At 44.1% G+C, this 54,969-nt stretch overlaps 1 protein-coding gene and 2 long non-coding RNA genes across 3 annotated transcripts; 1 reads left to right on the top strand and 2 right to left on the bottom strand.

Moving 5' to 3' along the window:
* Positions 1-16,742: 16,742 nt before the first annotated feature.
* On the bottom strand, positions 16,743-49,337 carry LOC120718778 (alpha-2-macroglobulin-like). Its single transcript, XM_040007487.1, has 36 exons — positions 49,179-49,337; positions 48,919-49,099; positions 48,668-48,821; positions 44,669-44,721; positions 44,543-44,563; positions 43,827-43,992; positions 43,668-43,752; positions 43,422-43,572; positions 36,076-36,193; positions 35,873-35,982; positions 35,609-35,776; positions 35,147-35,374; positions 32,298-32,361; positions 32,058-32,203; positions 31,503-31,652; positions 30,506-30,649; positions 30,279-30,399; positions 30,037-30,181; positions 29,445-29,670; positions 28,827-28,953; positions 27,799-27,920; positions 27,662-27,713; positions 27,353-27,436; positions 24,998-25,174; positions 24,672-24,747; positions 23,614-23,770; positions 22,963-23,037; positions 19,241-19,403; positions 18,983-19,170; positions 18,268-18,480; positions 17,650-17,771; positions 17,449-17,539; positions 17,294-17,362; positions 17,108-17,213; positions 16,918-16,962; positions 16,743-16,809 (listed from the first exon to the last, which is right to left on the bottom strand). Exons 1-35 carry the CDS (start codon positions 49,256-49,258, stop codon positions 16,925-16,927), a joined length of 4,371 nt encoding a protein of 1,456 aa, XP_039863421.1. The 5' UTR covers positions 49,259-49,337; the 3' UTR covers positions 16,743-16,809; positions 16,918-16,924.
* LOC120718780 lies at positions 17,765-36,458 on the top strand. The gene is made up of 3 exons (XR_005692557.1): positions 17,765-18,068; positions 18,680-18,689; positions 36,440-36,458. It is a non-coding gene; the product is annotated as an uncharacterized LOC120718780 (long non-coding RNA).
* On the bottom strand, positions 30,756-31,496 carry LOC120718782. The gene is made up of 2 exons (XR_005692558.1): positions 31,050-31,496; positions 30,756-30,991 (listed from the first exon to the last, which is right to left on the bottom strand). It is a non-coding gene; the product is annotated as an uncharacterized LOC120718782 (long non-coding RNA).
* Positions 49,338-54,969: the final 5,632 nt, after the last annotated feature.

Here is a 54,969-nt window from a genome sequence, read left to right as displayed (position 1 = left end):
TGTCTTACACCTGGACTCTAACCTTACTTCACACCTGAACTACACCTAGTCTACACCTGGTCTACATTTGTATTCTTATAGGGTGGCCTGGATGTGAAGTATAAGGGGTGGATCAAACCAGTCTACACGTGGACTCTGACCCCGGACAGGACCTGGACTTTAATCCCACCCAGGACCTGGATTCTGATCCACTCAGGACCTGGAATGATGAGCTCGACCTGGACCTGGACTCATGAGCCCGGCCTGGACCTGGTCTTTAATCCACCCAGGACCTGGACTCTAAACCTGCCCTGGACCTGGACTCCACGTTTCTGGTTTCTGAGAGCTGGATCTGCTGCTTTGGCCATCATGGACAGTGGCTTGTCCCTAAGACGTTGGTGCTGAGAGGCATTCAGAATGACTTGCTTTCATTCAGGCCAGGTACAAAGCTGCAGAAGAAACAAGCAGGTGAGTCACATGGTCAGAGGGCCTGTTACCTGAGGGGCAGGTGGATGTTTGAGGGGGTGGAGATTGTGGAGATTGTTACCTTTCTTTTGCTTGTATCGCTGGGATAGCATTGAGAGAACCAGAGCGAGTACCAGAACCAGGAACACAGACACTGATCTGCAGATATAGAAACACAGTTAGCCCCACCCCTTCAAAAAAGAACCAATTGCAATGCAGATAAAACTAAGTCCAGCTAAACATCCAATCAGAAGCCTTCATCCGTTTAATACAAAAACACAAACAGGAAGAGAAAACACTGAGCACTAGTAGGTTAAAAGGATCAGATGAAGAAAGGAATCAATAACAGATGAACAGCTCATCACAGAGTGTTGACTGATTGATTAAAAAGTGATTAGAGGCCACTTAATAATTACAGGAGAGTTATCCTTACATCACACTTAGGATGATCCACATTTCACCAGGGAAGACTGTGGACGAGAAAAAGGACAGTGATAAGAACTTCAGGTTCTTCTCAAGCCGTGTGAAGAAGAAGGATGAACAGGTGAGCCTACCAGGAGGTCCAGCAGTGGTCACCGTGGTGACTGTCACCGTGGTCACAGTTTGGTTCCCGCACACAGCATCAGTCCACGGCGTGCACTCAGATAGAGTGTCCAGATGTAAAGCTGGAGGACACATAGGAGGACAAATCAAGCAGTTCATCAGCTGACTGATTGCAAATAGGTAAGTCCAGCCCTTTTACTGAAAGTGTTCTTACCCGAGCAATCAGTACAGTCTTTGCACCCGATCCCTACAGTCTTGGAGCAGTTCTTCACTAGGAAGAAACCTGAGAGACACACACATGAGCTAAGAGACATGCGCAGGTGTGCACAGGTAGATCTGTTTGAGTCAAAGCTTCAGCTGCAGGAGAACACACATTAGGACTCCTTACCTGGTGGACAGGTGGGGCAGCTCCCTGCAACCCCTTGTACACAGGTCATCTTCACCAGCAGACATGCAATGCTCACCTGGGATAAGACACATAGACAGTTGGACAACAAAGTGTCAGGTAAGAAGGGCATAACTATAGCGCACCTGCCTGAGCTATACTGAAGCTATACCCTGAGTATACCTGAAGCTAAAGTCCTTTCTATTTGCCTAATCTGCTCTGTCCTGTAAGGTAACAAACACACCTGGACAGAAACCAGATTCAGCGATCCAACTTCAGACACCCCATAGTCTCTGATTCTGTTTCAGAGTTCTGCCCGTCTTTAGAAACACTGGCACACGTGCTCACCTAATCTTAATCTGTAAACAATCAGTTCAAACCCTGTTGCTAGGAGACAGAAACAAAGTTCAACAAATGTGGATTCCTGAGAATGAGGCTCCACCCCTCTGCACGTATCAGCCAAAAACGAGCCAGAACAAGCTGATCTGATCTGAGGAGTCACAAATACTCACAGACCATATCAGACCAGCGCAGAGCAAAAACCACAGACCAGGCGCCTCCTGTCATGGACTTCCAGAGAGTGAAGAAGTCTGAACTGCATTAAACGTGTTTAAATCTGCAGTCAGTCGTAAAATCAGAGAAAAGTCTTCATCTCAGGACTCCTTTAACCCTTCACCTTCCTCCTCCTCTGAATTCATGTATCTTCAGTGAGCTGGCACTCCTCTCTTAAAGCTGTAACCATCCTGCTTGTCCTTGTGTGCGCTTTCTTCTGCTCTCAGACTTATTCAGGCTTCCTGCCATCGTCACCTGCCCAGCACTCACCTGCAGACCGTCCATGTTGTCGTCTCCTTGCTTTCACAGTGTGAAGTGATCGAATGAGTGACCCTGCACGCTATGACCTCTTTTATGCTTTTGCGCTCCACTTTAAGATGAGGAACACTCCTGAGTCATCACATTACATCAGCAAAGTGGGAGGGGCAAAGAGTTCCTTGGAAGGACTGTTATTCTGGGCAGAGACTCCGGCACTAACAGATGCAGTGTGACTGTTTAACTGAAGCTTTATTGTCATTAAAGGTGTAAATTGTTGTCTCTGAGAGACCTTTAATGACAGGAAGGAGACAACATGGGCCAACTCTGCCTGTGTCCAGCTGTCCAGGTGCTCCTAGCAGTGGGGACTAAAGCTGATGCTGACTGAAGAGAGTGTTTTGTTACACACTCAGGTAAAGGTGCAAACCTGTCAGGAATAACTAGTTTCACCTGTTCAGACTGAGATCACACAGAAATTCTTAGACTCCTTTTATATCAAAACAAACATGTTGGTCCAAGACTTCTGCAGGATGCCACAAACGGTAGAGCGCCAAGATGAGGTCACTTCCTGTGAAGTATGAGTGAGCCTATCACCATTACTGATGGATGGCTAGTTTGTGTTGGTCTGTTTCAAAAAGTGCTTAAAGAAGTATTTAGACTCTTAAAGTTGCTAAAAGTGCTTTGTGGCAGTGAATGAGCCGACAACAGCACGTTTTTCATTGGCTGGCTTTCCACCTGCCCTGCTTCTGTAGCACACACACCACACCCTCTCCTCAGGTCGCAGCGACATCTTTATCAGGCGACACATGAATAGATAATGGGGCCACGCGTGCGAGTCCGCCTCCCTGACATCACACCCTACCCACTGCTCCACCCCTGCCCTGCAGCTGAGCCACACCGCGCCACACCTTACCCTGAATGAGCCAGCGCTCTTTCACAGAGTTAAAAGTATCAGCGAGTGACTTTGCCCTTTCAGTGGACATTTAGCCCACTGCAGTAAAGAGAAAGTTTTGTGTTGATGGATCTGTCATCATTAGTCAGATAAAAGCTGCGTCTTGTAAAGCAGCGAGGAGTCAGAATCACTGTGAACTCTACAGACGCGCTAAAGATCACAGACACAGGCTCTGAGTGGACCCGAGGTCTGGTTTCCTGATGAGTGTACCTTACAGCAGCAGATGGTTTGGATCTGCTCACTGTGTCAGTGCAAACATCTGGATGTGATAAATATTTACACACAGTTTCCATGGTGTCTGTTTGCAGACGTGCTCTTTGTTTCATCACACTGTGTGTGTTTGTCCGGCTAGACCCCAGTGCAGCCTTCAGTGCAATCATATCTATCTAACATCTATCATGTGAAAGGAGAGTCCTCTTCACACGCTGAGGTTACTTATGGAGCTCTGCAGGGTTCAGTGGCAGGACCAATTCTGTTTACATTATCACATATGATGTGTTTCTGGTGGCTTCACACGGGAACGGTTTGCAGCCGAGTGTGAAGCGCTGGGAATGAGAATCAGCAGCTCCAAATCTGAGGCCATGGTCCTCAGCTGGAAAAGAGTGGAGTGCCCAGTCCGGGCCGGGGACGAGTTCCTGTCCCAAGCGCGGGTGTTTAAGTATCTCGGGCTCTTGTTCACGAGTGATGGGAGACTGACAGACAGATTGGTGCTGTAGCTGGAGTGATGCAGATGCTCTACCTTAGAGATAGAAGTGAGGAGTTCGGGCGTCCAGCAGGGGCTCAGAGTAGAGCCGCTGTTCCTCCACATCGGAAGGAGCCAGCTGAGGTGGTTCGGGCATCTGACAAGGATGCCTCCTGGGCGCCTCCTGGGTGAGGTGTTCTGGGCATGTCCCACCGGGAGGAGGCCCCGGGGCAGACCCAGGACACGCTGGAGAGATTATATCTCTCGGCTGGCCTGGGAACGCCTTGGTGTTCCCCCGGATAAGCTGGAGGAGGTGGCTGGGGAGAGGGAGGTCTGGGCCTCTCTGCTTGGGCTGCTGCCCCCGCGACCCGGCCCCGGATAAGCAGAAGTGGATGGATGAACTGAATATTTTTGCTCCTGGAGCATTCGCTGGTGTTCATGAAGAATGGAGGAAGCTCGTTTCTCTGTGTGTGACTGAGCAGTTCTGAACCACAAAAACACAACGACTGAAGATATGAGCGGTTGCACAGCTCACTGAAACGTGTCCTCTCTCTGTGGACAACATCTGGGTCTCTGACTCTGCAGCTCATCACGTGGAGCTGGAGACAAGGTGTGACAACAAACAGCAATAAATACAGATCCTGGTCACAGCTGACATTGTGTGTGTTAATACTGATCACTGATGAGGCTCCATTGTACTTAAAGTACTTAAAGCACTTAAAGTTCTTAAAGTTCTTTTGCTCTGAGAGCTTTTAGGCTTTACTTCCCTTTTTGTAATGTTTCCTGCTGAGCCTCTGTGGATAAAGGGGGAATTAAAAATGTGTGAGGTGACTCTCAGTGTGCTGAACAGGTTGTTTTTACAACATTCATGTGTGTGCGTGAGAGATGCAGTGTGAGTGAAACTGTGGGATAAAAGCTGCTCGTTTAGAGCTGAAAATAGTTCAGGACGAGTCCTGACAGGTGCAGGACGGCTGCAGGCGTCAGTGAGAGCAACAAAGAGTTTGGCACCTCGACTGGGAGGAACCTGCTAGGTGAGGACCAGCTTTACCCTGGCTTCTGCAACAGGGCTAATTGTAAACAACGATCTGTTACCAGAAACAAAGCAGAAAGGCTAGGTGTCACAGGCTGGGCCTTTTGAATTTTATTTTGGATTGCTGAGCTTCTCGTGTTAGGTTTGTGATTGAGGGTTATTCTTATTTAGGTTTTAGTTGAGGTCAAGTCGTTTTTGTCATCTGTCTCCTTGTTTTTCTGTTTGGTTTCTTGTCATGTGTTTCACGTCTGGTTTAAGTCTCCATGTTTCCTGTTTTATTTTGAAGAGCTCATTGTTTTGTTTCTACTTTCTCCTGTGGTGTGATCATGTTCATTTGTGTCAGCTGTGTCCCCTCCTCACCTCCTGTGTATTTATTCTGAGTGTTTCCATTCGTTCCTCATCACGTCGAGTGTGTATCGTTCCCCATCATAGAAATCATAGTAAATCTATAGTTTCATAGTCAGTCCATAGCAGTCTAGTCACAGTGCAATAGTTTTGATTTATCAGCTCAAAACAAACATTGGTTTGTTGGCCTTTGGCCTTTGGTTAGAATTAGCTCCGCCTCCCCGCCTGTGTCCACACCTGGGTCCTCCACACCCACCCCACACAGTCTGCCCCCCCACAGACCGTGACACTAGGAGGCTTTGTAAAAATGTGAATACAAACAGAATACAGTGATTTATAAATCATCAAAGCCACATTTTATTCACAGTAGAACAGAAAATATGTCAAATATTTAAACTGTGAGCTCATTTTGAACTTGATGGAAGCAGCATTGCTGATAAAAGGCTGTAAAAGTCAGTGAACAGAAACAGCTAGAGGAACGTTTATAGCCAATCAGAGAGAGGCCAAGTTTCTCAGAGGTAAAGATGGGCACCAGTCTGCAACAAGCTGTGGATTTCCCACTAGAGGACTCTTGTGATGACACCCTACGATCAGCGTTCGACCAAGTGACGTAGAGCTGACATTTGCACTGATTAGAGACAGGCTGTATCAGGTGAGTCATGACACCACACTGGCATCAGTATTTCACCAGAGCACATGGGAGATACTGCTGTTTATTACTTTATATATTTTCTGCACATAGAAAAAGTGAATGGCGTTGTCACTTGGTGTTGAGTAGGGGTGCAACGATATTCGTATCGATATTGAACCGTTCGATACAGTGCTTTCGGTTCGGTACGCATATGTATCGAACAATATAACATTTGTAATTTATTTTATCAATTTTCCTTCTGACGATGCTGTCTGTGTTGAGCGCTCAGTGAATCTGTGTTCGACTACTCCGCCTAGGCTGCACTGTCGAGCGCAGATCCACTGAGCGCTCAACACAGACAGCATAGTCAGAAGGAAGAGCGCAGGGCACCTCCCCCACCCTCATTCAGATCTGGCGTTTGGAATTATTTTGGTTTTCATGTGACGTATGACCCTGAAGGTAAGCGAGTCATGGACTAAAGTAAAACAGTATGTTGGATGTGCCATGCAATGCTCAATTACATTGGTGTGAACTAGTGTGTTAGCGCAGTTAGCTCGTTAAAGTGTTTGCCGTCTAGCCCAGCCCCATGCACAGAGCAATCGGCGGTAGCTCGTTAACGGAGATTTGCCCTGTTGTGGCGTTAAGGTCATTTCAACGAGATTAACCTGAAAGCACTAGTGGGAACACAACGAATATGACTGCACATTTACGCCGACATCATCCTAGTGCAAAGACAAAAACAACAAGCATGCTACTAACTTTAGCCGAGTCATTTAGACAGCTGTTAGCACATGATTCTCCTTATGCTGCTGAGAATATAGCCCAGAAGAAGCGGATAGTATAGCTTTTATTTTGGAAAGAGACATTTCTCTGTAATAAACTCTCTTTTCCAAAGATGAGTGATTCCTCAATCAGATACAGGGCTTGCAATATCGCTAGCCCGACGTCCCGGAGCTAGCGATTTTTTCAGTCGGGCTACCAAAATCTATCTCTGCCCTGCCCGTCGGGCTATTGTAGGAAAAATATATGTCAATGCTTTTGCATTCTGTCAGAAATGTAGCTGGGTAATTATGTCATTGGCATCGGTGAGCCACTGTCAATATGTGACATATTGAAGTCGCGTTTGAATTTGCGCTTGTTTTTTTGCTTTCACTTTGCAATCGTGCGAACTGTGTATAGAGAGCGACAGCACTGATCTGTGAGTGATGATAATTTGTGCACCAATTCCTCTGACATCGTCTTATTAATCGTTAGCTTACTATGCAAACATGACAAGTGAAATCTCCCGCAGCAAGCTTAAACATGTGAGAGGTTGATCGCGCAGAGAATCGCTGAGCTTCTGTGAGTGAGCGTGTAAAAGCATTTCAGTTCTGCTGAGCCAAATAAGACAGGTCAGGGTGAAGAAGTGACAGCCAAAGAAAAGCTTACCACAAAACGGAGAAGGTATGACAAATCAGACTATAAGGCAAAAAGAAAGTGCAGCTTTATGGTTTCATGGACAAAAGAATTTCTGTGGCTGCAATATGACGAGCTAAATAACCAGGGCTGCACATAAGTGGTCCGCAGGTGCGCATTCGCTGTCAAAATAAAAAACACGCACAAGGGTTAGGGTTAAATTTAAAAACTGTACTTTTGAGTTAAAATATATATTTATAATTTTAATAAATGACAAATTAAAAATGCATGAACATTATTTTTGTATCGAAAAAATATCGAACCGTGACACCAAAGTATCGAACCGAACCGAACCGTGAATTTTGTGTATCGTTGCACCCCTAGTGTTGAGTATCACTTCCTGTTCCGTTCCTACGAACAGTGGTGTTTTTGCTGATCTGTGTAGCAACTTTAATTGAAAACTCATCACTTCTTGTTCCCTTGTGTGATCTCCACTCGCTTCAGCCAAACCACACTCTCTGTGTATTTGGGGATTGGCCAGCTTAGCTTAGCTCGTAGCTGATTCGCTCTGTGTCAGGTGTTAATCAGACACACCCTTGACACACGCTCCAGAGCTAACAATGATTTCTTTAGATAAAACATGATTCATACAAACTTTCTGTGGACGATCAGTAATAAATCTGATCCAGTGAATCAGCCCTGGAGTTAGCCTCGTCTTAATTAAGTGCTGCAATAAAACCTGTGTCCTCATTGTCCTCAAAGCTGAAGTCAAACCAACAAATACAATTCTTACCTGAGCATCTGTTCGTTGTAACTGATGTGCAACGGTATCACCTGAAAGCAGCGCTGCATCTTCTTTCATTTCACCCCCTTTGTGGCTTAAATGCCAACTGCGTAGGGTCCACCTGATCCAGCAGAGGTAAGATGTTTACTGACCACTCGCTACGTAAATTCAGTAACCTGTCAAAGCGTGACTATCCAGAGTTGGGACGGTGAAGAAGAGTTGCAGTCCTACATGCCTCTCTGCAGCTCGCCTGTCAAGGCGGGCCCAGAGGCCAGTACGTGCACGTGGACCTATGAAATGCAGTTTTTAACGTGTACACAGACTTTATTCACAAAATACAGATGAGGAGAGTTTATGTGGGGAGATGTGCACAGAATGTCACAGCTACTAACTATTCACAGGGGACTAATCGAGGTGTGGGAAACTCGAGCGTGGCTCTCTGGAACAGACAGAGATGGTTGATTAGCTGAGAAACCGAGGATGTGGACAAACAAAGCAGTCTCATCTGATGTGGCTTACTCTGCAGGCAGTGTAACGGCAGTCTGGCAAGGAAGGAGTGGCTAGCAGGTCCCGCGGGCATGTGGTGTGGATGTTAGCCGGACAACTCGGAGACCAGGCAGTTAAACAGAACAGTCTCCCCAACTACCACAATAGTAGGACAGCACCCCCTACTGGTGCCATACCACAATAACCAGGGTTGTTACATCAGGTGGTGAGTGCCTCGGGAGGGGATTGCTGAAGGCTTCATCATCATCATCATCATCATTGTCAAATGCATTCATAAAACACTTTAAAACAACCACAGCTGACTAACGTGCAGTACACTGGAACTATACAGTAAAATGAAGAATAAGAAGAACTTTATTGATCCCGAGGGAAATTCTTTTGTCATGTACATGCTGAAAGCAGCAGGAGAGACAGAGGGACAGATGAATAAGATCTATAATATATACAGTAAGAATAGTAGTATACAGTAATATACAGTAGTAGGATAGTGCAAGACATAGTATCAAATATAAATGGCTGTATCCTGGAGGATAAAGAACTTAACTATCAGTGCAGGCGATTCTAGAAAGTGACAAAGTGTTGTGCAATAGAATAAAGGGAGTAGCAGCGTGTGATGGGGGATGAAACAAATATTAAATATTCAATTTAATATCTGTTGGGTAATATTGCTGATTATGATACTGGTGATATTGGTCGGAGAGGGAGCAGAATAACATTGGTTATTAGTTACAATTACATAAGATATAAATAAAAACATAAAATTATTAATTTGTTTAATTAATTATTATTAAGCTATTCCATAATTTAGGAGCCGCGATAGAAAAGGCCCCGCCCCCTCTGAGCTTCCTCGTGGATCACGGTACTTCCAGGAGCAGCTGGTCAGCTGACCTGAGAGACCGACAGGCTGTGTGGGGATGTAGATGCTCAGAGAGGTAAGGCGGGGCAAGACTGTGAAACATTTTAAAAACATGAGAATTTTAAAATGAACTCTAAAAGGCACAGGCAGCCAGGGAGGCCAGCACAGGGGTTGGCGAGCTTCCTGAATGGCTGTGAGTGAGGCTGGCAGCACCTGTAACCATGCTCTAATTGTTCTAATAGGATATTATAGTTGACATTTCTGTGAGGGCTCTCAGTCATCCAGGTCATTGTAGTCTAAGGAGCTTGGAAAGAAAAGTGTCTGGACTTCTTTAAGTTTCTTGAAGATGTTTCATCTGAGAAGCTTCTTCAGTTCCGAGGTCAAATGGTGGAGAGTCCCAAAACACTGATGGCAAAAACACCTGCGGTGCCGCTGTGCTGCCACTATAGATGAGTCTGTCAATGAGAGGCCCCGGGAGAATCGTGGGGGTGCGGGAGATGCCGTCGGTGAGTCGGGAACTGTCGCCTGGATGCTGAAGCTTCTGGTAGCCAGGAGAATGCGATCTGTTTCTTCTGCAAGCGAGCAGTAATCCTTCGCAGCCAGCAGCGGGGAGCTGGTGTGGCCACCTCGCTCTGGGAACTGTTGGAGGAAGATGTGAGTGAAGAGGAATCCGCTGTCATCTGTTCCTATAAAGGACAGCGTGCTCTCCATGAGTTGTGAGCAGTACCATCACCCAGGCCCGAGAGAGAGAGGAGTCTCTCAGCCCACTCTGCGTCAGAGAGGGAGTAGCGCCGCAGCAGCAGCGCCTTGAGAGCGCTGTATTTCCCTTGTGTGGGGGGGATCCCAGAGGAGGGTCATCACACGGCGGGTGGACAGTGAGGCCGCCACATGATGGCATTTTGTGACGTCAGCTGAAGAGCAAACTGAGCCTCGATGTGGATGGACCATGAAGGAGGGTTGCGAAGCCAAAAATCCGGCAGCCTAACTGCCACAGCAGAAATTCAAACGTACAGCTCTGCTATCACTTCCAACATAAATGAAAACTAAACAGCAGTGACGTTTGTAGGGTTACTGAAGTTGGGCTGGCTGGTATATAATGATGTGCTGCATGTGGCCACACTGTTATGTTAGCATAGCATAAACACAGTGAAGCTGGAAGATGAACGCTAACCTTTTTCCACTCAATAAAAGTTAATGTGAGGGTTCCTGATGGTTATGGACAAATGCAATCGCGGGCCGGTGTCCTGCAGGTTTTAGATCTCACCCTCTCTACACACCGTCTTTACACACCTGAATCAAATGATTAGTTCATTACCAGGCCCCTGGAGAACTGCAGGACATGTTGAGGAGGTCATTTAGCCATTTGAATCAGCTGTGTTGGATTACGGACACATCTAAAAACTGCAGGACACCGGCCCTCGAGGCCTGGAGCTGGGACCCATGCTGTAAACGGACCAAACTTCAGCCAGGAGAACAACTGAGATAATCCATCCACAATACCAGGTTAGTCATTCATATACTGCTGCATGGGCTGCAGTTACATCGTAAGGTTTCAAACACTGATCTTTAAAATGAACATGGTAATAAAAACTGAGAGATGCTGACAGTGATCACTGACACACACACACTGAAACACCTGCTGAGAGAGTTCAAACCTGTACGATTAAATACAGAAACACATTCAGCTCTGCTTTCAACTCAGAGAGTGGACGTCACTTTGATTAAAGTCCATGTCTCTGATTATTATGTGTCTGATTTTATCAAACGTTTCCTGAACGCAACACTGATCCTTTCATGAACAGTACACACACTAAATCAGTCAGACTGGATATTCAGCCAGTTTATTGATGACAGTTTAAAACCACTGACTCAGTTTGTTTTCACTGAGCTGTTCAGATTCATTGATGCTGAGTTTAAATAAATAAACACTGAGCTCAGACATTCAACAGAACCACACCATAAAAACACACTACACTACCACGTGATGTGTGTCTCATTAGCTGCCCAAACTCCCACACCTGATACTCATTAGAAGGTTACATGGCGCCACCTGGTGGCAGGAGGATGAACAGCAAGAAGAGTTATGGTAAAGATACAAGTGTAAAAATCTCTAACCTGCCTTTCATTACCTCCAGTTTGAAGCATTATACCTGACAGCCTGGTGGGAATTAGAAAATAAATATTCACTTATTCCAAGTAAGCTAACAACTATTTAGAACAATCCAGATACGTATGAGAAAAAGAAAATATTACATTTTCTGTCATGAGGATTAAAAATGTGGCATTCTGCGGTGGGGAACAGGAAGCGTGGGTGAAAAGATCCGGAAACTACCACCTACACCTGTTGCTCGGGATCCCAATTGGGGCTAGAGATGAGCCTGCAGGCCGGAGGAACAGACCAGTGGAAAAGGAAAAGTGCCGGAAAGAGTGCCGGACCTGGTTGGAGCCCTCCTATGATAGGCCATGTTTCCCACTTGATCACAGCACGGTGGCGCTGTGGTTAGCACTGTGGCCTCACAGCAAGAAGGTCCTGAGTTTGATTCCACCATCAGTCCGGGTCTTTCTCTGTGGAGGTTGCATGTTCTCCCCGCGTCTGCGTGGGTTGTCTCCGGTACTCCTGCTTCCTCCCACAGTCCAAACACATGCAGTCAGTGGGGCTAGGCTGCTCAGCAGATAGTCTGCAAATGTGTGTGTGTAAAGTACTCAGAGTAGAGAAGTGCTGTATGACATCCATTTAATGAGTGGAAAGGTCAAAGGTCACAGCTCTATGAGAGTGCAGAGGAGTTAATCCAAGTCCAGCAGGAGGTCTGAGACCTTACCTGTAGGAGATCTTGGGAGGTAAAGGATGGATGGTTCTTACACAGTGTTCTTCTACTCTGAGCACTCAATTCACACACTTATAAAAGCTCTGACTGGAGCAACTGGTCTGGGGTCTGGGAGGTCCAGAAGGAAGTGAGTGAGGTGGCCAGGTGAGTCGGTGTTTCTCCAACTCCTCCTTAAAGGCAACTGTCAGTAAACGGAGGAGCTGAGACCATGACGGCCATTACAACGAGGCGTTAAAGCACCTGCAGGTGGGCTGCTCTCAGAGTTTCATCAGCTTCTCTGAGTCAGCGTGTGTCATCGTGTCAGCCTGCTTCATTTAGAGCCTCCTGTCGTGTTGGAGGCAGAGCTTAAGTTCATCAGATTAACACCTGAACATGGTCAACATCTCTGATCCAACCCCAGCCCTGTGTGACCGAAGGATACCGTTTACATGGTGACCTGATTAACCTCCGTCAGAGAGGCAATAAAACACTGACCTCTACTGTGTGTGTGTGTGTGTTCTCACAGCAGAGGAGACAGTGTCTGATCTAACCCTTCATCGTTGTTGTCTTCATCTGATCACTGAGCTCATTTTAACTTATTTCACTGTTCAGGACATTCCTGATGCGTCTTAATGTCACGCTAGCAGTGACAGGAAGTGACCTATACCCTGCTCGTCAAAATAAAAGCTATTTCTAATCAGAGTGCAGCATCGAGTCTGTGAAACTTCTGGAATATTGATCAGTTCAGTTAATCAGTCACATGCTGTTTGTGGACTGAGGATGGCACTGGAGGAAAGGTCATGGGGTCATTTAAAGGTCAAATGTGAGTCTCCTGTGTTCAAAGCTGCATCACTGCCCAGTTAAACAGCAAAGATTAAAAATGAGTCAAAGGTTTCAGTCACAGACGAGAAGCTTTTGCTGTGTCTTTTGTCCCAGCTTTTCTTAATCCCATCTCACTTTTTCTAACCGAGTTTCCAGGTGTGTCTGAGGCTCCTTTAAAGGTGGGGAAAGTGAGCTTTAATGGGAAAGCTGCTGTGCTGGGTGAGTAAAGTGAGGCGGAGGGCAGAAGCTGGAGGTCTGGATCGGATCCACAAGACAGAAAAGCAGGAACAGATTCAGTCCGAGTCATTCCTTTGATTCCAATCAGCAAATTTATTGATCATTAGTATCCACATTAAACATTAAGCACTGATTCATCCACTGAAGCTCAAACTGCACAGACACATGAAAACATGATATTTATATTATAAAAACATGATGTTTATTATTCAAAGGTGTTTGAAAGCCTTTCCAGGTGAGTTTGATCCAGGAGGGTCTGAAGCCAGAGTGAGACAGAGACTGTGTCCTGTGTCTGTGGAATGCGTGATGCTCGGGTAGCCACACCCACGGGCTGGGCCATCACCGGCACACCTGCTCTCCATCACGGTGACTACACGAAGATCTACTTAACCCGGCGCTGACGGATGTTCCACACCAGTCCGTTAGTCACCCCACAGTGGTAACTAGACTTCCTCGAAAGCGTGCATTCACTTCTGGTTGGAACTGTGTTTCATCTGCCAACTTGTGTCCAGGTTTCTACTCGGCGTCTGCCACCTGCCTGTCCTCCGGCTCAACTGGATCACTCGGCGCATCATCTGGCCCATTCGCTATCCCCACGGACTTCCTGCTCACGGACTGCCACACTTCCCTCCCGAGCTCCCACGGTCCCGCTCTATCGTAAGCCCCCTACTCTAACTCAGTCCTGATGTGTTTTCCCCGGCTCCCGGCTCCCTAGTAATCATCTCCCCTTTCTATTGCAGCCTCCCACGGTCCCGATCCCGGCTTCCTCGTGTCATTGTTTCCCCGGATTTTTAGTTTCTTGTTTTGCTCCCTAGTTTTCCCGGGTCGCCTTTCGTTATTACAATAAAGTGTCTTTTCTGTTAGCGCGGTGTCTGCGTCTGGATCCTGTTGTGCACGCGTGCCGTGGGATTTCTCTTTAGCTTATTGTCCTTTAATGTATTGTTTTGATGAAATGCTTTCATGTTACTTAGTTTAGTACGTCTGGTTCACACCTCATTCACGCTGGGAAACAGACGGTGAGAAACTGGTGAATGTCTCCCAGGAGACGGAGACTTGACCCCAGAGTGGGGGAGATCCACACAGGTGATAGAGAGTTTTTCTGTTTAGAGCTAAGGTGTGAACTGCAACTGTAGAAGCCTTTTGTTCTGTGACTGTGTTTAAAAGGACCTGAACTGTTCATTGTCAGAGAAACCGTTTCTACACACTTCATACTGCATGTGTTCTTTCCCATATTTCTGAAAGAGGAAAAATAGATAAATCATGCAATCGAAACCTGGATTTGCGCGGACTACCCAGAGGGATGCCTCCTACGGCCGTACTGCTGAGCTCAGCTTTGCGGACAAGCGTGTTCACCGTCCGGCCTTTTCCTTGTGGTGCAAAAGTGCTAAACACCGTAAACTAAGGACAGAGTCCTTCCCATGACGGTCCTGAGATTAGGCGTTGAATTCCTGAGGTTTCCCTCCCAGCAGTCCGTCCAAAAAAAATAAAACAACAACAAAAAAAACAACAACTCTTTTCTCTGTCGACAGCTCTTTCTTTCTCACACTTGGATTTTTTTTAAACCAGACCAAACTCTATGGCCAAAGAATTAAAATAAAACAAGATAAAAAAATAAAAATAAAAATTGGGTTTTCACCTGGACCACCTGTAGGGACGCCCCCATTTGCTGGGCCCAGCGTCCATTGTACGAACAAGCGCGTCTGCTGTCCAGCCTTTCTGCCTTTTTTGCTGGTGCAAAAGTGCTAAAAGACCATACACTAGAAGGCTGTTGAGCTTCGAAGGTCCTGCACTTACCACTGCAACAAGAATACCCACTAGAATACCCAAACTGAGTTTCTAGGAACCTGCACCCAATAATTGCAGCAGTAAGGAAGCGAGGCTTTCCCTGTTGGTCCCATTGAAAAATCCTCCCAAATCAAAACATCTCCCCGTTGCAGATCCTTTTCAGTGCCTCTCTTGGTTCTTTTAAAAATTCCTGCATGTGTGAGTCGCTGAAGCACACACCGCGGTTCCCCTTTTTGAAAACAACGGTGGGACTGAGGCCATTTTACCTCAGGATGGCCAGTCACTGCGTGCCCGTGATTCAGCGAAACTCACCAGAGGAATTCTGCCGACAACGCCAAATTGGAAAATTTAACAATAACCTGCAACACAGTCAGTGAGCTTGATTTGAAGTGGGTTTAATAAACACACTGCAATGTGGAGAGAGCATCCCAGTGAAACACCAGGACCATCTCTGAATTGTGGCCACCGCCCTTACATCTTCTATACAGACACACAGACAAAGAACATCCACAGACTCTCACATGTTGGTATATCCCCCCCGTGAGAGGGGGGCTATAGCTCCTCCCTCACAGAAAGAATTATGACCTTGTTTTCTGCTTGGCCATTACCTAAAGATTTACATCCCTGATAAGCAGGAGTCCCACTATCTGTTTAACGTCTCCCATTACAACGGCCTCCCTGTGGTAACTTTCCACATGAATGTAAACTAGTGACAGGAGTGCTCTCACTATGGTAAAGTGAGAAAGTGATATTACTGTAACTAATGAGATGTGATTAAATATGTGATTAATACATGAGAAAAGAAATCCGCCACCACATTATTTAATGGCAAACAATCAAATTGAACTAAACAGTCACAGATTCATGTAGTGACTGTGTGCACAACGTTACAAGACTATTAATAATGTCACATATGTTCCAACAAGCTTTCTGAAACCGATCTTTGTATTTTTCCATGTAACACAGTGGAGTATGAAACATGCACACAGTGTAATAAAACTGTAAAATGATAAAAATGTTTTACAAACAGACTAATTTGTGAGCACAGCCTGTTAGGAGCAGCCATTTACTTGTAGTGCTGAGTATAAATGTACTTGTACCATTAGATGTTATTTGAATGACATCATTGTGTACTTTTAGTGTCATGTACAGTTAGCATTTATGGTTGGCTGTTGTATCCTGTACACTGTTAAAGGTGTCCAGTCTTTGGGGAGGAAACAGCTGTGATGTTGTTCCACTGTCACAAACACACAAGTACATGAAGTACACAAGTGAAAGAGCTTTGTTGGAATCCACAGACACACACACACGTACACACATGTACACACACACACATGTACACACACACACACACATGTTTCTGTCTGTATTTCCGTGGACGTCACTTGCCAGCTGTCACTGAATGTCTCCCACGAGCACGTTTAGCTTTTTTAATGTTTTGCCCACTTGTTGCCCACTTGTTGCCCACTTGTTGCCCACTTGTTGCCCACTGTTGCCCACTTGTTGCCCACTTGCCTTGCCCACTTGTTGCCCACTGTTGCCCACTTGTTGCCCACTTGCACCTTTTTGTTTTTGTCTAAACCTCCTCAAAGACAGAAATGCAGCATGAGGCCAGTCTCAGCGGTGCATTCACAGCACTATATTTTCCATTCTGCCGATTATTAATAATGAAGCCTGTTATTAAAGAAGCATTAATAATACTGGAGCTGTTAACACACACGCTTACACACATGTGAGCAGAAAAAGTATCTTTATTCAAATGCAGGTTTAAACCTCAGGACCAGCCACAGCTTCTTCAAACTGTGAGACGAAGAATACAAGTTAGTAAAAGCTCAAAGTTCTTTGCATTGATGCTGTGAACATGAACGTGTGTGAAAGGTGTCCTTGTGTGTTGTTACAGCTTCGTACCTGCAGCTCACGAGACAAACATGTATTGGGTCTCAGCCTGGTCACCTGACAGAAACATGGTAGAAAAACATGAACGTGTCATTTCTCTGAGTCACTGATGGAAACATCAGCTTGTATGAACTGTTCAGTCTGATGGATCCTCTGAAGTGTGTCAGTGTGCTGTTGGAGTAAAGCTTAGTTAGACTTGGACCTGGTTGGTAGTAGTCATAGATCTTGACCACGGCTGGCTTCAGGTTGTCCACTGGGAGCTCCTGGATGATCTCTAAGCTGTGGTTGATGGGTGTGTCCTTTGATAACTGGACGAGACAGAAACAATCGCAGACACAGTTTGTCCCAAAGATCATCATCTGGTGTCCCCACGGTGACTTTCACTTACCTCCTCTAAGTACACCAGAACGTGATCCTCCTTTTGCTCAACACGACTCACCAGGAGGCCACGTTTGAGCTGCGAGGAGATGACATCATTTTATTATTATCCTCACAATTATCACATGAGATGCACTCGTTGGTAGAATCTGTCTAATTACTCACACTCTTCAAAGACTCGGGGTCTGGGGAAAATCCAGAGAGCATTTTGATGTCCAGGATCACCATGTTTGTAGTTTCCTCCTTTCCACTGTACCTGTGTTTGAACAGTGTGATTATACTGACCTGTGTGCACACTTGCTTTTCATCTACCAGCAGTTCCTCCACACGGGTAAAGAGCGCTCCTCTAGCCTGTCACATACTTACAGTGATTGTATTTGCACAGTGAATTTGGGTCGAGCAGATTCACTGGTGTTGACCTCTAGATGGACTTTCACACTGAGAGTGGTGACATCAGCAGGTGTTGGGATGTTGTAGGTGGCAGAAATCTGGGAAACACACTTGGGTCACGTGTGGAACAGAACTAATCACACCTCAATGCACCCTGCTGTCACTGTTCTACACCATGACACATATTAGCACACATACTTTTATAGTCATACCTATATGTCTATATTCATCTTAATATGAGCATCTCTGTTATATCTACACTCATTTTATACGAGTGCTTGATGTTTGTTGTATATTTGCTGCTATGACAACTCAGTTTCCCTCTGGGATTAATAGTTTCCCTGATTCTGATACAGACAGAAAGTTCATTTATTTTTGCTCAGTTCTCCAATTGAGTTTAAAATAGCATTGTACTCTCTACAGTTATTACTGCCAGGTCTAATGTCTTTATTGTGTATGACAATACATGTGCAAGATGAGCTTTATTGCATGTGACAATGCTAATGCTCTCTAAAGTTGTATAAGGAAAAATAAAAAGAAGAAACCCTTTCTCTGACATCAACCAGGAGCTTCTCACGTGATGCTGTCACTGACCTGCACCGAAGCACATGCAGTGCCCTTCACCTCCAGCCTGTATTTTCCTGACACGTCCTGCAGCGCCTCCTCCTGGTAGAGCAGTTTGTTGCCCTGATTTACATCAAACGTCAGCTGACTGCTGGGAGCCTGAACTGTCACTGTGCTCCAACCTTCAGCACTGAACGCCAGAGTGGAGTAGAGAGCCAGAGCCTGAAGAGCCACCACCGTGTCCTACAGGATGGATTCATTGTGGTTAACACACACAGCATATGTCTCCATATTTCATGGGCTTAAGTGGAATAGACATTAAGTTAAAACGGCCTGTGCCACTTTGAGACCCTCTCACAAAAGAGATCCTTAATCTCAAGTTTTCCAAAGTTCACTTCCTGGTTAAATAAACGTTAAACAGGTTAAAATATCTTTAACTGAGAATTATCAAAGTATAGAAATTACAGGTATAAACTCGCAGGTGATCTGTTATTTACAGGCTGTTACGTGTAGTTGGTACAGAAGTCTGAGGTAACATTGCTATTCTGTTAAAACAATGAATTTTTAGACAAAACTTAAATGTCATATTCTAACTAAAGAATAAAAACTTCTCTGCCTGGCTAAAACAAATCTGTTTTACATATCTGATAGAAAACTGAAAGCTTCAGTATTATTTCTTCTGTCCCTGGTTTTGTCCAAGACTGTACTCAAAGATGAGCTTCATGCTGTTCGGGTGGTGTCGTACCTGAGTGGAGGAGAAGCCTCCGTAATAGTTCTGCTGCCCAGTCAGCCACCTGATAATACCAGAGGCATATCCCAGATCCTCAGCAGTCGGGGAGGCGCTGAGTTTGGCCAACAGCACATAAGAACTGATCTCCACTGACAGGGAGGCTGATGTTTCTGCTGCTGTCTGAGACCAGTAGAGGAAACCTCCTACAAACACAATAACAGTCACAGTGATGCTAATAAAGCCTGAATGATGTCCTGCTAAAGGATAACTCACCTTCCCTCACTGCAACTGTGTCTAAGTGCTGCAGAAGGTGAGCTCGGGTCTCCACGTCTCCTGCCAGAGTGAACACATAGGCCAGCAGAGCTGTAGTGTAGGTGTTGCTCAGGTCACTGAGAGACTCCTTGAGACAAGCCAGGCTCTTGTTCATCACAGGATCCTTTAAAAGATCAAAACAAAGAACTTCAATGGACAAACAGAAACCTTCTTTCATTAAACCCAGTGTGAGAAGAATAGGAGGCAGAGTTCCTGATTCAGTCACTCAAAACATCAGCGTGATAATAGAAAACACAGCAATTAGAGGAAAGTACAGATCAAGCAAAGACTGGAGCAATCTTCTCGTAGTATTTACAACATAAAGAACATATTGAAAAAACACTGTACAGGTTGGGTGGTGATACAAGTCCTTGCTGGTGAGAGTTCAGGTATGTGGATGACACCTGGGTGAAAATCAATTCTCAGGACGTTCCACAATTCACAGCTCACATTAACTCAGTGGAACAACACATCAAATTCACAAGGGAGGATATGAAAAGTGTCAGGTTAGTCTTCTTAGACTGTGAGATTTCCATCAGTAATGGAGGACATTTAAAAGCTGATGTGTACCGTAAACCTAAGCTCCAGCTGATCCAGGAGAGAAGGACAACCGCTGCCTAAGTGAAAACCTGTAGTGATCCCGTATGTGTCAGGAGTATCAGAACAGCTGAGGCACATTTTTTTCTAAACACTGTGTCTCTGTGGCTTTTAAACCCCAAAACACGCAGCAACAAAAATTGGTCCACCCCGACACAAACAGAGTAACATAGTGTACGCTGTTAAGTTCCAGGAGGATTGCCAGGATCTATACATCGGGGAAATCGAACAACCTCTGGCTAAGAGGATGGCACAACACAGAAGAGCCAACTCGTCAGGCCAGGACTCTGCAGTCTGTTCACACCTACAGGCCAGTGGACACTCTTTCAATGATGAGGATGTAACAGCCTGGACAGGGAGGAATGCTGGTTTGAGGGCGGAGTCAAGGAGGCCATTTACGTGAAAAAGGAAAGACCATCTCTGAATCGAGGAGGGGGCATAAGGGTACATCTTCACCATCTTACAATGCTGTGATTGCAGCCATTCTCCAACTCTCTGTGAATGGTACTGATGGCCATTGATCAGTGGTCCTTGATCAGTGGTCTTTGATCAGTGGGTTTTGGTCAGTGGTTGTTGATCAATGGTCATGAGAATTTGCATAATTACGATTAAGGAACTGACCTCCCAGCCCATTGTTCCTTCAGTGGGCTGGTTTCAGTCATTATGCAAATGTACTGTTTATAAGATTGAAACCTGCAGTCAGCTGAGACTGAAGAAGTCACTTGGATGAGTGACAAAACGTTTCTCCCACTGAAAACGTCCAGATGAACAGAATCAACTTTTTGGGGTATATGTAATATATATATTAGATTGTATATTATATTGTTGGTTTATACACTTTTGTGTATGTATGTATATATGCATACCAGCTCGGACGTCGCCCGGATCAACTACTGGAACAAGAAGGCATTGGTGGGCAAGAGATGAAAATAGGGCGTTGTTGGAATGCTACTATACAAGTAACCCTGGTGGAAGGGGCTACATGAATAGGATGAGGGGCCTATGGAATCTTCGATACCCAGCATCCATATTGACGGCGAAAACACTAATAGCTCAGTGTTCCAACATTCGAAAGAAGGGTATTGCTCTCACAGCTAGAGATTGTCGAAGTGCAACACAAATGCTACGGCAAGGGGGAGCCAGGACAACTGGTCAGGGGGGGAGATGTCATCACCGCCACCCGAGATTTGTACCAAGCCCCAAGTGCTATAGTGCGAGAGGAAGTGACCTGAAAGATAGGATCATGGCAAAACTTGAAAACTGGAATCCCTGTAGCTGGTTACCAAGATGTGAAGATCTGCTAGATGATGTAAATGTGATACATACAGCCACGATTATCGAAACTAACAAGCTGATCTACAGTACAGCAGCAGTGATCAGAGAGATGCTTGGCAACAGGTTGAACAGCCACAAGGAGAAGGAGACTAGAGGCTAAGATCAAGGAGGGAGGTTAGCCAACTATCGGAGCTGCAGAAAGGTGTGACAAAGACGGTGCCCAAGAAGAAGTATAGCAAGCTGTCCATGGAAACTGCCAAGCAACGACTAACAGCCTTGGCCAGCACCTTGCCATACACTAGTATGGCTCACGTCTACTGGTGGAAGAAGCTGACTGCACTCCATGAGCATCTGGCAGCATAAATTAACCAGCTGTTAGTTGACGAGAGACACCCAGAATGGATAACTGTAGGGCGGACAGTCCTGAAGGGATCGGTCCCATCGGTCCAATCCAACTGCTGACCAATAACCTGCCTCAGTACCACATGGAAGCTCCTGTCAGACATCATAGTGGCTAAGATGAACAGACACATGTTCCTGTGCCCCACTCATTGGCAAGAATACCAGAGGTGCAAAACACCAGCTACTTGTAACAATCAGCCGAGACTGCCTGGATCAATTACAAGAGGGTCTATGACTTAATGCCCCACAGCTGGATCTTGGAATGCCTAGACCTGTACAAGATCAGCAGGACTCTAAGAGCCTTCATCAAGAACTCAATGGGAATGTGGCGTATAACACTAGAGGCCAACTTCAAGCCCATAGCACAATCACCATCTATCAAGGAGATGCTCTGTCCCTACGGATACTGACTATGGAATGAAGCAGTTGTCAGCCATCTCCTGTATGTGGATGACATCAAGCTGTATGCCAAGAGTGAACGAGACATCGATTCACTGATCCACACCACCAGGATATACAGCAAACGACATTGGAATATCGTTCGGACTGGAGAAATGTAGTCGGATGACAACAAAGAGAGGAAAGGTAGGCAGAACTGAGGGAATCGAACTAAGGCAACATTGCAGACATAGAGGACAGCTACAAGTACTTGGAGATCCAACAGGCAAATGAGAACCACAAAGAGGCTGCTGGGAAAGCTGCTACCACCAAGTACCTGCAGATGGTCAGGCAAATCCTGAGGAGTCAGCTGAATGTTAGAACAGGATCCGGCCTATCAAAACCTACGCCCTGCCCATCATCAGGTACCCTGCTAGCAAAAGGAGGAGATAGAAGCCACTGACATCAAGACAAGAAAGTTCCTAACCATTCATGAAAGGTTTCACCCCAAGTCCCGCATGCTAAATGGAGGGAAGGAGGCCGAGTACTGGTGAGTGTCAGCACCACATTCCAAGATGAAACAACGAATATCCACGAGTACGAGGAAGATGGCCCCAACTGACAGCGTGCTCACTGAATACCTCAGGCAGCAGAAACTCAAGAAAGAGGAGGAAGGTGAGGAACCATCATGGAAGGACAGGCCCCTGCACAGTATGTACCACCAGCAGATAGAGGAAGTAGATGATACCCAGAAATCCTACCAGTGGCTGGACAAAGCTGGACTGAAAGACAGCACAGAGGCACTAATCATAGCAGCACAGCAACAAGCTCTGAGTACAAGATCCATAGAGGCTGGGGTCTATCACACCAGGCAAGACCCCAGCTGCAGGCTGTGTAAAGATGCCCCAGAGACAATCCAGCACATACCAGCAGGGTGCTAGACTGCTGGTTAAACCTAACTCCATGGCTCAGCAGCTCAAACTCTACTCCTTTTTTTGTTGAATACCTTGATATTCTTTGACTCTACTCACATGTTGGGATGTATTCATTTCCAAGAAGGCAGCAGTAACGTACGCACTGAGAGTCACTTCATCAGATACACCACCCTGTCAACAGAAGACATCATAGACACTTTATCATCAGTGCACCAACATTCAGGGATATGAAGACATGAAAATGATTTTCAGCTGCATGTGGTTTTAGTATCATGAATGTCTTGATGCATGTTCAAACATCCAGCTAAACAGATGAACAGGAAGTTGATTTTGTTCATCTGGACATTGTATTTCCAGTGAGATGGATGTTTCTTCACCTCGGGTTTCCAACCTTATAAACAGTTTGTGTAGTCATCTACTAATCAGAAGGTTGGTGGTTTGATTCCCAGCTGCTCCAGCCTGCATGCCAAATATTTGTGGGTAATATACTAATCCCAAGTTGGTCTCTAGTGCATACTTTGTATTTAGTATAAATATGTGTGAATGCTAGATAGAAAGCAGTGCTGGTGTGAATGGAACAAGATGTATGGAAATTATTTCTTAAATAAAATAATAGGATATACTGATGTGAGCTATTACAGTAGGTAGTACAGTGTTTTGCATGTATGCATGACATTATTAATAAAAATTGTTGAATCCACACTGGAGGCTGTTTCCACAGTCTAACAGCGAAGAACTGCAGGTTACCTTCATTCCGTTGTTGAAGAGTTTCCCAGACTTTTGAAAACAGCCATTTTCTTGTTGTTTATGTTGCAGCCAGGTCTTAGACTCTTCGATCTTTCTGGGATCAATAAAGATGAAAGACTGAGCTTTGGCAAAACTTCTTACCACAAACGCAGTCAGCCTGACAGAAAGAAAACAACACTTACACGTCTTACAACGATGGAAATGTTTGGCTGTGAGGTCACATTAAGAGAAAGAAATACTGATCATTATGAAAATAAAGTTGAAATTTCAAGGTTAAATTTGAAAATGTATTTTGAGACAAAAGCAGAAATGTGGATATCACAGTTATTTCAGGACAAACTGCCACGGTTGCTTTCCCCTCTGAATTAGTGAAATCGTACTTCAGACTCAGTTTTAGTAACAAGGAAGGAACTGATGTCATTGTAGCAATAAAAACAGCGTGGCAGTAAGTACAAGTACACTGAAAAGCAGAAAGTGGTGCAGAAAGCTGCATGTGGTTAGATTTGTATATAAGGAAATGGCTGCTAATGTACAGATGCAAGGATACCGATGGTTCCACGCTCGTGGAATAAAGAGGATCTATGCTGTATCACAAGACCACTGATTTATTTCACTACATCTACTCAAGGCATTTTATACAGGGTATAGCAGTCGTTTGAAACAACAATCATTTCAACTGTTTTCTTAGATTTGAATTTGACTTTTTTCACATAACAGTATTAAGACTTTATTATTGAAATAGTATTTAGACTTTTTCTTAAAGTAAAATAACTTTAAGCTTTAAAATTTGACTTTATTCTAATAATGATCAATAACATTTTTATGTGGCTCTAATACTCCTTCCTACCTACTAAATTACACAGTATTAACCAAAAGGTATTGTTAATGTTGGCTTAGTCAAAGGATTAAATGGAGAATTATTTAAAGTATTAGAGGTAGACATGTTTATGTTATTAATGGGTAGTCAAACTTCAAGAAACGCCTTCTGTTTGGTGGGACATTTAAAAACCAGTGTAACCTCTCTGGTTTGTGACATGTTTGATCAGTGATGTTCTCACCAAGTGTTTCCTGGTCCTGTTCCAAATGTGGTGTAAGCACCGTCAGCACTTTTGTAGTTGAGCTGTCTTTGGTATCCTGTAACAACAGGGACGCCATGATCGAGACATTGTTGCTATGGTGATGATTGGACTCCATTTGTTTATGGATCTGCATGTGTACATCGAGATTTGGGAAATTCAATGACTCTTGCTGACAGATGAGGAAAATGACGCATTTGACCAAAAGCTGTGGCTAATGTTCTGCTTCCTGTCGGCTTGTTTCTTGAACCGTGTGTGTTGAAGTGATTCAAATGATTTCCTTCTTAGAGGAAACAATAAAAACTTGCCACTGGTGAGGAAGTTAGTAGCTTTTTCCATGATGGCTGCGGTGAGCTGCTGTGTGCCTTTCAGGTAGTGGAGGATGTAGATGTTGGGGGCCAGGAGAGCCATGTTCTGCTCCCCACATCCATACGGCATCTGCAGCAATCCATCCAGGTTCTTCAGAGCCCGGCCGAGGATGTCACCTGATCAAAAACACTGATTCACTAAAACTAACAAAACTAGCGTAAAACAACTTTGTATTATTGAGTTTACGATTCAACAATACAAAGGAGACGGGGCAAAAACAGCATTCATGGACAAAACCACTGCTGACCAAGAAGAACACAAAAGCTTATCTCACATTAGCTAAAAAAAAACATCTCCATGCTCCACAAGATATTTGGGAGAATATTTTATGGACTGAAGAGAAAACGTTTTGAGTTTTGTGGCATTTGGCTTAAAAGTGACGCATCATTTCATAGAAAGAACATCATACCAACAGTGGTGGTAGCAGTGTGATGCTCTGGGGCTGTGTGGCGTAGGTTTGTCTGCGGCTCAGCTGCAGGGGAGGGGTGGGGCATTGGGTTCAGGTGGTTAGTGACGGAGGAGTCTGGTTAAGGCAGCTGGTGCCCAGTGTTAAATCATGCCTCTGCTGTTTCAGTAGCTCGCCATGACCTGGAGGGAAGAACTCTCTACCAGGAGAATGTCCAGCTATCAATTTGTGCCTTAAATCTAAAACTTGGGCATTTAACCTTCTGGGGTCAGGGTATGATTGGCCGTTTTTGACTACTTTTGATTTTACCTCTATATCTCACCTTTAAAAACTGTTTATCTTGCCTTGTTTGGTATCGTTACTTTCAGCACAGCTTTAAATATCTGAAATTTGAGTTATTTTTTCACTATACCATACTATACTATACTATATTAGCACAATTGATTTAAATTCAGACAAAAAATGTCAAAATCCGAGTAGAAAAAAGTTGTATTTTTTACTGTAAAACCCACAAACATGTTTAACAAATTATTTTCATAACTTGAAATGCAAATAGAAATTGTACATTTCTAAAAAATTATGCACAAGTTTTGCAAACAACAAAGTTATATGGTACTATTTGCCTAAAAATGCAGCCCAGGCCTCAGGCGTTTTTTACATAACCATTTAAGTCTATTTACAGAACAATCAGTTCTGCATCAAATAAGAAGGCACACAAATGATTTGTGTTCAGTATAAGACAGAGGAGAACACCACAGGCCTAAACCCTGCAGGTCTGACAGCACAGCCCGTTCTCACTCCTGAAGCGTAACATGCCGACGTTTTGTCACATCCCGTGGCGTTCCTGAGGAACGCGAAAGGAGACCTTCAGCGTTCTTATGGTACGCGGCAGGTTATGGCTGAAATTCAGTGCAATGACGCTCCCGCCCTAAACTAATAAACTAATAAATGAAATCATCTTTTACAAGTTTTAAAAGTTGAATACGGTTTTTACTTTTACTTGAACATGAGGTCTCTTTTATTTTCTGTTGTTTTCGTAATTTGCCTTTTTAACAAAGCTTTTGTCAGGGTCCTGGGTCTGAGTAACCCAGGATCCCTGAGCAGTTATGAATTATATTATTATTATTATTATTATTATTATTATTATTATTATTATTATCTGTATTTTGGTGTTGCTGGTTGTCCTCATGCTGGTAGATGTGTGTGTGTGTGTGTGTGTGTGTGTGTGTGTGTGTGTGTGTGTGTGTTTATGTCTGCGGGTGTGCTTGGAGGATGGAGCTCAGCCACCTGCAGGCCTGAGGGGTGTGGCCCTGCGGAAGGACTGGCCACACCCGAAGCCACACACCTGCCGCTGATCAGGGCTCGTTGGGGGAGCTACTTAGGAGAGTCTTGGAGCTCCCACCGACGCGGGATCATTGCATGAGACTCCACGTTAGTCGTCCTGTTACTGAGTTAGTGTGTGTGTGTGTGTGTGTGTGTGTGTGTGTGTGTGTGTGTGTGTGTGTGTGTGTGTGTGTGTGCGTGTGCGTGTGCGTGCGCATGCATGCCCGCAGTTGTATGTGTCCTGACGGCTGCGTCTTTTGTTTCCCGCAGGAGCAGCGTGGAAGACACGAGAGCAGCGAGCACCGGGGGGTGCTGACACGGGGAGCGGAGAGAGCACAGAAACACGGAGTATTCACGGGGAGACACGACACGGGAGTCTGGGAGAACACGGGGATTTATTGTTACTTTGTTTCACTTTGTAAATAAACACTGTCTATACATAGAGCACCGCGCCTGGGTCCTCCTTCCCCACTCCTTCCACGGTGTGCCATGCCATACCGTGACAGCTTTAACCTGCCATATTTTATTTGGCTGAATAAAATTGAGATGAAATGATGAGGTTTACCCAGGACTGATACAGAAGTGCGGGCAGATCCTTCTATCACATTCTCAGGCAGATGTATCTCTGCTTCCTCCGTCAGCGGGCTTCCTGTGTACAGACACAACAAACGTCCAATCAGGAAGTCACGACTACAACAGAGTTACTGTTCAAAGTCACCAGGTGGCCTGATCTTCAGCACATATCGTTACATTTTGTGAAAGTAAAAGATGAAAATTTGGCACATTTTATGTACACAGTGCACTCCACTGCTAACTTTGAGCATTTAGGTCATTTCTTTATTTAAACTTTGTAACTGATGGACATCACACTGACCTTTTGGACAAAGAAGCCAGTTGTACGTCTTTGTCGTCTCACTTCCCTCGGCCTGAGGAAAAGTATCTTTAAAATGAGTAACAATTGAAATTTTATGAGTAAAAGTGTTTTTCTCGTCTGGTATTTATGACACTGACCTTCACTATGAGAGATTTGGTGACCACGTCGATGCGACCTCTGTCTGGTACGCTCACAACCTCATTATCGCATGACACATGGGACGCTACGGCCTCAGCAGACACAGTCACATTCACAGCCCCTAAAAGCAGCAGCACAGGTCACCTTCTTCGTCTCTCCATTAAAATAAAGGTTACCGAGGTTATTTTACAGATTTTGTAGAAACTAGAAGGAAATGTGTTGGGACAAAAGGAGGCGGTTAACTGTGATCACACTAGATCTACATCTAGATTTAATGTTGGTTCTAAATCGAAGGTAAGATCAATTACAATTGGAAATTTTACTGCATCAGGCATGAAAAACATGAGCTGAAACAAACAGTCCAAAATGATGTCAGGGTTGCTGCTGAGTCCTGCTGGAGGCCAAAGTACTGCAAATCATAAGGTCTAATTAAGATTAAGAAGAAATCATTTGCATGGCAATGCAACTGCAAACAGTCTGTTCTAATGATACTGACCAAGGGAAGCATGCATAATGAATTGAAAGGAAGGTTTCAAAATGACTTGTAATTGGCTAAGACAGCTGCATTAAGTAAAGCATGAGGATGGAGGCAGCTGCTGCCCTCAGACTGGAGGTATAGACGTTCTGCCCCACTCCCTACAACCCCCACGTTTAGCCTTCCAAACACAGGGGTTATATTCTTGGTTTACCTCGATTTGCAGCTGGATTTGACTGTCTACATGTCCTAGCTCTACACTGCACACTCACTGTCGTCTAATGCACACACAGCTTTCTAAATTCCATGAATATAGCTTATTGGGTCTCAGATTCTCTCATTTCATTATGATAACTTATATTTCAGCAGTATTTCTCACATAGTGTTTTTATAATTGCTCTTTATTGTTTTAATCTCCATTTATTCTATTTAGCCATCTTATGTGGATTCTTTTTAAGTCACTTCCTGCTTCTGGGTGCTGCACTTGGGTCGTACTCAGCCTGCCACACAGCGGTTTCCTGGCAGTGTGGAGGACCAAAGCCTGATTCTCACCTAAGGCTGTTGGGATCATGGTCCACCTGAGAGTCTTGCGCTCGTTGGCACACAAACAGGATGTGTACAGATCACCAGAGAGAGGCGTGAGGGTGTAATCTGAGGATGGCCCAGGAGTGACAGTAACCTGTACGAGGAACACAGACATGGCTACATTTAAACCTGAGTTCAAATGTGAACACATTTTTAAGCATCTAAACGAATGCACAAGTTTGATGTTATGAACTCATGATCAAAGTAGACCTCCATTTTACGTGGATACTTTAATCACTCCCTTCCTAATCGTTTCCCTCCATCTGTTTTCTTACAGCCTCCACACTAAACTCTGTTCTACAAGGTGCATGAGCGCACAAAGAAAGCTAGAGGAGGGCTGGTAGTGTAAAGACATGTGATTGGGCAATCCTGGTGTCAGTGTTTGCAGGTGAGCTTGCAGGTGTTGGTGAGTAGAGGCCCTTCAAGAACGGCCTGCATCCTGCATGGTTATATTGCCAAAGAAAATATATTTTCTATTGTATTTTAATAACTATGATATAAATTTTGCTTAGAAAGTCATCTTTTCAGTATGGTTTTCCTTGGCTATGAACAGACATGTATCTAAACACTTTAATCATTCATTACCATGATGCAGCTGGTCAGGTAGTTAAAGACAGTTGCCCTCAGTTCAAAGTGCTCCCCCCGGATGATGGAGTAGGGCATGGTGAGTTCAAGGAAGAAAGGTTGGAAGACTTTCATTTCTTTACGAGGAGCCAAACCAAAACCCTGAGAGGACAAACAGAAAGCCTCCGTCTCCCAGGTGGTGATGGTGTCTGGGACAGTCAGGGACACGCCCCTTTTTCCATCGTCTCTGAAGCAGCAGATACACACAAACACATTCTGTAACATAATCAAACATGTTTTTATGTCTGTAAATTACTTGTATATCATAGTTACATCCTGCAGTGTGAGTTACTTGAATATGTTGCATTGACAAAGTAAAAGAGCTCCACGTTGCTGATGACAGTGAAATAATGTATCCCACAAAACTTTAAATATGACAAAACATCAGCCTGAAGCATCAAAACATGCTCAAGAAAAAACTCACAGTTATTCTATTTTCATGTTTTTCATGTGTGCAAAGACACAGCAGAAAGTTCACATGGGTTTCTAAATGTGATCGTATAAACTCTTTAAAATGTAATATGCACCAGATCTCTTCACAACAGATACTTACCCAACTTCCACCAGATCCCAGATCCACGTCTCAGGGAAGAAAGAGCGAGCTGTCTCTATTGGAGCAGCTTCAGGAGGAAGATGCCCAGCAGATCCCAGACCAGGACCAGAAGAAGATGTCTTGTATAGAACATTTGGAACCATATCTAAAGAAAAGAAAGGAAAATAATTACCGGTTTTCTTTTTGGTGAATACAAAGAAAATTTGTATCAAAAACACAACGCAAACAAGCAAATGATTCACCGTAGGAGACAAGATAGTTATAATGGTAGACACCAGGGCCATCATGGTAGACTTTTCCTTTGAACTTGAGGCATGAAGGCAATCGAATAAGCAAGTTTGTCGCCATCTTCAGTCCGACTTTCTAGATATTTCAGCAGCACACAAAGATCAGCAAAAACTGGTGCAACAACAGAAACTATTGTATTTACGTTATGTTTGACGGACTCACAGGTATACTTGTATGATACCTGGAAAACTGCATAGGCGTCATTTTGCTCTTGACTGGGGTACGGCAAAACATATCTTTTTGGTCTCACATTAAGGCAGTCTGTAGCATCATGAACCTCATACGGGATACCTGAGGATTTCTTGAGTGGGAGCAAGTCAAATATCTGAAAAGAAAAGTGCAGTTCAGCAAAACCTCCAAACATTTTTAGTCCTATGAAGTTTTGACTGATCTATCATGATCATGGTCACATTTGGTCCACATATTTGTTAAACTCTTAAATGAAGTACTGGTGTAAATATTAGAACCGATTAGGTTCAAATGAACTGCTAGTTTACCTAAGAAGGGTTCTTAAAAGATAAATAAATAAAAATGATGGAGTCAGCAGTAAGCCTCCACAGATATGAGGTGTTGTAGTTGAGGGATCTTACAGAAGTTGTACAATTTCTCTATAAACTGTTCGTTCTTAGTGACTTATATGGTAAGTGTTCTCCATTTGAAGCTGTCTCTGTAGCTCCTTTACCTCACCAAGTCTCACTTTTTTCAAGTTTTGCTGTATGTTTAACATCAACAAACACTCGTGTATTTGAGCAGTTTTGATGTAAAGTTGAAGTCGTCTCAATAAAGCAGACACTGACTGGCAGGTGATGCACTTACAGATTGTTGCATGGTTGAATTATTTGCTAAAAAAAAAGTCATGATCCTGGATTTATCTCCATTTTGAAATATTAATTTGCCCAAAGGGAATTAATTTTATAAGATTAAAATATTGCTGTCTGCAACCACATGAGCAACAAGCACGGTACTTACTTACTAGTAATAGTAGTAATAACACTAGTTTGCTTTAAGACAAACTCAGCATTTGACTGTTTAAAACAGTTCAATGTACGACTGCCCAAAGAATACTTATCAGGACACAAGTACCAGAGCAAAGGCCTGAGCTGCTGGTAACTCACGACACTACGGGCTCTGGAAATAAGGGATGTGTCCACCTCACTGGTGTTAATATCAGCAGTTACCTTATCTGCATCCAGAGTCTTCCCAGGCTCCTTGATGAGAACGCTCTTGTCGATGGCGCTCACACCACACAGAGAACGTGGCAGGGCCGTCACCTGCATGTTGGTCTCTTCACCTGGGACGGCTGAAGACGGTGAAAACTCCACTGACACCTGACACACACAAAACACCCGTAGAAGTTACTGTGATGAGTCCCCACTCACTGCTGGCTAAATGTGCTGCTTCACTGTGGTGAGTGACAAATCATGAGTCCCATGAGATGGCTGTACACTACATTGGACACTGTATGAATCTGTGTCAGTGTTAGATAGGTAGGACTTACATCATCATTGAAAAGGTGCTTGTATAAATGGTAGTGAGCGGGTCATGAGGTCATATAAAGAAGCAATCTGAGTCCTCAGGTAGAGTAGAAACAGCTGTGCAACAACCAGTCCACAACAACCAGTATATGCTAGAAATCCTCAGGTGATTTAGCTAAGTGAATTTGACTTTGATTTGAACAACATGGCATGACTGCAGACACCAAACACACAGCACACCTCTAGAATTACACTCACCTTGTTGCTGAAGCATTTGTCAGTAGAGAAGTCAGCACTGTGGGCAATTACATCCTCACTTGGCAGGACGGCATAAGCCACAACCTGGAACTCTGGAGCCATCTCAGGAGACACTCTGACTTTAAAGGACACCTGGCCCTCATTCACTGAAACACAGGTCCAAACATGCATCCACAGATCAACAAAACAGACCAACGTCAATGCTTGGCTGTGGCATTTGTGGAAATATGGGGATTTTACCTGATCTATCTTGCACTTCAACCTGTTTTTGTCCTTGCATGGTGACAGCTCCTCTGGACAACACCTGGAAGACAGAAATCATTTAAAAACAAGAATGAACTAGCACTGATATCTGTGGACATCACTACCAGTGAAAGGTTTTGACACCTTTTAATTCAATGTGTTTGAATTAAAAGGTTAAGAGACATCCAGATTCAAGGGGAAGCAAATTTGGATGTCATCAGCATAACAATGAAAGGGAATGTTGTATTTCCTAAATATAGGAATAAAAATAAAAAAGGCAGCATGTATGAGGAGAACAGAGCTGGACCCCAAACAGAGCCCTGTGGCACACCACAACACACAGGGGCAGAGGAAGAGGGGTATTGCCCAACAGCAACAGAACATGAGCTCTCTGACAGGTTTGATTTAAACCATGATAAAACTGAGCCTTTAAGACCAACAACGTGCTTGAGTCTCCATAAGAGAATGTTGTGATCAGCTGTGTCAAAGGCAGCAGTCAGATCTAAAAGGACTAAAACAACAGAACAACCTGAGTCTACAGTTATAAGAAGATCATTAAAAACTCGTAAAAGTGCAGTCTCAGGACGAGATTTAAAACCAGACTGGAATGCTTCACAAATGCCACAAACATCTAAAAAGGTCGGACGTTGCTTGAAAACAACTTTTGCCAAAATTGCGGACATAAAACAGAGTTTAGAAACTGGCCTGAAGTTAGAAAGAACATTGGGATCAAGATTTTTCTTCTTAACCCTTTAAGACCTACCATAGAACCAAGTCCGCCAGAGCTTATATTATATTTTTACATGCTGTGGAGCCATTTTTGGGAGCATTCCAAGTTGATATACATCAATACAACCATTATAGCCCAAATTTTAATAATATGCATGCATTAAGTGCATAGTAATTACATAAATTGCAAAAAAGTGCAATTAACTAAAAAAAAAATTGAAAATTGTTTTTGTTTTTTTTAACATATATTTCTAGTTAGAGAAATTTAAGAGGCTTATCCCTCAAAACTGTAAATACAAAAAAGTTGCACAAACTAGTTTCCCACCACAGGAAATATATTTTGTGAGTGTGACTATGAGTGTCTTCATAGTTTTATTTTTGAAATACACCAATTTTCATATACTGCAGGAAAAAACGAAAATAAATATTATGAAAAAACTTATGAAAAAACTTATGAAAGAATTATGAAAATAACAGCATGTGCATCAAAATAAACTATTTCCAGCAGTGCAATATGAGTCCTAAGCATCCCAGAAACGACACAGAAAAGCATGAAGTCAAACATAACTTTTAAAAACACCAGTATAGGCTCATGAGGCCTTGATGGTAAAAAACTACATTTCCGCAAAATGACATCACTTCTGGTTTCGGGCAGGACATGGTGGACATGTGATAGTTCATGCTGATGGACGTAGGAAGTGTTACAAACAGCTGATTGGATCGGCAAAGCGTGTTTCTGGAATATTATGTTTTTTATGCAGTTTTTGCAAAGCTTTATGTGGAAGGAAACCGTGACCGAGGACAAGCTGATGGCATAAGATGTAAGTACAACTCCTCTGGTTTCATATGCAAAAAAATGATTGCGCTAGCTCACGTGGTTGCAGAGCTACCGGGATTTAAAAATAGTTACGCAAAATGGAGCGTGTCCGCTCCAACCGGGTTTAAAGGGTTAATAATGCCTCTGATGTCTTTTTTGTTGTGAGATTTGAAGATTCGTGTGCTGAGGTGTTTTTTCTGTTCTCAAACCGATCTCCCTTTAAGGGCTCAGTCTGGGTGGGTCTTTTTTCTCCTCGTCTTTCCTCGTGTAAAATGGTAAATGGCCTGTATTTGTATAGCGCTTTTACTAGTCCACTAAGGACCCCAAAGCACTTTTCACATTCAGTCATCCGCCCATTCACACAATAGTGGAGGCAAACTACAGTTGTAGCCAAAGCTGCCCTGGGGCGCACTGACAGAAGCGAGGCTGCTTTGTTGCACCATCGGCCACTCTTGAATACTGTTGACGGACTACTGCATATAAAACTGTTCAGTTAATACTAATTTATATCAGTTGATATAAGGACAAAGATAATGTAAATATGGTTATTTTTTCATGTTATATTAATGGCTTTATGTTACTTAAGATAACTGCAATCTATACATCACTGATTGGCTAGCAAGCCTTTTGTGGGATGGATTAGTAGTGTCCTGGGCGGGTCTTTTTTCTCCTCGTCTTTCCTCGTGTATTGTGTATTTCCATTGTTCTACCTCTTCTGACCTGTCGTCCCCATGTGATGTTTGTGCAATGTATGTATGGCTGGAAGGGTAAGATGGCGCTGGAGTGCTGGCAGCCTTTAACCCAATTTCCTTCTGGGTCAATAAAGGTCATCAATCAATCAGTCAAAAGTGCAGGGGACACAGGAAAAGCACAATAACTATAATGAGAGCTAGAATACAAACAACTTTAACTGAGAGCAGAACCCAGATGACTAAAACTAAGAAGGCCTTAGAATTTAAATACTTAACAGAGAGAGAAAACTAAGGATATCATGAACAAAGGACCAAACAATGAGGCTAATTACTAAGCTGACAGAAAATAATGAGGGACAAAGCACAGGGACCAGACATGAAGTCTGTGATTCAGGAGACAGACGCCCTCCCTAGTTTTACGTTTTGATAAACCATATAGTTTGGGCTGAATCAGTATTTATGCTGAAATAGATCGAGGCTGCTGGATTCTAATGATGGACTGAGAGTGTCTTCTTCAGTTAGGATGGGTTTTACAACAGTAGTTTTTTAGCAAACACACAAAAAGTCTGGTCATGTTCAACTTTGTAGTAAACCCAGAGATAACTCACCAGATAAATGACATCCACAGACCCCGGAGACTCTCCCACTATAGTGTAGTTTACTGATATGTCTTCTTCTTCATCACAAGGAAGTGATTTATCCTTCTTCTGTACCTCTAGAGAGCTGATTGTTTTAATATCAGGAGAAGACGGCTGGGACATGGATAATGTGTGAAATCCCCTGTCATAGTATGCAGTTCTGTATCCTGGGTAGCCCAGTGTTGGTGTCAGGCTTGCCTAGTTGGGGATAGGAAACAAAAATTAAAAAACTTGATCTACAAATAACATTGGACAACGAGGCTTTATAAGCAAGGCAAAGGTGGAGGAAGATGAGTCATAAACTGTTTCAGGATTGCAGCTTACTACTGTGGGAGGTATTTGGACATTTGCAGCCTATCAGAAACCAATTGTGGCTTCATGCTGCTGTCATGGCTGCATCAAATTACACATTGTTTCAGTGTGTCAGCTCACATGGAGTTGGATATCCTGGTCAAAGTTATCAGTGCTGAAAGAAAATGAGGCCACACCGTTGCTGTCAGTTGTCAGATTTTGTAGTGAGCGTGTTTGCCACATTTGTCCCGTGAACAGGTAGACCGGTGCGTCACAAACTGGTGTATTATTGTGGTACACTGCTCTGACCTGTTGAAAAGCACAAAGCTCTATCAGTGGAAAATACAAACAATTTAAATGTGCTTTGTACGACAAACTGAGCTGAAAACAACATGTTAGGCTTACTTTTCCTTCCACATTAGATCCCCGTTCCCAAACCTTGGGCACGTTAATGAAAGACACTTTTCCAAGGACGTAAGAAATCGTGACTCTCTTCTCTTGAGGGAGTGAAACACCTGAATGTGAAAACGTTCATGTTACAATCCTGTGAATGCCTTTTTGGTTAAATACACATCGATGTGTCATTATAAAGAAATAAAAAACCTTGCCTGTTCCCTCTTCTTCAACTTTGGCCCTGATATCCAGAACATCATGAAGCACCTTTTGGTCCATTTTAGTAAAAATTGACATGTTGAAGGAAACAGTTGCACAGCCAGTCTTGTCTGCCTGGAAAGAACAATAAAGAAAGAAAATCACTGATACAAGAATAAACCAAAATTAGAATCAAATCTCATTCACAATCGAATCTATAAAATATATTAAAAGTTCAAACTAGAGATGGCACGATACCACTTTTTTATGTCCGATACCGATATCATAAATTTGGATATCTGCCGATACCGATATGAATCCGATATAGTGTTTTTAATCAATAAAACTGTTTTTTTAATATCTTGCTGCATTTTGTATAAGTTCAAACTCAAATTTAAATAAACAACAACACTAAAGCTATTCTGTTATATCAGTATGTAAAAAATACACTGCGCCCAAAACATTTCATAGTTCAGCAACACTGATCCTCAACAACATCCTCCCTATTCTGGTATTTTAAAGAGTACTTAGCAGAAATATTAAGCAACCTAACTAATAGGGTTGCAAACTCCCAGCAAAAGAAAAAAAGGAACCACCCCCCACCCTCCACCTCATGGTGCTTAATCGACGTAATCAACTTTAGCTTGATGCAGGGTGAAAGAAAATACACAGAAATAAATTATTTTTCAAGAATAATTAAATAGATTCAACATCTTTCTTCAACAGAACTGCAGACTGCACAGATGGTATCTTCCTAAAGGAAAAAAAAAAGTACTATAGCTTACTAGTGTGTACTATGTCAGGGTTCCTGGGTCGTTGACCCAGTGATTTCAGTTTGTTCATGTTCAGTTTAGTTCGCCACATTAATGTTCTCACTTCCTGTTTTTTCCCCGTGTCAGCTTGTCTCTCGTGTCATTAGTCAGATTATGTTCAGCCCTGTACTCACCTGTTTCCAATCATTGTCATCATTCAACCTGTGTATTTAAGTTCCTCGGTTTCACCAGTTCTTTGTCGTGTCATTGATGTTACGTTGTCCTTCCCGTGTGTTCCCTCAGTTCAGTCAGCCGTTCAGTTGTCTAGCCAGTCAGTGTCCGTTCACCCTCTGTTCACCCACTCCCTATAATAAACCTTCACCTACCTGCCAGTCCTGCGTTTGGGTTCCTTCTTCCTCGCCTCCACACAACGCCTGACAGAATGACACGACCCGTGCCACGAAGACACGATTGGAACCCAGCGGACTCGGACCTCTACGAGCGGCAGGAGGTAGCGCTCTCCTTGTGGGCGGAAAAGCTCAAGGAGAAACAGCGGCTCTTCGCGGAGCGAGAGCACATCTTCGAGGGTACTCGCCTGGCTCTGGGCGGACCTCGGAGACACCGCGTTCTCCCACCTGCTGCCTCACCTGCACCGGAGCGTCTGCCGCGGAGAGTGGACGTTTCGCGCTGCGCTTCAGCGGCTCCCTCTCTCGCGAGTCCGCTCCTCGCTCACACATCACCTGCCTCATTCACCGGACCTTCACTCTCGCCACGGCACAGCGGCTCCGCCTCCCACCTCGGCTCAACAGAGGTTCCCGTGCCAGAGGCTCGGACGTGTACCCCGCCCGCTTCCTCCTCCCGGAGAAAGTGGCGCACACGCCGCCATAAAATGGACTATTTCCAGCAATTCCTGGTGTTGAGTTCCAGTGACTGTTTTCCACCCTCATTTGACTCTCCACTTAAAACCAATAATAAACCCATATCTCATTCATGGGATGTTTCCCTCCTGGAGGATTCTGTGGACTGGGAAGATTTGTTCTGCTCTGCTCCCCCCAAGACTGTAAATAGTGGTGACAGAAGGACCAGCATAATCCCTGAGAAACTTGGCAGATTCACCCACCCAGTCATTATTTCCACCCCTATCATTCAGCCTACACCCAAACCTGTGCCAGCTCCTGGGACGAGGGCAGCTGTGACCCAGTCTACCTCCACACCCGCTTCTGTTTCTCGGGTGGGGGTGACTGGTGTCCAGCCACCTCCCGTGCCTGTCCCAGCGCCCAGGCTGAGGGCAGCCAGAACCCAGCCAGACCTCCCTAGAGGCTTGGAAGAGCTAACCGGTTCACCTGCTACCTCACCACTTCATCCACCTCCTGACCCAGCCTTTCACGCCCTCGCACTATCCCTAGTTAGATTAGCTGAACTGTCCCCTGCCCAGGCACCAGCCTTACTAGCCCAAGCTGTAATTTTATCTCCGTCACTAGCTCAGTCTGTAGCTCAGCCATTAGCCACACCAACCTCAGCTCCGTCGTCAGCCTCGCCTACCTCTGTTCATCCCTTAGCATCTCCACTCCAGTCAGTTCCCTCACCTGCTGTTCAGCTTCCACTCCAGTCAGTTCCCTCACCTGCTGTTCAGCCTTCACTCCAGCCCCCTGTACTTCCGTCTCCTGTCCTCCAGTCCCCTCCAGTCCAGTCCGTAGTCCAGTCAGTCCAGTCTGCCCCTGTCCAGTCTGTAGTCCAGTCAGTCCAGTCTGCCCCGGTCCAGTCTGTAGTCCAGTCAGTCCAGTCTGCAGTCCAGTCAGTCCAGTCTGCTCCTGCTCAGTCTGTAGTCCAGTCGCCTCCTGCTCAGTCTGTAGTCCAGTCGCCTCCTGCTCAGTCTGTAGTCCAGTCGCCTCCTGTCTCCCAGTCGCCCGTCTACCATCCTGTTCAGTTCCCGGACCTGCAGCCACAGCACCCAGAGCCAGCTGTGAGCTCTCCTGCTCCTCAGCCAGGGGTTTCCGCACCCGCTGGCCCGGCCGCTCCTCAGCCAGGGGCTTCCGCACCCGCTGGCCCTGCCTGTCTCCAGCCAGAGGCTTCCGCACCCGCTGGCCCTGCCTGTCTCCAGCCAGAGGCTTCCGCGCCTACTGGCCCTGCCTCGGCCTCGGCCTCAGCTTCGCCTGGTCCGGCCTCGGCCTCAGCGTCTGCTTCGCCTGGTCCGGCCTCGGCCTCAGCTTCGCCTTCCTCGCGGCCGCCCACCGGAACAGTCTCATCTCGACCGCCACGGGCCACGCGGCCACCCACCGGATCGACTTCGGCGTCACTGCCGGCAACTTGGCCGCCCGCCTGAACTGTTTGGGCTCAGCCACTGGCCGCGTGGCCGCCCGCCTGAACTGTCTCTGTTTGAACTCCGTCCCTCCGTCCTGGGCCCCCTCCGCCCGCCCTGGTCTGGTTTTCCTTTCTTTCGGCCGTTGACAGGGGGGGGTACTGTCAGGGTCCCTGGGTCGTTGACCCAGTGATATCAGTTTGTTCATGTTCAGTTTAGTTCGCCACATTAATGTTCTCACTTCCTGTTTTTTCCCCGTGTCAGCTTGTCTCTCGTGTCATTAGTCAGATTATGTTCAGCCCTGTACTCACCTGTTTCCAATCATTGTCATCATTCAACCTGTGTATTTAAGTTCCTCGGTTTCACCAGTTCTTTGTCGTGTCATTGATGTTACGTTGTCCTTCCCGTGTGTTCCCTCAGTTCAGTCAGCCGTTCAGTTGTCTAGCCAGTCAGTGTCCATTCACCATCTGTTCACCCACTCCCTATAATAAACCTTCACCTACCTGCCAGTCCTGCGTTTGGGTTCCTTCTTCCTCACCTCCACACAACACCTGACATATTAGACTTAACAGTTACTATATACAGTAACGGACTTCTATACATTTTTAGATTAAAACTTTGGGTGTAATATTCAGATAATTATTTATTAAAAGCTAGACATTTTACAAGAGAATAAGAAAGGAAAGTATGTCTTTGTGCCCCCTTTCCCTGTTCATGCCCTATCGGCCCCCCTGGCTAAACTTTGTTAGATCCGCCCCTGCACAGTTACCAGCTGTCAGCTGCGTAGAAAAAGATCCTGGTGTAGAAAGTAATATTAAAGTAATATTAAATAAAATAATATTAAAGATAAGTAATATTAAATAAAATTAAATAAATTCTAATAACAGCTTATCAAGCTTAAACGTGCTGCTGCTGTTCAGCCGCTGGTTTCCTCTTTCTGGTGCAAAGTGGGCCAAAAACAAAGACGAGAGACGATCAGCTGATCATTGATCAGTTTCATGTAGCAGCAGGAGAGGGAGGGAGGCAGTCGCTCCATATATCGGTTGTTAAGCTTAACGCTGGAATGCTTTACAAACATTCAGAGATGAACTTACACACTTGCTTTACTTCTCTCTGGGATCACTTTCTCGGAGATGAAATGCTGGTGAGGCTACAAATACACACAGCCGCTCTATCACGTGATGCACACTGCTCCGACATGCTTCGGTTATGAGCCGATTTACGCCGTGTCACAACTTTTGTGAGGTGCTTTTTTGATATTTAATGGATCGGATTACATTTTTTATTTCTCTCCAATATCCGATCCAGTAATTTAGGTCAGTATCAGACCGATACCGATACGTAATATCGGATCGGTCCATCTCTAGTTCAAACTATGATGAGTCATTTAGAATTTGATGCAAGCAATATGGTTTAAAAATGCAGGGTGGGGGGACAAACGTCTGGAGGGGTCATTTGTACTAAACATAAACAGCTGAAGGAACATTTTGCAACTGATTATGTTACCTGGCAACAGATCATTCAGATAAATGTGTATCAAAAGATCATCATAGAGAGACAGAGTTTCTCAGAAATACAGATGGGCGGAGGTTTACAAATCTGCAACAGACTGTGTCTACAAATTGTAGAACAATGACAGAATAATTTTATTAATGTAAAATTATCAAGACGGGGAATATCTCATCATCTGCAGCGCATAATGTCATCAAAACGTGCAAAGGATAAGGCTGAAATCCACTATCAGATGCAGTCTCCAGGTCCTCGGGCAGCAATGCATGAAAAACTGTCGCCATTCGGCCACTCAGATCACTGCATGGCCTCAGAAGCACTTCCACAAATCAATATCTGCGCACAAAGTTCACCGTGCCAGCCACAAACGCAGGTTAAAGCTCCATTGCGCAAAGAAGTCAAATGTGAATGTGAACTGGAAACGCTGCATTCTTTTCTGGGCAAAAGCTCAATTAAAACGACAAAAACTGCTCTGTGCCCAGATGATTCAGAATGTGAAATTGTTTTTGGAAAACACAGACGCCGTATCCTCCACAACATCCCAAACATCCTGTCGAGCTGGGCCTGTATAGCAGTATGATGGTATCACCTCACAAAACCACTGTATCGTTTAAATTTCCCAGCAGCATCTCATTTACATCCTTAAAATCTCAGTACTACCATATATATGTTATACAGTACTGTGAAAACCTCTTCACCCACTACCTTTTTGTGTGTTTGTTTGTTGGCCTCCAACTAAACAAACCTTCTTGGGAATTTTTAAATGGTAAATGGCCTGTATTTGTATAGCGCTTTACTAGTCCCTAAGGACCCCAAAGCGCTTTACATATCCAGTCATCCACCCATTCACACACTGGTGATGGCAGCTACATTGTAGCCACAGCCACCCTGGGGCGCACTGACAGAGGCGGTTCTGCCGGACACTGACCACCACCAGTAGGCAACGGGTGAAGTGTCTTGCCCAAGGACACAACAACCGAGACTGACCAAGCCGGGGCTCGAACCGGCAACCTTCCCATTACAAGGCGAACTCCCAACTCTTGAGCCACGATCGCCCATTTCAAAATGGGCTTGAGCAGTTTGTGTTGAGACTTTGGCAGCTTTTACATTCATTTCCAGTTCAGTTCGATCAGGCACTTTATGTTGACCTATGAACCATCCAACCACAACAAGGACACCTGCCTCAAGGGATTATTGTTTCTACACATAGCAGACAACTTAGCAAAGAACCAGTTTGAACTTTTATCCCATTGTCGATCCATCTTTTACTCCCAAATTTCCTTCTTTGAATCTAAAACAAACGCCAACAACAGCGGGGCTTGAAGTTCAGGTTGCATTTCCATTTGTGTTTGCATGTTTCAGTAAACCACTGTAGCTATTTCCACCACTTTTCAGTTATTTATTTGTAACAAATGTTTGTAATAATGTATGATTTTTGTTCCACTTCCCACGTGTGCACCACTTTGTGTTGGTCTTTCACGTGGAATTCCAATCAAATTGTTTCATGTTTGTGGCTGTAATGTGACAAAATGTGGAAAACTTCAAGGAGGCCGAATACTTTTGAAAGCCACTGTATTGAAACTTGACTGTACACTGTGTTCGTGTTTTCCTCTGGAACAATAAGCTCCGTTGGAGCAGCCTTTCAACGCCTCTCTCTGTCTCTCAAAAAGTTGACCCACACAACAAAGTAAAGCTGGTTTTCAGCTACGAGCCCGACATGAAACCCGACGTATTAGCCAGAGGTCCCTTTGCTACGGTTCGGAGTCGCTGACCTGTTTTATATACGCGAGGAATAGTTTTCTACACGAGATCGCTGCAGAAAGTGCAGCCTTACCTAATGTCCACCTACTGTTACTCATTTATATTAAGATTTAAACATCCAGTTGGTGTTGGTGTGGAGAGTAACCTTCAGTAACAGTAATAAAACACACAGAAATAGTAGTGGAATACACTTTAACCTTCCCAACACTGAGCAGTAACTCAGTAAATCAGTCTAAATTGTTCAAACTTTTAACAGGAGCTGAATCTTTGATGTGTGTATGTTGCGCTCTAAAAGTAGTTATAAAACTTACATTTTTCTGAATTGTTGGGAAAATCTTTAAAGACTATTCTTATTTAATTGTGTTTTGTTTTTGGACACATTTCTAGTTCATTCTTGTAGTTTACTGGCTCCAGGAGGTCAGAGTTCAGACGTGTGATGTCATGAGGATGTCGTGAGGGAGCGATGTTTTGCTGATGATATGCTATGCTGCCTGTAAACTCCAACCCTGAACTGAGGAGAATAAAGTTGCAAGAAAAAGGAGAATGGAGTCATGTCTCTCTGAGGGTGCAACATGTATATTCATTCAGCTTGTTTAGGTGTCCCAGTCTGATCAGAGTATTTTTGAAGTTCTTAGATTTCTAGTTGTTTCTAGTTGATTTCTAGTCTTAGATTAAGTTGTATTCTTTTGTGTGACAGACATGATGAGACACACCACTTGCTTTAGCCCTACCAGTAAAGCTAATCATCTAGCAGATATTAGAAACACCAACACAACCTATGCAGCCTTTTAGGCACAACAAACACCACTTCACTCCTTTGGAGCTGACACGTCCGTCCAAGAAAGATGAGATATCACTAACAATTCAAATCCGTGGATGAAACAAGTACGAGATGATGAAATGTAGTGAAAAAAAGTAAAGAGGACACACGGCGCCAGTTCAGCTGGGTAGAGCAGGCAACCCGTTTGCTGTAATGCTAATGCAGGGGCCTAAATGTACCCAAAGTATCAGGGAAAAAAGAGAAATGAAGCCATAACTGTACCTGCTTTGTCTCTGTGTGGCAGGAGCCACCCATCTGCCATAGGGCCAAATCATCCTCACTGTGCACCGATATACCAAAACCTCTATACTTATTAATAGGTCTGCACACATTGACTGTAACACGTCCTGGTACAGGCTGTCCATACGTGTACCTGTTTAAGAAAAAGAAGTAAACATTATGAGTCATTTGCTGTCCAAACTCCAGATTTTACAACACACAATTTGTCCTGAAAGAACTTTTCCTTACTTTGCACACACTTTAGCTTCAATGTCTTCCTGCCCAATACTCACTTCTTCAGATATATTTACTGTCACGTCAAATTTGGGTAAAACTGGGGGAAATATGAATGTCAGCATTTGCACTCCATTACAACAAAGAATTTAAGAATAAATAAGACTGACTTACCATATTTCTCCACTTTGAAGTTGTGAGATATTTTCCTCTCACCCACTGACACAATGATCTGGTACGGTCCCTCACGGGCCTCAGTGTCCAAGGAGTAAGAAAGCTGCAGTATTCTGCTATTGGATGTTTCATTTAGCCACTGTCCAATCCTGTTACTGTGAGGATCCTGTTAAATCAGGTGGCAGTGACAGCTACTACACAGGTGTAAGTACAGTACCAACCAGATTCTTTATTTTCCTTTTCAACAACATTAGAGCTAAAACTGGACAATATAAATTTAGGGGGACATAAAGATGTCCTGTCTTCATCTGCAGCCAGCTTTGTCCCCTTCTAGATGTGAAGCACTTGTTTATAAATGTTTAAAAAATTAAGTGATATAAAGAAACCTAAGCTGTAATGACAGGGAAGCTGTGGCTGTGTTTGTGGAGTAATTAAATCAAAATTATTAATTTGATTTAATCACTGTCATTTTATTTTCACATGTGGGGCATCAAGTGACAGAACAGACCCCTGCACGGTGTGTATTACATACATGCAACCCACTTTGTCCAGTTTTTAAAGCTTGCACTGTCAGTAACTTGGAGTAATACTGCAGAAGCAGTGTGTATGCAAGCAGTGAGCAGGGAACCTTCAAGTCTGTCTGACTGCATGTGTTCAGTGTTGTGTTGATGCATTTGCAAGAGAAGGAAAAGCCTTTTCTAGAGGCGCCCTCTTACCTGAAGTTCAATGACATCATACTGAAAGAAAAAGGAAGAAAGACAGGTGGAGTTAAGAAACTGTTGTGTGAATCACTGCATCCAAATTGCAAACAGCATTATTAATAATACTGTTCAAAAACTCACCAGCTGATTGGCAGGTCGCATTTTATTATCCATCGCAACGACTCTGAAATTCACTTTGAGAAGAATTGAGAGGTTACCTCTGTTTCTCTCTTTGTACTTTAAAACAAAGTCACTGCAACTTATCAAACGTGGATCTGATTGGTTACCCTGCACAGCAAGCCAAGACAGATCTCAGATAATGGACTGACATGTATGAGACATATATATATAGAATTTATTGAAATTGAACTGATATTGCTAATTTATATTTTAATTAATGACACATTTAATTTATTATTTAATTATGTATTTAATACATTTTGGCACCCGAGGCCCTCCATATTCTTCCCTCACGATTTTTTTTCTTTCTGCTTTCTGCAGATCCTGCTCAGCACCGCTCCTACATCGGTGGGGGAGAGAGTCAGAGGTTGGTGGTCTGGCGTCATGTCTGCTTTGGTTGTGGTTGTGGGGTTCCCTCGCTCAAAACGAGCATAAAAGTTGTTGAGCTCGTTGAGGAAGGAGACATCAGAGGATGCGGGGGAGGGTTTGGTGGTCCTGTAGTCTGTGATGGTCTGGAGTCCTTGCCACATGCGTCGGGGTTTGGAGTTGGAGAAGTGTTCTTCTACCTTCTTTTTGTAATGGTGTTTGGCTTTTTTGATGCCCTTCTTTAGATTAGCCCTTGCTGTGCTGTAGGCGTGTGCATCTCCTGACCTAAAGGCAGTGTTGCGGGCCTTCAGGAGGAGACGAACATCCCGGTTCATCCAAGGCTTCTGGTTGGGGTACATGGTGATCCGTTTCTGGGTGGTGACACTGTCTGTGGTTTTGGAGATGTAATCCAGTACAGATGAGGCGTACTGGTCCAGGTCTGTGTGGGTGAACATATTCCAGTCTGTGTTTTTAAATCTGTCCTGGAGCACTGCGTCTGTCCCCTCTGGCCACACTTTAATTATCCTCACAGCAGGTTTCACACGTTGGATGAGTGGTGAATACCGAGGTGTGAGGAACAGGGAGAGATGGTCCGATTGTCCAATGTGGGGGAGGGGTGTGGCTTTGTAGGCTCCAGCCAGGTTGGAATACACATGGTCTAAAGTCTTGTCTCCCCTGGTGTGGCAGGAGACATGTTGGTGGAATCTGGGGAGGACTGTCTTTAAGTTGGTGTGGTTGAAGTCGCCAGCAACAATAAAAGCAGCCTCGGGGTGTTTGTTCTGGTGTTTGTTAATGGCTGCAGAAAGTTTCCGCCTACAGGGAGGAGGTGGATCGTCTGGCTGAGTGGTGCGACACAAACAACCTGCTGCTTAACACCGAGAAGACCAAGGAGCTCATCGTGGACTACAGGAGGAATGCTGACCCACATCCAGCCATCCACATTAAGGGGACGGCTGTGGAGCGTGTGAGCAGCTTCAAGTTCCTGGGAGTCCACATCTCCGAGGATCTCACCTGGACGACCAACTGCTCCAAGCTGGTCAAGAAGGCTCACCAGCGCCTCTTCTTCTTGAGGACTCTGAGGAAGAACCACCTGTCCTCAGACATCCTGGTGAACTTCTATCGCTGCACCATCGAGAGCATCCTGACCAACTGTATAACAGTCTGGTACGGGAACTGCTCTGCCTCGGACCGGAAGGCGTTGCAGAGGGTCGTGAAAACTGCCCAGCGCATCGCTGGAGCACCACTTCCTGCCATAAAAGACATCTACAGGAAGCGGTGTCTGAAAAGGGCTGGGAAAATCATCAAAGACCCCAGTCACCCATCACATGGACTCTTCACCCTCCTGCCCTCTGGGAGGCACCACAGGAGCCTCCGGACTAAGACCACCAGGTACCGGAACAGCTTCTTCCCCACAGCTGTCAGACTCCTGAACTCTGCCTCCTGACATCTGACCCACGTTAAACTCATGGACTGAACATACACACACCCACAATGGACAACTGTACCCTCAAACACACAATAATAACATGGACTGAACCACCACTCACAACCACTAGCACTTTATATAGCCTCTGTAGAAACTATCTACACCCTCACTTATCTTAACTGCACTACTGTATAGCTCTGTGTAAATAATCATTCTGTACATACGATAATTTTTAACCCTACAACTGTTTACAACTTGCATAGTTCCCATTTCTGTATAGCTGTATATCTCAGATTCTGTAAAGTTATTTATTTCATATTCTGTATAGTTTTTCATATTTATATCCTGTTCATATCCTGTACATAGCTTGTACTCACTACAGCCTGTACATACTTATAGTTATAGAATATTCACAACATACTTCATACCGTGTACATTATAACATAATAGACCCATTTCTGTAATATACTCACATATCTATATTATTGCTAATATATATTGTAATATATCTATATCACTAAAGCACTTCTGGATGGATGCAAACTGCATTTCGTTGCCCTGTACCTGTGCATGTGCAATGACAATAAAGTTGAATTCTATTCTATTCTATTCTATTCTATTTTGTACTTTGAATTCCAAAGCCATGTTTAAACATATTTATTTTATTGTGAAGTTTTAAAAATTAAAACCGTTAAACTTTCACATAAAAAGAATTTGACTCTGAAATAAACTAAGAGGCATTACTCAGACATGATTCATTTCGTGCTCTCTGTCCCCGATTACAAAGTTAAGCTGAATTACTGTCTAAGTCTCCATCACAGCAGCAGGTCTCAAAATGGAAAATATAATATGGCCATTGCCCTTTGGGGAAAGTTGTGCACTCTGAGTATTCTGCATGTTTTATTTATCATCACTGTGAAATAACTGCATACCATTCGCTGTCAGTAGCTGTCTTTTGTAATGTGAAGTTCTTCATTAGTGTGAGCTCAAATATGAAACTTGTGGGATTTTTTTTCCTTTTGTTGTTTTTTAAAATACCATATTTTTCGGACGATAAGGCGCACTGACGATGAACGTGTCTGAAACGGGTCTGTTTTTATACATAAGGCGTACTGGAATATAAGGCGCATAAAACGCCTTATAATTTATGCTATGTAACTGTGCACTGTCCACTTTCTGCTGTAACCAAACAAATTTCTGACGTGTGGGACTAATAAAGGTTATCTTATCTTATAATAATGACTAACCTGGTATTGTGGATGGATTATCTCATTTGTTCTCCTGACTGAAGTTTGGTCCATTTAAAGCATTTTTCCGTGTGATTGCATTCGTCAAAAACCATCGGGAACGTTTATCGAATGGAAAAAAAGTTAGCGTTCATCCTCCAGCTTCACTGTGTTTATGTTATGCTAACATAGCTGTGTCGCTAGTGATCACGTAGCACATCATTATATACCAGCTAGCCAAACTTCAGTAATGTTGGAAGTGATAGCAGAGCTTTATGTTTTATTTTTATCCAGAAATCTCTCATTCAGAACATGCTATATTAGGTAGCTAGCAAAACCAGTGAGCTAACTTCCTGCTAACTTCTAACTCTGTTAAATTTAATAAATTATGTTTTGATGGATGCCTGGATGTTAAACTTAATTGTTACACCTGGTAAAGCAGCAAGGCTGATCATTTTATTAAACATGAAAGAATTTAGACAGTTTGTAACTCTCAGTGAGGCTGCAGTGTTCGTTTGACTTTAGGACTTGAACATACGGCGTTTAGGACCCAGGCTTCTGACTCTTCTAGCCGTAATGCTCCGACAATCCATCAAGCTGTGCGGCTTCATACCTTACAAAAGGCGGATCAATTTTTGAGAAAAAGAAAGGATTTTAAGTGCGCATTATAGTCTGGAAAATGCGGTAGTTATGTTCAAAGATGGAGTTGGATTTCAAACTTCGAATAAACATCTCGGTCGATCGACCGTATTAAATATTAAATTAAATATCTTGAAAAATTTTGCTATTTGAAGCAAACATTTCACATCAATCACTGTATGTGTGTCCAAATTTTGGACAATAAAACTTGTTACACAAATTGGAGATGGTGGAGCAGCTGGCTCATGATGTTGGAATTTGAATGAACTACATGTCTTATATAACATAACAGCACATTGTTACCTTTTTGTCCAGGGAGGTAGATGGGTTTGTCTGTTTGGATGAATGTGACGGGATCAGACGCTCGGATCATCACTTTTCTGACTTGTTTGGAGTAAAATGTGTCTCCTCGTACCTCCACCTGAAAATGTTGCACCTCCTTTCGTACCAAAGGAGCCTGAGACAGTGGGATATTTAGATAGTCATTAAAGCCTATAATGCTTACAATAAAAACTAACAAACGCATTTTGTGTGTGAAAGTGCTGGTTGCCAACCTCAAACTGAACACAGGTTTGAAAGGCCTCATTTGACGTATGCGTGAATAAGGTTGTGTTCTTCTCTCGGGACATCAAAGTGGCAGTCATGACCAGAGTCCCACTGGGCTGTCGGAGAGTTGCACAGAATTTGGCCTCAGCTCCAGCTTCAATAACTGCAGGAATGGCCACCAGGTACTGGCTGCATACAGCATCACACATACAGCAGTTACTGCAGTGAACAACTCACACAGACAAAAACACGCTGAAGACAAACTCACGGTTCAGCCACCGCTTGATCCACATGCATCCAGCTCAGGAGGACACACAGAGTGCAGCTCAGGATCCAGAGACGGTCCATGACTGGTTGTGATCGTTCTCAGTGTCAGCTTCGGCTAAATATCGGCTGATCGTCCCCACCCACATACACTGTAACAGCCACGTGTTTGAAACGCACTCATGTACTCTGATCTCCACAAAGTCAATCACGTACACATTTACAAAATACAGTGCTCCGAGGTGATGTTTCTAAATCAGCTCAGAGTTTAATTCGGCTGTTACAAAATATTATTTCTATTCTGTATGTGTCCATGTTTGTCTTAACACCAGTGCTGGGATACACCCCTGTAGTCTGTAACTACTGACATTTTCTAAAATCACTGGGAGCTACAGTAAGTGTAACTCCCTGTAGCCAGCGTGGGATGTCTGACTGCCATGTTTTTGACCTTATTTCTCGGGACAGACTAAACAAACGTTTGTGGGGTGATAACAGGCTCAAACACAACGGATGGATTCATCAGTGATGTCACAGACTGCTATACACGCTTAAAAGACAAAAATCACAATGTTTCTGTAAGAATTCAAAATGAAACATGTTAAACAGCTTTTGTTGCACTTTGGTAAACACCACAGATCAAACTTCAGCCCACTGAAATAACTGCAGTGACAGTCACACTGCTGAGTGTGGAGGGATTTCTAGTCTGGTTTTTAAACTGTAACATTGCTGAGAATGAGTCATTATGTCTGACCCTCTGGACCCAGCAGTATTACCCCATGTTATTCTATTTGCCTTGTTTGATTTGCCTTTACGGGAAAAGGGTTTTTGTTTGTTCTGTCTCACTAAGGGGCTGTGGGCGGGGGGGGGGGCATGCTTTACACACATACAGATGTGTTAATCCATAAATGTTAATACAGTTTGTTAATACTTGTTAACAAAGGCAGAAAATAAAGTTTGTTCAAAAACAGTTAACAGCACTGAACCCATGAAAGACTGAAGTATTACTGTGTTACCTCACTTATATGAGGAGCTGGAGCATTTCTTAGGCACAAATACATAACCTTGTATGAGTAACTCTGGATTAAAACAATGACATACTTAGGTGCAGAGATAGGCAGTAACGTGTTACAAGTAATCCGATTACTTTTTTCAAGTAACGAGTAATGTAAGGGATCATGATTGCAAAAAAGTAATTTGATTACTGTTACTTTCCCACGCTGCGTTACTGCATTACTAAACCGTGTTTGTTTTTGAGAGTGTCTCATGACAATGACGTACAAGTTTGACGTCCATGGTAACAGACATGTGCAGATCAACAATGGATAATATATCGAGTGTGGGAGAGAGTAGGACCATGCAGCGTTTAGAGATTGGAAGTACTCACATTACTTTGAGTTCGATTCTATAAAAATTGACAAAAACATTGGAGTCCACTGTACACTCAAGAAAACTTCTTTCTACAGCGAAAAAGTAAACTTCAATCTGAGCGAGCACTGAGCACGCTGCCACAGGAATGTGACATTCACAGAGAAACCCCCGGATCCTCCCACTGACATGACTGCAACACTGGGCAAACCTCCACCGGCCCCACTCCTGCTAAACAGGTGAAAATACATTTAAGCACATTAATTAATGCATCCATTTGAAAAAGTGAGTGTAGTAGTCAAAGACAGCTGCATATACTTTAATTTTGGCTTGATGCAATGTGCATAAAGTCAAAAGATTTAAACTAATAGAACAAGTTTTAAAAAGAGACTTTTTCATTTGATTACATTTTATACGATGGATTATGCAGAATCGCTAATTACCATTAGCAACTTGACCAACACTGCTTATGTGTATCTGACAGCTGTGGTGCTTAATAAGTACAAGTCCACTGTCCAATCTAGCTGTAATTTTGCAATAAAATTTCATTTCAGTGTTAAGCATGAAGTGCCATATATTTACAGGAGTTGACACAAATACCATAAAAGTAAAGGCAAAACATTTATTCTGTAAACAGTGTCAGTTTTTGATATAGGCGACATGGGCGGTTGCCCAGGCATCATGGGATCGGCAAAAAAAGTTGCTCGCACCCATGCTGCCCCAACATCGTGCAAATGCATTTTGGGGATGGCATAGGCACCGATTGGTTTTCTATTGCCCATTTGCAAGGAGTAAGGGTGCCCTCCATTTACGAGGAGCGCCTGCTGCTTGGTGCAATTAATGCAATTAATCCAGTTGGAGCGCAGAATGACTCAAAATCCCTGAAATGTCTTTGTCAACGCATTGAGCAGTTTGTCCATTCTGCGCTCCAGATGGGTGGATTGCGTTAAAAATTTTAATTGCGTCAATCGTTGTTGACAGCATTAACGCGTTAATTTTGACAGCTCGAAAACAAACACAAAAGCTGAACATGTCATGATATATACTTAGAATTTGCACCGATGTGTTTTCTAAATTCTATCACACACATATACAGGAAAAGTGAGCGCAAGGGCCCTCGGTGCGTCTGCTGCTGCTGTGCTGAAGTCTCACACACTACCTGTAGAAAGGGGAGGGGGCGGGCTGCTTCTAAATAGTGCACATTTCATCCATAATGTTGTCAGTCCAAGCGTATTATGTTATAATTATTTTTCCTGAAGTGTCTGAAGGGTTAGGGTTAGGGGACCATCAGGTCCTCAGTTTAGAAAAAAAAAAGAAAAAAGAAGACGAGAAATAAGCAGCAGATCCCGGTAAGCAGATGAGTCATTGGTTAATGGCAGGTACATTGTACGACATGGATCCTGAAACAAGATAACATTCACTAGCAGGGATTGGGAAAACGTCTGTTTACCTTTGTTAGCCACTTGGCTATGACAGTAAATAGTAGACACTGATGTGGACTGTTGTCGTATAATATTCATTAGCCATTCGTTGGAAGAGGTGAATTGTTGATTTTTCTGCTATAACTCTCATGAGTTATAATGACTGTTTGTTAGTCCCTGACTGTTCCCACCACTTGCTCTGACTCAAACACGACCCTGTATCCAGTCTTTAAGTAATGACGTACAAACTCTGCTTCCGGTTCCAAACGACTCAGCGTTTATTAATGCTGTTGTGTTTTTGACATGTTTTATTAATTTTAATTCATTTTATTACTTTGCGTCTTGTTCTATTTAAACTCAACCACCCCCTAAAAACAGTCAGTGATCACTGTCGGCCGCTCTTGGTTTTCTGTCCCAGAAAGAGCTGAGGAGAGTCCCAGATGAGGGCTCACTCAGCAGCCGCGGAGCAGAAGCCAGGGGGAGTTGCAGTGACGCGCCCGTGAGCTCTAGTCTTTAGTAGTCTATAAACGTTTATGGAATTAACGCTTTGTTTGAAAACATAATTCCCAGCCCCTCTCCTGCTTTGTGACCAATGAGCTGACAGCACACTTATGACAATTCGAGTATGACAATTCAGATTACCGCTCATCTCATTGGTCGAGGAAAGGTCGCTTACGGAGAAAATACCGGAAGACAACAGGTGACCACAACAAGAAGCATGGCCAGCAGGGAAACAAACGCCGACACTGCGGTGCAAGTCTCGGACGACAGTACACCTAAAGCTGGGAAAACACTGCGATTTTTTCAGTCACGTTATTCAGCTCCTGCTCAAACTGCACGATTGACTCGCAGGGGTTAGAAGTTGGTAGGTCACGATGCAGGTCTCACACTATACGGCCCGATGCTCTGATCGACCTGAGTGCTCACACTGTGCCTCCATAAAATGAAGGTTATAACAGAAAATCTGTCGCTCTCGCTCCCTGTCTTACACTCACACAGACACACCACCACAATCAACTTTGCTAAATTGCTAATGAAAAACATGATCAGGCAGCTGTGATTGAGCAGCAGTGTAGTGTGCTTTACACATCCAGTCATCCACCCAGTCACACACACATTCACACACTGCTGATGGCAGCTACATTGTAGCCACAGCTGCCCTGGGGCGCACTGACAGAGGCGAGGCTGCCGGACACTGGCGCCACCGGGCCCTCTGACCACCACCAGTAGGCAACGGGTGAAGTATCTTGCCCAAAGACACAACGACCGAGACTGTCCAAGCCGGGGCTTGAACCGGCAACCTTCCGATTACAAGGCGAACTCCCAAGTCTTGAGCCACGATCGCCAAAATGTTCACGACCTGTTGTGGTCGTGATAATTTTGTGAGGCCACATCGAAAAGGCTCGGATGAGCTTTCCAAAGTTCTACAAGTTGTGCCGCCATCACTTGTGTCCAGATCACACGCTGCACTGACGCGCTGTGCCGTCTTTTTCACCGACGTTTACGTGTTTGCGCGTGAGCGCCTGTGGTGACACCCTCACGAGCGATTGATGATCTGGAGCTGGTCGTGAGGTGTTAATCGCGTCTCGTTACCCCACGTATACTACACGATGCACGATAAAGGCCAAAATCGGGCCGATCACCAAATCGGTCGCACGACTCAAAAATCGTCTCAAAATGGGCCAAAAATCGCACAGTGTGAGCCCAGCATTGGAGCATCAATGTTTGTTCCCCTCGGAGAAAGAAACAAAGGCTGCAAAAGTACAGGGAGGAATGGGAAAAGGAAAACACCTGGCTGGAAAAGTGCACGATAACACCTTTAAAGCGCACTGCACTGTGTGCCGGCGCACTTTTTCCATAGGCATGCTTCTAGTGGTGGGCACATGAAGAACATGAGGGGCGTGACAGCTCGGGGAACCCTTAACCAATTTTTTGTCCACCAGGCCACGGCAGAAGCAGATATGGTATGTAAACACTGGTTTGTTTTTTAAACCCTCTGGTTAAGGTTAATATGGGCATGTGCAGTGAATATCAGGCACGGTGGTTAGCACTGTTGCCGCACAGCAAGAATGTCCTGAGTTCAATTCCACCATCAGGCCGGGGTCTTTCTGTGTGGAGTTTGCATGTTCTCCCCGTGTTTGTGTGGGTTCCCTCCGGGTACTCTGGCTTCCTCCCACTGAGTATTGAGTACTGACAGGGACTAGAAAGAGAGAGCAGATTTCTCCTATTCAATTTTTCAATTCAATTTTATTTATATAGGGCCAAATCACAACAAAAGTCGCCTCCTGTGGAGAAAAACCCAACAATCATATGACCCCCTATGAGCAAGCACTTTGGCGACAGTGGGAAGGAAAAACTCCCTTTTAACAGGAAGAAACATCCGGGAGAACCAGGCTCAGGGAGGGGCGGGGCCATCTGCTGCGACCGGTTGGGGTGAGAATTGTATTGAGAATTTGGCTTCCCTTCATTGGCTTCCTGTTAAATCCAGAATTGAATTCAAAATCCTGCTCCTCACATACAAGGTCTTAAATAATCAGGCCCCATCTTATCTTAACGACCTTGTAGTACCATATCACCCTATTAGAGCGCTCGCTCTGCAGGCCTACTTGTTGTTCCTAGAGTATTTAAAAGTAGAATGGGAGGCAGAGCCTTCAGTTTTCAGGCCCCTCTTCTGTGGAACCAGCTTCCAGTTTGGATTCGGGAGACAGACACTATCTCTACTTTCAAGATTAGGCTTAAAACTTTCCTTTTTGCTAAAGCATATAGTTAGGGCTGGACCAGGTGACCCTGAATCCTCCCTTAGTTATGCTGCAATAGATGTAGGCTGCCAGGGATTCCCATGATGCATTGAGTGTTTCCTTTCCAGTCAGGGAAAGGGAGGAGGTGGATTGTCTGGCTGAGTGGTACAACACCAACAACCTGCTGCTCAACACTGAGAAGACCAAGGAGCTCATCGTGGACTACAGGAGGAATGCTGACTCACATCCATCCATCTACAGGGACGGCTGT

Source organism: Simochromis diagramma, unplaced genomic scaffold (assembly GCF_900408965.1).
Source record: "Simochromis diagramma unplaced genomic scaffold, fSimDia1.1 OVJJ01000674.1, whole genome shotgun sequence".
In the NCBI taxonomy this organism is placed as follows: domain Eukaryota; kingdom Metazoa; phylum Chordata; class Actinopteri; order Cichliformes; family Cichlidae; genus Simochromis; species Simochromis diagramma.
This window is presented reverse-complemented; position numbering and strand designations above follow the sequence as displayed.

Bases quoted from the DNA above. Each gene is read 5' to 3' on its own strand.
- LOC120718778 (XM_040007487.1), bottom strand. From the start codon at position 49,258: ATGGACCGTCTCTGGATCCTGAGCTGCACTCTGTGTGTCCTCCTGAGC. The intron at 35,777-35,872 runs GTAAGCCTAACA...GCTTTTCAACAG, and splicing joins GATCTAATGTGGAAGGAAAA to GTCAGAGCAGTGTACCACAA. The intron at 17,772-18,267 runs GTCAGTGACAGC...TGTGTTTCCCAG, and splicing joins CTGCATGTGCTTCGGTGCAG to ATTTCTGCCACCTACAACAT.